Source organism: Chlorocebus sabaeus, chromosome 21 (genome assembly GCF_047675955.1).
Source record: "Chlorocebus sabaeus isolate Y175 chromosome 21, mChlSab1.0.hap1, whole genome shotgun sequence".
Taxonomy (NCBI): Eukaryota; Metazoa; Chordata; class Mammalia; order Primates; family Cercopithecidae; genus Chlorocebus; species Chlorocebus sabaeus.
Genome location: NC_132924.1, coordinates 39,194,870 through 39,263,569, shown reverse-complemented (window position 1 = coordinate 39,263,569; position 68,700 = coordinate 39,194,870). Strand labels below are relative to the sequence as shown.

General features: G+C 40.0%; 1 long non-coding RNA gene across 1 annotated transcript; it reads right to left on the bottom strand.

Moving 5' to 3' along the window:
- Positions 1-13,605: 13,605 nt before the first annotated feature.
- On the bottom strand, positions 13,606-41,120 carry LOC119626266 (uncharacterized). Its single transcript, XR_012090349.1, has 4 exons — positions 40,810-41,120; positions 38,498-38,615; positions 21,666-21,778; positions 13,606-14,432 (listed from the first exon to the last, which is right to left on the bottom strand). It is a non-coding gene; the product is annotated as an uncharacterized lncRNA (long non-coding RNA).
- Positions 41,121-68,700: the final 27,580 nt, after the last annotated feature.

Sequence of the window (68,700 nt, the reverse complement as noted above, 5' to 3'; positions counted from 1 at the left end):
ATTTACTATGATTCAAGATCAATTACAGTTGAAAAATCTTCGTAAATTATTTTTAATTATCCCCTGAGCTTTCTTTTTTCTGACTAGTTTGGTTCTCTCTTTTCTCACACACAGATTTGGGCTTGTGTGACTGTTTACTTGTACAGTGTGAGATGAGGATGGTGAGGGAGTGGTGATAACAGCCAGGCTGGAGCACCAGGCAAGACTATTATCTTAGTAACAGTGAATCCTACTGAAAAGCAGCGGATATTAGAGGGAAGATGAAAATTGCAGTCATTACTATGGTTCATCTAAGTAGATCTATGGTACAACTAAGACTGGATTGACATTTCAGTGCACAACCATTTGGGTTGCTGCCTAGTTTATGAATGCTGGGAACAGCCCACTAGACATGGGCAGACCAAAAGTAGTCTTGTCTCACAACACAATCCTGCACCTCTATTCATACAGGTGATCCAGGAATAGATATGAGTTGGTCAGATTCTCTCTCCCAGGAATTTGAAACCAGCAATGAAAAAAAGGAGATTAGGAGATTAGGAATTCCTGGCATTAAGTTCAGGTAATAGCAGTGGACTCCAAAGACACTTCTCATGATTGTTCAACTTTTGGTTCTGTGAGATGTCTCTGTGGCCTTCAAATAAATTTCTCCTTTTTTGCAACCAGTCAGAGTTGGTTTCTGTTATTAGCAACTCGAAGAGCTCCACAATTGCAAATATAGAGATGGTACCTCTGTGCATGTGTGAAGAGTGAAAAGTGGGGGAGGAGAGAAACAGAGAGAGAGAGACAGAAAGAGAGAGAGAGAGACAGAAAGAGAGAGAGAGAGGAGGAGGAGGATTTGGAGAGAAAGAGAGAGGAGATCAGATCATTAGAATAAGAGAAAGGTACTGGGATTTGGGGCTACCTAGCAAGGGTATGGACTGAAAAATGAAGTTCTGCTGGAGCTAAAGTTACATAAAGGCCCAAACTAGGGAATAAGTCAGGCTCATGAAAAAAAAAAAAATAGATAAAAGAAATCATTTAGTAGAAAAAAAATCACTTTAAAACTGAAGGGAAAAATTAGTCTGCAGTTATTCTGACAGAGCTATCAACCACACTGGAGGAATTAAGGACTGGAATGTACTTCCTGAGGGGTTGGTATTTATTTTTTTCTGATTTTTAATGTTTTTTCCACTTTCTACACAATCTAGTTTATGATGAGACTTAGTGAAAAATCTGCAAAACAACAACAGCAACAAAACACACAGGTGAGGAGGAATCACTGTTGTGACCACAGATTACAATAAATTTATTTGGTGACTAAGATGACACAGTCTGTAAATCCTGAGACTTCATGAGGCACAGATGGCACAGAAGTACTCATTTGTTCATTTGCAGACAGAGATGATGTCTGTTCTAGTGATTTCCTCACTGGAAAAATCTACTGGATTTACAGTAACAGATGGCTTTGCTCAAGTTTATAAAATAGATTTATTGGGCCACTTTGGACCTTCCAAGCCAGATTAAATATTCATAGCAGCTTTATGCAAAGAAAATATTTTTATTTTATTACTCATCATATATTTTAGAATGTCATAGGTCATACAATAAGAAAATCCTACTTGCTTACTTAGGCAGGATAGATCAGCAACAACTTACAAGGCTGACTGATATACAGGAGAAATGAGCAAAGCAGGCTTCAGTACTGCACTATTTACAGAATGACAGAAGGTATCTTCTTCCCTGCAAGGTCCTGTTCACCTGCCCAGCTCCTTCTTGAACTTGGTCTCATCTTACACTGAGTACCTGCCACAATGGGGCTCTTCCATCTCCTCAAGCTGAACTGTAGTCCTCCGGTAATTTGTCACCTGTCCTCAGCCTGGAATGTTATGTTCCAGACACCCATCCCTTCCTTCCCCAGCTTCCTTTATTACATGTCTTCACTGGAGGGGTGGAGGGGTTCATTTCCTTCATTGGTGGGAGTTATTTGAGTGACACTGTCTCACCGCTGGACTAAAGGCTCTGTGAGGGCAAGAACTGTGTACTTTTCTCTTAAATCAAGTGTCCCCAGGATCCAGCAAAATGTCTGGTACACAGTAGGTATTCAATAAATCCTTGTTAGTAAATGGATAAAACTAAGTTATTGTTCAACCTTAATATGCCACTTCTAAAAAGACCAGATGGGTACTTCTTGATTCTGGCCTAGGAACACTGAGGGGTAGGGTGGGCAGAGGGGAGTGGAGTCTTTAGCACTGTTGCCAGCTCTTCCACTTTCTTCCTGCTTCTTCTATTCAGGATCCAAGTCACCAAGTGTTGAGTACTGCTTCTCACATCTGTCCTCACCTTCCCTTCTAGGGTCACTGTCCCAGGTAACACCACTACATGGATGACTGCAATATTTGTTCACTTGTTTTATTGGCTTCCCTTATAATCTCACCTGCCCATGGAGTTATCCTCTCAAATTCAGCCTGAATTTCAGTTGAACATGGTACCCCAGAGTCCCTCCTGCAACTTCTTCCAATTGCTGACCAAAACAGTGGTTCCCTACCTTATATGCCTTGGAATCACCTGTGGAGCTTTGTAGATTTACACTAACTATAAACCAGGCACAGATAGATTGAGAATAGCCTACCCAGTTTTCACCATAACTTACTTTATTTATTTGAATGAGGATAGGAAGGGACTTCAAGTCTGCCCCTTTGGTAGACCACTAACTCAGAGAGTCAGTCTTGCATCCTCAAAGTGGCAAATCAGCTACTCCCTAGCCCACTGATGCCACTCTCTGAAGTGGCTATTGTTCCTCAGTCCATGTCACCAGCTGGCAGACATGGAAAACCCCAGAAAACAACTGGACAGGAAGTAAGGTGGGAGGTGTGTCCTGGCTTTAGTAGAGTTGCTTCCTGAGAAGAAAGGCCTCAACAAGAAAAGCACTGTGGGTGGATGATGGGGAAGAACACGTGGTAAGAGCAAATGCTGGAGAAAGGCTTCATACGAATGAACCAAATGAACTCAATGAACCCAATGAACCCAGTTGGAGAATCACAGGGACAGGCAAGTAGAGGTAGAAAATGATTCCTCATAACAGGAAACAACATGAAGAAAAAGCCTTTGTGACTTCTGGAATTTGAGTGGGAGATGGGAATGTTTATAACTGCACTACAATTTGAGAAAACTAATCACCTATCTCCACATCGCCTGAAATTGGCGCCAGTGAGATTAGCTTTGCCTTATTTGAGATGAGGAAAAAGAAGAAAACACATACAAACCCAAACCATAATAGCAGCAATAAAAACAGAAGTCTAACAAAAAACAAACAAACACCATGAAAAAAGGAGAGCATCATTCTGGAGATACAGAAGAAAAGCAAAGCCCCCAAAATTATCTCCTGCAAAATACAGATGACAATCTCAGAAAACTGTTTTATAAAATGTTAAATGACTCATCTCTATAGAGAAAGGGAGGAAAAGCTAAAAGAAGAGAATCAGGTGGCATGAAAAACTAAGATAAGAGGAAAGAGGAGATGACAGGAAAGAAAAAATTACAAAGAATCTAAAAATGTAAAAGCAAAATTTTAATCCACATTGACGGCAATGAAAACCAGTACTGACACTGCAGGAAACTGACAGTATGGCTGGCAAACTTGGGAATTTTTCACACAAAATAGAAAGAGTGTATTGATCCCCAAGGCCTTCACTCAGAAACTCTGATTTAATTGACCTACAGTAGGGCTTTAGAGCATTTTTTGTTGATGTTGTTTGTTTTTAATCTTTATATACATGCCATATCTCAGACAACTTAAAATAGAATTGCTGGGGATGGAACCCAGGCATCAGTAACTTTTAAACCTCCCCAGGAGATTCCAATGTGTGGTCAAGGCTCTAGAGTTTTGGGGGCAAACTTCCATAATCTAAGGATTTCTAGGTTATTTTTCATTTATGAAGACAACAGGCATCCAAGTACTTATGAACTACTAATATATCTTCTAGAAGAAATAACTTGAAGATACTCTTCAACTGACTAAAACTTGAGATAAAACAAAGAAACAAAAACTAGTAAAGTTATGGTATAAAAGGTGTGGTTCTGGTTCAAAATGCATATATTAATATTGAAAAACTATATATATACATATACACACACACAATGAAAAAACATAATTTAATAAAAACTAATAAATCTCTATATTATATTAGCAATGACTGAAAATAGAAAGAACAAAATATATATATACACACATACATATTTAATATATACATTCATATATATACACACACGCGTGTGTGTGTGTATATAGGGAAAAAAGGACAATATAAGCAAAATAAACTTAAGGTACTCATAAAGCTTCATATTCAAAGTACCATACCTCTGAATCAATTTTGTACTCAGTTGCCTGGTCATACCTGTAAGAATAATAGTACAACAGGTATTCTGAAACACAGAGTAAAAATTTATTCAATTTTCAGAACCAAATTTAATTTAATTTAAACACCACCCATAAAAATATGGAAGGACACCTCTCTTATCTTTCAATCATATTTGAATTTGTATCTAGGAAAATGGAGGGACTCAGTCATTTTATCAGTTTTCATTGCCACTAACTATAATTGTTACTGCAAGGTTACATGATTCATTCAAAACCTCCCATTCATTCTGACAGCTTTCCTTCCTGCATCAAGTCTAGCAATATCTCCTGAAGCCATATGACTTATTTTCTCAGAGCCTCTGCAATTAAGGGCCCAAATCTGGACCACCAATGTAACTTCACTCCTCCAGGAATCCAAGTACTAAAGGCAGGCCATAGCCTTTCTCGATCTTTGAAGTTGTACCCATTTTAGTGGGCTTTTACTCTTAAAACATAAGGATCAGGGGAATTCTGTTCCTGAATAAAATGTAGTAAGTTCGTAGCAAACTAGAATTCCCATTGCAACAATTATAAAGAGCCAGATAAATTAAGAAAGTCACATTTTTGAGAATCTCAGAAAATGAGGAAGCAATGAAGGCTACATAAATCACCAATTGTTTTCTTCCTTGGGGACATTTTACAATTCTGGGCATGGACTGAGAATTTGACTTGACTTATAAAGAAGGAATCTACTTGGGGAAAGAGAAACCAGAGAGGTTTTTGGTAGACACGTGGGGCTGGTGGGAGAAACCAGAAACTTGGTAAGTGCTAAACACATAGCTGGTTTTCCCCCGGGACATCTTCTGGGTTCAGGGGCTATGCAAAGAAGGCTGGGGCATTTGTTTAAAGACTTCAAAAAGTCATAATAAAATCTCCTCTAGTTTCATGGTGCTAAGGGGAAAAAGTCTAATTAAAGGAAGAAGTCTTGCCATTCAAACACATAGCCAGCCACCCTGCTTAGGACATCTTCCAGATTTTGAAGCTGTAATGGGACAAGGGGTGCAAGGCTAAAGAGCTAAGTTTAAAACCTCTAACGTACAGCACTAAATTCCCCACAATCTTTCAGAACTGAGAAGACAGAATTCCTGCAGGCTGTAATCAAAAGTCCAAAACAGCTATGTTTGAGGAACAGAGAAAAACCAGAAGCAGACTAAGTCTTACTAAAGCTGCAACTTAGCCCCTATTCAGCTCGAAGATAAAACCTTCATCCTAAGAGTGTTTCCAAAGAGGAATGTGGAAGCTCTTTCTAGTATAGGGCATCAACTGGAGCCTCTGCAGTGCTTCTATTTATAATGTCTGGTTTATAATTAAAAAATTACTAGACATGCAGAGAAACAGAAAAATGTGACTGATCATTATAATCAAGAGAAAAGATAAACAATAGAAGCAGACCTACAGATAATCCAAATGTTGAAGCTGGCAGATGAGAACTTTATTAAAAAACTCAATATACTACATGAAATGGAAGAAAATAGGGGAAATGGATGCAATGATAATGAATATAAAAATATTTAAATTTTTGTAAAATAATCAAATGGACATTCTCTAACTGACAAATATAACATCTGAGTAAAACACATTAGGTACATTTAACAGCAGACTGGACAGAGAAATAGATAAAATTATTAGACTTTAAGATAGGATTATAAAAAATATACAAATCCAAGAACAGATGAAAAGAATGTGTAAAAAGAAAACTGAGCATACAAGATAGTTAAAAGGTATACCATATTTATTTAAAATTCTGGAATAAAAGGAGAAATAAATGGGAGCAGAAGCAATATTTGTGGAAATAACAGCCAAAACATTTCCAAAGTTGATAAGACATTATTCAACAGATTCAAGAAGCACATCAAATTCTAAGCAAGATAAATAAAAGGAAAACAACAGACATATTTTTGTCAAACTTCTAATAATGAAAAATTAAAAGAAGTCTTAAAAGTATCCAGAGGGAAAAATACATTAACTTCAAAGGAGCAACAATAAAATGAATGGCTGACTTTTCAACATAAATTATGAAAGCCAGCAGATAATGGGATAATATCTCAGAGTGCTGGAATAAAAGACTGTCAATTTAGAATTCTATGCTTATTTAAAATATCATTCAAAAATGAAGGAAAAGTAAAGAAATCTTCACCCAAATGAAAATGAATTTTTATCCAACAGATCTTCACTACAAAATTAATTAAAGAAAAAATTTAAAGTGATCATATAAAGGCATAAAACTTAAAGAAGAAATAAAGAGCATCAGAAAGTGTAAATATGTGGGTAAAAATAAAATATTATTGATTGTTTCATGTAACAAGAATAATAATGTCTTGTTGAAATTATAACATATAAACAAAATATGTGACAATAGCACAAAGGCTGGAGGAAAAGTATTGTCAAGAATCCATATTGAGACGATGGACAGAGGACAGAGAGGGCCGAGAGACGTCGGGATATGATGACCAGCTGCAGAGAGAAGTACCCTCTCAGCCTAGAGCTGCAGAGAGGACGCACCGGTAGAGTGGAACTACCCTCTTTGCTGAGAGCTTCAGAGATATGCAGAGAGTTGTCTGTGTACCTCATTCTTCCCGGATGCAGAACAAGAATTTGGGCAAAGGCACCATATCCACAGAAGTTTCTGGCCAGAAAAATTGACACCCCAGAGATTCAGTAATAAAAACATTGAAGAGGCTCATCTCAAACTCCTGGATTCAAGGGGTCTTCCTGCCTCAGCCTCCCAAAATGCTGGGATTACAGGAAAACTCATTGATTTACAAAATTGAACAGTGGACGTCATATATGGGACAACTGAGACTCTCAGATTACATTGTAACAGATCCTCTCAAGCATGCAAGGGTCATGTCAGCTTCCTTTTCAGAGTTACAAACTACTAATGGATGGTGTATCCTTCTAGATAAAGCACACAGACACTGCCACACTCCAATACACACCTAAATTTCATTTTAAAATAAAGACAGAGTTTCACTCTTGTTGCCCAGGCTGGAGTGCAATGGTGCAGTCTCAGCTCACTGCATCCTCTACATCCCTGGCTCAAGTGATCCTCCTGCCTCAGCCTCCCCAGGTACTTGGGATTATAGGTGCTGGCCACCACGCCTGGCTAATTTTTGTGTTTTTAGTAGAGACAGGGTTTCACCATGTTGACCCAGCTGGTCTCGAACTCCTGACCTCAGGTGATCTGCCAGCCTTCGTCTCCCAATGTGCTGGGATTACAGGCATAAGGCACAATGCCCGGGCTTAACCAAATTTTATAAACAGAAGTAAAGAGGACATACCATGTAAAAAAACAAAAAGAATGCATATTATGGTCTCCAGAGAAATCATAAAATAATAACACAATTTATTACTAACCATATAGTAAGTAGAGAAATGAAATAATAAAATATGCTTGATTAATTCAAAAGAAGACTAGAAAAGAAGAATAAATAAGCAAAGAACAGATGAACTGAAATAAAATAAATAGCAAGATAGTGGACTTAAACCCAACTATATCAGTAATTCCATTCCATATGAATGAGCCAAACAATAAAATTCTTTTAAAGATTATTAGATTAAATTTTTAAAACTTGACTATATGCTACAGACAATAATTACTATACACATAGAGATACAGAAAGGGTGAGAATGAAAAGATGGTAAATGATATATCATCTTGACACTAACCAAAAGAGAGCTGATGTCATTGTACTAATAGCAGACATACCCAAACACACTGTATGTTAGCCTAAGAGGAAGCCTTAATTTTTTTTTCAAAGGATTCAAATTATATGTAATATGTTCTCTGACTAGAATAGAATTAAAATATAAATAAATCAGAGAAAGATAATTAGAAAATCCCCCAAATATTTGGAAATCATGCAATATACTTCTAAATAGCTCAAGGATTAAAAAACCAAATACAATTAGAAAATACGAGCAAAATGATAATAAAAGTGATTTATTAAACAGTGATGCCAAAAAGGAAATTTACAGTTCCAAATGCAAATGAATATTTGAGATGAGAAAAAAAAAGAAAGACTGAAAATCAATAAGCCTTATTCAGACAAATTTAATCCAAGGAAAATACAAGAAAGAAAATATTAATGAGCAGAATTAATAGGTTAAAACATATTATAGGGAAAGCAAACAGCCAAAAGTTAGTTCTTTGAAAATAGTAATACAATTGATAAGTCCTTATTAATGCTGATCAAGAAAAAGAGGGAGAGAAAACACAAATTACCAATATCAGGAATAAAAGGAAAATTATCACTACAGATATTTAATAAATATAAACAATTGTGTGTCACTTAATTTTAAAAATTGAGATAAAAGAGATAAAATATTGTTTAAAAATAAACTCCAAAATGGACACAAGAAGAAATAGAAAATCTCAACAGTTCTATATCTATTAAAGAAATTGAATCTATATATTGAATTGTTCTATGTCTATGAAGTTGAATAGTTTATATCTATTAAAGGAATTGAAAGAAATTAAAACTCTTTTCACAAGGGCTTCAATGGTGAATCTTTACACATATTTAAGAAATAAATAATATCAGTCTTACACAAACTCTTCCTCTTCACTTTACTGTGTTTTTAAATCTTTGGCTAGGTAAATCAGGAATTTAGTCTAAAAGGGGATAAAAAAAGAAGACAAGTGTTCTTAGAGTTGTCTCCAAAGTGGCCTACAACCTCCCAGCAAATTTGCTTTCTTGACCAGAAACACTACATTTTATAAAGAGTTTACTCCCCAAGGGGGCAAGAGAGTTCACACCTTTAGAAACATAATCCTAGTTTTTCTTATTGTGGGTTGGGGATAAGGGATGTGAATTTCTACATTGTAAATCTACAGGGGAAGAAAAGGCTACAAGCAAACTTTTTCAATAAGTCTATCAGCTCAGTGGTAATATAAAGTTGTTAGGACAGTGCCTAGTTTATAGCAGTCACTCAAGGTTTTTTTGGTTCCAATCTCACTTTAACTTTCAAATCTGCAGCTTGTAGTAGACACTTGTTTATTGCCCCAGCTTCCACTTATCTTCTTGGGCAATAGTCCTCAAATTCTCCTGTATAGGGACTATCTTACCTCTTTTCACAACCCATATATAGATGACCCTATATTTGGGCTTTAGAGGTCAAAAAGCACCATGGACCAATGAGGTCCAGTGAAACCATGATGGTTAATTTTACGTATCAATTTGACTGGGCCACAGGATGGTCAAACATTATTCTGAGTGTTTCTGTGACAATGTTTTTGGATGAGATTGTCATTTAAATCAGTAGGCTGAGTAAAGCAGATTGTCCCCCTCATGTGGGTGGGCCTCATCCTTCAGCTGAAGTCCTGATTAGAGAACAAAATGGTTGACGCTCTCCCAAGTAAGATGGAATTCCTCCTGTCTGAGTACCTTCAAACTGAAACAGTGGCTCTTCCTGGGTCCTTTGGACTGGAATTACACCATCAGTTCTCTGACCTTCAGACTTGGACTTTGGACTTGCACCACCAGCTCTCCTGGGTCTTTAGATTTCTGACTCACTCTGCAGATCTTGACATTTGTCAGCCTCCATAATCATGGGAGCCAATTCTTTATAATAAATTTCTTTATATATGTATATATGTGTGTATATATGTATATGTTTATATGTATATATGTGTGTATATATGTATATATTTATATATATAAACATATTTACATATTTTATATATGAGGAGTCAGTAGAGCTAAAAGTGGAGCTGCTCAGAGGATGAGAGCAGAGAGAGGGATCCTGGGGACATTGGCTAAGCCCTCATTTAAGTTGCTCCTGAAGCTCCCCTGCATCTTCCAACTTTTCAGCATCTATCAGCCAATACATTCTTTTCTTTTATGAGAATTTGGGCTGATTTTTCTGTCACAAGCAAAGGAAGGGTTTTCCTTAATGAACACACACACACGTACACACAGACATATGCACACACATACATATGTGCACATAGACACATGCACACACTTACATACACACAGACATACACATATACACACACACACACAAACGTACACACGTATACACACACACATACAGATGTCCCTGATTTTGCTTTATTTTTATTGATTCTGATTCAAGTATGCTTTACTTAATAGGGCATTTTGTCTTCTTTTTTTACACCAGCACTGAACAATCAAACTTTCGGCAGGGATGGAAATATTTTACATCTGCACTGTCCAATGAAGTCCCTGGATCGGGTAAAAGTGCCTAAAAGAGAATGTTGACCAAGAAGAGAAGAGGCCAAGGATGGGGTCTGATGAAGGAGGAAGAGCTAGCAGATGAGAAATGGCCAGTAGAGTTGAAGGAGTCCAGATAAATGTGCAGCACAGAAGCCTAGAGAAGAACATGTCTCAAGAAGAGGGAACCAACCATTCCTACTGTGTGCAGCTGAGAAATCAAAGATGTGGGTAGAGAACTGCTGTTACTGATAAATGCCCATTCAGGGGTGTGGCAGAGATGAAAGCCCATTGGAGTGGGCTTAGGATGAGAATGAATGATGAGGAAACATAGACCTTGAGGTTGGATGGCTCCCTCCAGAAATTTTTCAGTGAGAGGAAACAGGGAACTGTGCAATAGCTAAAGGGAGGATGGGATCACTTTTTTTGAGAGAGATGATGCTAAGTCATTTTTATATTATATGCTAGTAGGAAAGATCCAGTAGTGAAGGAGAAGTCAGTGGTGCACAAGAGGAAGGAGACAACTTCAGGATTGACACCCTTGAGAAGGTGAGAGGGGCCAGATCCAGAACATATACATGCTTCTCTGCAAGCAGGACCCTGTGTGTTTAATACAGCACTGACTCAGTGAATAAACTGAAACTTGAAAAGGTAGAAACAGAAAGCCAATGTTCTTTCCCACCACCATGCCACAGAACTACCTCTCTCAACTTGTACTTTCCTGCTCCTAGACAAAAGTTCCAGAACATCTCATGGCTTTTTCAATTACTCTCAGTTACTCTCAGGTAACAATAACAAAAAAATTCATTATTCATATTTAGCACCCTGTGTATTATCAATGCTCCAAAATTTAATTTTAAGTTTCTCCTCTCCTCTAGCTCTCGCCTTTGCCACACCAGGAAATCACCAGTGAGGGAAGGGTAGCAGAAGTTGCTTCTCCTTTCCTGCTTGCTTCACCTCAACCACAGTCAGTCTGACCCGCTGGTTTTTGTTTTGTTTTGTTTTTTTGGAATTCCATGGTTGGAATACAGTAGGTAAGAAAGGTAAAAGAAAGGCCTTATTCAGTTAGTGTGTTATAATTCAGCATACATGCCCTTTCAGGATGCAGAATTTAAATACTAATTTTCTCTCTTCTGAAGCATTTTTATAGATTCTTCAAAGACTTACAGTGGATAAGAATCTCCCAAAGAGATCAGCTGGACTCCAGCCCCATGGTTTCTGACAGTTCATCTCCATCTGTTGAGGTCACCTTTTCTCAAGGTCCTCTTGGTGTCTCTCACAAAATGACCCAATCTAGTCCCTTCCTTGGGGTTCTCATCTGACTGAGGGGAAACAGCTTTGCCTCACCAAACCCTGAAAGTACAACTTATGACCAATGAAACTATTCCATGACTCCAGAGCAGCAAACTAGAGACAGTTTCCCCTCTTCGGACTCCCCATGTTTTCCTTCATACTCCAGGGGACACATGTCAACTTCTCTGAGAGTTTATCTTCCAGCTCTCCTTAGTTGTTTGAAATGGCAGATGCATTCCCTCCTCTCCCTCCCCAGTGCCCCCACACACTGACAACTCTCTCCAAAGATGCTCTCCAACCAGGTATCTCTGATCCTCTCTATTATGTCACCTGGATCTGGCCAATGGACTAATGCCAGCAACACAGATGTCACTGTCTCCAAGCATATCCTGCCTAGATGGTTCAATACCTCCCTTTGGAATACTAGCATATTTGGTTCTCAAATTTGGGGTACCTGCCAAAACTCTGAGAGCAAATGAATCTCATTTTAATATTCTACAGAAATCCATAAAAAGAGGGGTGAGTGCATAAACAGTCAGTGTCGCTGCTGTGGCCAGAGTTGGCCTGATACTGCATTTGACTTTCATAAATTATTCCTTCCAGCATCCTTCTTTCTAACCATTTATCTCTCTTATACTCTAGAGCAGAAGTAGGAAGGGGCAGGGAGACCACATGCCATTACAAAGGTTGTTAACTGCACAAGGCACCTGGCTAAAGAGGTGAATGGTAAATGAAATATAAAATACTGTTTGTTTGAGGTCCCCAGCTTGGGGCTGCACAGTCCTTGAGGGGAACCTGTTTTATTTCATTCTCAAAAAGGTGTCTCATGGCTTAGCAGAGGCCCTGGAAAGAAGCTACAGAAACACAGGAGGAATCACTGGTCCAAACAGAATGATAATGCCTCTGTGGTAGAAAAGAGAGCGCTATAATAGTAGTATGAGATTTATCTTTGTCCAAAAGGATGATGTGACTTAATACAGAAAATCCAGGAGGCACACTGATTGGGGCTGGCGAGAAGGGATAAGCAAATTTAGACTCAAACTGGGAAGAATGGGCAGAATTTGAACTGGGTTAAAAAGTTAGTAGAGCCAATTAAATTCAAATGGAGAAGACAACTCATCTAAAATTACTTTCTCTCATTTTGAAATATTATTTGGTATTGGTTCATTGTTTTAATTATTCAACTATGTTACAGAAATGCTTCTACACTTCTTTGCACTAACAGGATTCCAGACCCTGCCCATGGGGTTAGCAGTGTGATCTGAGTACACCTCCCACTCCTTTCCTTGCCTGGAACATTTGACCCTCTGAAGTCATCCAAAAGATCTGGATCAGAGGGGCTAAGAGACTACGTATGTCTATGAGTGGTAGAGGTAATGGCTGTTTGCATCTCCCTTAGGTTAATACTCAGAAATAAATATAAATTCCAGGAAGGAAGCTTCTGATTGTGTAGTTACGGTAAATTACTTTGGTTTAAACTACCAACTGTACCTGGACTTGTGAGAGAGTGAGTAAGAGTGAGCAAGTAAGGCAAAAGAGAGAGAGATTGATTATGGTTATTAAGTTTCTTGAAAACTCTTAGCTACATTTTGGCTTCTTCTTGATATAACAGAAAACAAATTATTCTCATAAGTAAACAGAGGATATTAAAAACTTCCTTTTTTTTTTTTTTTTTTTTTTGAGTTAGGGTCTCACTCTTTTGCCCAGGCTGGAATGCAATGATGTAATCACGGCTCATTGCATCCTTGACTTCCCAGGCTCAAGTGATCTTTCCACTGCAGGCTCCCAAGTAGCTGGGACTACAGGCACAAGCCATCACGCTCAGCTAATTTTTATTTTTTAAAATTTTTTTGTAGAGATGGTTTCCCATTATGTTGTCCAGGCTGGTCTTGAACTCCTGGCCTCACACAATCCTCCCACCTCAGCCTTCCGAAGTACTATCATAGGTGTGAGCCACTGTACCTGGTCAAAAAATTATAATCCATAAGAGAGTAACACAAAGCCCCAAGGTAAATTACCTTGTTTATTAAAGAATAAAGGTAGACCTAAAGGCAGGTACTTTCCTCTCCTAGCTCGCACTGCATTTAGTATTCAGTATAACCTGCTATTTATAAAGTTATCCAAAGACATCTTGGCATGAACCAAACCACACAGACAAGATAATATCACTTCCCTGGGAATTGCTAAGCTTCCTTCAGTCTCTCCCCTGTCAGCAGAGGCAGAGAGGTGCTGCCTCAATCCTAGCATACTGGAGACATGATTTTTCCACTGCAAGTTGCATCCTATTTCATATCCACATGGGCCTGACAACTGAGGACTAAAGTAGATAGTGAGCCTCTGAGCAAGTTCACTGTTGATGGGCTTGTCACTAAAAATTCACTTCAGTTGTATAGAACCCAAACTAAGTATTACAGGAGAAGGGATCTGCCTTACAACCAGAAAAGAGACGTTACTCTCCATACTAGCCTTAGAGATTTTCAGCAGTGCAGGACAATAAACATGAGCAGGTTGGACTCCTTGCCTGATGTGAGAATTCCTCTGCAGCATCCTTGTCAAATTCTCATCTATTGGTAGAAGCAGAATTGCTGGGTAGAAGAAAAGCACATTATTACTTTTATAGGCACTAAGAAATCACACTCCGAAAAGGTTATAACAAGTTATACTCCCTTCAATTAGGTTTTACGTTGTCTCCTATTCTCACTAACACCAGACATTCAACATTATCAGATTATTTAGTTTTGTCAAATCTAATTTACCAAATAGTATATCTGTATATATGCATATCTATATTCATATAGAGTGGGTATTTTAAATTTTTTTTTTATTTTTGAGATGGAGTCTTACTCTGTCGCAGAGGCTGGAGTGCCACTGTGCCATCTCGGCTCACTGCAACCTCAGTCTCCTGGGTTCAAGTGATTCTCCTGCCTCAGCCTCCCAAGAAGCTGGGATTACAGACGCACGCCACCAAACCCAGGTAATTTTCGTATTTTTGTAGAGACGGGTTTCACCACATTGACCAGGCTGGTCTCAAACTCCTGACCTCAAGAAATCCACCGGCCTCGGGCTCCCAAAGTGCTGGGATTACAGGCATGAGCCACGGCACCCAGCCTAATTTGTATTATTGATATTAGCAGGTTTATGGCTAATTAGCGTTTCTTCTTTAATTGAGTTTTTCTTTTTCCTTATTTTTTTCTGTATAAGCCTTTGATCTGCTATGTATGTTTCAAATTTTTCCCCATCTTTCTCACTTGTTCTTTAAATTTGTTCAGAGTATATTCTGTCATGTAAATATTTTACATTTTCATGTGGTCAAATATGTTGGTCTTTTAGGATTTCTTGGTTTTACACTATGCTTAGAAAGGCCTTTCCTATTTCGCAATGATGAAAATACTCATTCTTCTGGAGTTTTGTTGTCATCATTTTGCAAATCATTTATTCATCTAGATAGAGCCTGAATATAAAGATCTTTTTTCTTTCCAAATAGTTTAAAAGACCTCTTATACCTCCATTCTCCAATCTGAATAGCTGAATGAATGAGAAAGTGAAAAATAGTACTGGCAATTAGTTAAATGGGCTCTTACTGTTTTTTACCACTGCTTCAGATCCAGGACAAAGGGAAGGGACTGAATTCCCGTTCTGCAGAGGTTACACCTCCCTCCTTATTTTGTCATATCTTCCCTGAGTCTACATAATAATTAGTTAGCAAAATAACATAATTGGAAAAATAGCTTCTCTGAGATGTGTAGATACTTTCTCAAATGTGCACTGACTAAGGTCTCATCATAATTTTCTTAAGGAACAACTCTCTTTCCATCCTAAATGCCAGACCAATGATATGATCTTTGGCAATCTACTCTGGAAGAAATAAAGCAGCATCTCATTCATTCCTTGCTGTGTTCAGATGACAGTCTATGAAGTATGGGTGTATTTGTAGGGGTGAAAGTGACAAAAAAGAAGGCAAGCCATATGAAGATTATATCTACTTAAAATTGACACATTTAAATTTCTGCAAAGATTCCAGACACTGTTTTAAGACAGCTGAAAAATCACAAAACTATTCTGCCCACATGCCCCAAATACTCTATCTCACCGTAGTCCTCTTGGATTTACACATACCAAAATGCTCAAGGGCCATTTCCTGAATTCCTGCCAGATGTTCCGATAACACTTTAGCTTAGATTACTTCAAATTCCAAGGAAAACACCAAAGTGATTTACGACAAGGAAAAAGAGATATTTGAACTAAAAACATAATCAACAGTAATTTACAAACTGAAGATAATTTTATGTCACTACTCAATTTTGGAAAAGCAACTCTTGTAGGAATTTCCCTTCTCTCCCCCAGATACAAATAGCCAGCCTTTTCATATGGACATCACTATTCACAGTAAATGGAAGACCTTGCATCTCACTTCTGAAAACAGGTAAGATACTCTATAAAAGGATCTGTCTCACTTCAAATAATCCCTTTTACTTATTAAAATAGGTATTTATATTTTATCTTATAGAGATCATTTCTTTATGGAGTTAAAAAATGGATGGCCAGGTGCAGTGGCTCACGCCTATAATCCCAGCACTTTGGGAGGCTGAGGCAGGAGGATCACTTGAGCCCAGGAGTTTGAGATCAGCCTGGGCAACATAATAGAACCCCACCTCTACAAAATACATTTTTTAAAAAAAAAAGATGGATGTGTCACTTAACTTTGTTGAAACTGATCTAGAGTTACAGATTTATAAAATTCTAATTTATTTGAAAAATGTTAAAGTATCAAGTTAGCTTTCATCTTTGTAAGGATATTACTGCACCCTTTGTTATACTGAAAAAATTTAAGTTCCTGTATTATTTTACTCATGATAAAAAAAATGGCTACATCAAAACAATTGGCAAATATACATACTTTGATAGATTTTATTAAGCAGTGGTCTTTCACCAATGATTATACAGTTACGCATCACTTAACAACAATGGGGATACATTCTGGGAAATGCATTGTTAGATGATTTTGTCATTGTGCAAACATCATAGAGTGTGCTTACACAAACCTAAAGGGTATATAGCCTACTACACACCTAGGTTATATGGTATAGCCTATTGCTCCTAAGCTACGAACCCATTCAGCATGTGACTGTACTGAATACTATAGGCAATTATAACACCATGGTAGGTATTTATGTATCACAACATAGAAAAGGTACAGTAAAAATATAGTATTACAAACTTTTGGGGCTACTGTCATATATGCAGCCTATCATTGACCAAAACATCATTATGCAGTGTATAACTATTTTTTAAAATTCTCACTCTTATTTCATCCAAGTAGTTAAATTCTTAATGAATTTTGTCCCCAAAATTTGTAAAAAAGAAAAATACAGGAAAACAGTTCCGTTTACAATAGGGGCAGCAGAGGAGAGGGTTATAGCTTAGAAACTGGAAAGAACAGTTCTGTTAAAACAAGCAAAAGCAAAAGACATTTAAAGTTACCAAGCAACTATGACAGGAAGATGGTGAGGCTGAGTGAAAATGATTGTTTAGGCTATAGCTTTAAAAATCAGCTGGACTTATTGCCATTTAAAAATAGATTTCAAGTAAAATAATAAAAACCCGTATTCTACAGTTATTATTTAGTCTAAACATTAGTTGTGATGGGCAGAATAACAGCCCCCAAAGATGTTCAGTCCCTACTTGCTGGAACTTGTGAATATATTACTTAATGTGGCAGAAGGGACTGTGCAGATGTGATTGAGGATCTTGAGATGGTGAGATTACAATTGATAATAAATTATAATATTATCTGTATTATCTAGGCAGGCCAAATGTAATTGGAAGGGTCCTTCTAAGAGGGAAGAAAAAGAGTCCAAGTGAGAGATGTGATGCTAGAAGCAGAGAGTCACAGAGAGATTTGAAGGTGTTACATTATTAGCTTAGAAAATGGAGGGAGGGGCTTTGAGCCAAGGAATACAAGTGGTCTCTAAAAGCCAGAAAGCGAGGAAATGGATTCTCCCCTGGAGCCTCCAGAGGGAATACAGCCCTGCCAACACCTTGACTTTAGCCCAGTGAAACTGATTTTGGACTTTTCACCTCCAGAACCATAAGACAATACATCTGTTTTGTTAATGCTGCTATATTTGTACTAATTTGTTACAGTGGCAAAGGATACTAATATATTAGTGTAGCCCAAGCCATCTGTGAAATGCATACATTTGCACTCATTTGAACAAGAGACCTCCATATGGGTCTCACATCTCTCTATGTGAAGAGCTTTGTGGAACAATATTCTGGACAGGTAAATGCACAGGGCTAGCAGCCTAGAGGAAGTAAGTGTGGAAGGAAAAGAGTTGGAGAAGAACTGATGGGTACAAGAGACCACATTTGCAGTAGAAAAGACCCAAGGTAAGGGGATGAAGGTCACTGTCGGATACCAGTGCCTCTGCAATGAAGGTTTCCAGGTGAAGACCAACTCCAGTAAAGAGCTTGGTGGAGATCCTGGTCCCTATACTCATTTTTAATTTTTTTTCTCTTTCTTAACTAGCCAATCACAAAACATTTAAATGTATTTGCTGCACTTACAAACATCTCTAGAAATATGTAATGCATGATTTCAAAATGGGCCTAAACAGTTGTCTGAGTGGGAGGCAAATTCAATTAGTCTGCGTCCTATTGCCTGGTGAGGTGGCCTGCTGGAGATCCATGGGGCAGGCTGGTAGAGAACTGAGCTCTTCTTTCTGGCAGTCATTTAACACTCAGTGAGGTCAAATACTATCACCCCTGGCTCAGACAGGACCCAGGGCTATTAGGGGAGAACAGAAGGGCAGGTGCCTGAGGTTTTGAGTAAGGAAGGAGGTGCTCATTCACCTGCATACTGTCTCTGAGTCAGGCTGTCCCAGAGTGCAGGAATCAAGGGTAACAGATCTCTGCTGCTCCTGCCATCATGTGTTCATCCCCTCTGCGGCTGAAGTCACACAGGCCTCTAGGTGACCCAATCCTGGCCTCCCAGGCTCAGTTCTGTGTGGAGTCCACAGATGCTGCTCCCCAGACCAAGTGCACAGGGTGCTACCAGTCAAGCCTCCTGTTCTGCTTGACTGGTTCTTCCTGAAATTCCCTTGTTTCGCCACACAGAATGTGGTAAAGCTTGCTAATGATTGTAAACTGGAATCCTCTGGCATATATGTGTGGTCTACTCTGCTGAGTGGTTTAAAAAATTACTTATAAAATGCTTCAAACATACAAAAAATATAAGAAATAGTACAATAAACACATATGTACCTGGTATCTAGATTCAATCGTTGGTAACATTTTACCGTGTGTGTTTTTGTGGAGAGAGAAAGAGTAAGGGAGAGAAATAAATTCTGAAATAAATTACAGACATTATCACACTTCAACACTTCACAACTTAGTTTCTTTTAATCTTTCTAATCTACAACAGTCTCCCAGCCCTGGTCTGCTTTTGTTGTTCTTGTATTTTAATGACTTTGACTTATTGAAGAGACCAGGGCAGTGTGTCTTATAAGACAGCTCATATTCTGAACATGTCTGATTGTTTCCTTGTGGTACACATGATGCTTTAAAAATATATATGTTTTTTGAATAAATAGCCTACATTTAGAATTTGGGCAATTTTGTGTAAAATTCTGGATTTCTGGCTTTAAAAACTTTTTAAAAAATCAAAAGACCTGGCAGTGCCTGGCGTGTATTCCTGGCTGGTTGCAATTTGTGGCCCAGTGTATGAGCTGCTGCCTTTGAGAGGGCATCATGTTGTAGCTGAGTGTCAAGTGCTATTCCTTACTGTGTCAAATCAACTGCCAACACACCTCATCCGTTTGTGTAGTCCCCAAGGGCGACTGAGTTTATAACTGTATCAGTCCAGGTTCTCCACAAAAACTGGACCAACACGCTGTCCATGAAAGCATTTGTTTTAAGGAATTGGCTCACAGGATTATGGGGGCTGGCACGTCCAAAATCCACAGGGCAGGCTGGCATGCTGGTAACTCAAGCAGGATTTTGATGTTACAGTCTCTCAGAATTCCTTCTTGTCTGGGAAACTTCAGTTTTGGCTCTTAAAACCAGCACTGATTGGTGAAGCCCACCCACATTATGGAGGGTAATCACCCCTGCTTAAAGTGAATTGATTGTAGATGTTGACGACATCTACAAAACACCTTCACAGCAATATCTAGACTAGGGTTTGACCAAATGACTGGGCATCACAGCCTAGCCAAGTTGACACACAAAATTGGCCATCACAGTGACTCTGTTTTAGAACCAAACATGAGAATGTTGTTTTTACATAGCTTTCTTCTCCCAAAACCTTTCTCCTGCTTCATATTGGTTTTCCATCGCTGTGTCACAAATTACCACAAACTTAGTGACTTAAAACACAAATTTACTATCTCGTAATTTTCATAGCTCAGAAGTCTGGATATAGTGTAGCTGAATTCCCTTCTCAGGGTCTTCCCTGACTGAAATCAAGGTGGGGCTGCATTCTCCTCTAGGGTTTGGGGTCCTTTTCCATGCTCTCTGGCTGTTGGTAGAATTCATTTCCTTACAGTTGTAGGACTGAACTCTGCCAGCTGGGAACCACTTTCAGCCTTTAGAGGTTATCTACATTCCTTACCATGTGGCCCTTTCTATTCTTAGGCCAATAAAAATATGTCAAATTCTCCTGTGTCAAATTTCTGCCTTCCTTGTCAACCACCAGCTGGAGAAAACTCTCTGGTTTTAAAGGGCTTATTCAGTCAGGCCACCAGATCATCCCCCTTTCTTAAGTAAACTGTGCCATATAACATGACCTAATCACAGGAGTAAACTCTATTACACTCACGGTCCTGCATCATATCCATTATGCAGGAGACGTGTACATGGAGGAGGGTCCAGAATCTTGGGGGCCTCTTAGAATTCTGCCTACCACATGCTTCTTCAAGTTATTTGCAGAAGGTTTTACCCTCTATATTCAAGAAAATAACAGAATTAAAGTGAAATGCTCAAAACTCAATGACTGAGCAAACCCATTTTCCTAATGAGTATAAGAAGTAGCTAGTGGCTGAGCAATACCTTCCCACATAAGGAATCAGGAGAACCATCAAATAGAGCCTCGCTAAATAATGCATTCTCATAAAGTGTAAAAGGGATCTCCCTTTCATCTGTCACACAAACTCTGCCTTCAGAGTAAGAGTTCACTCATCTTTTCCCATTCTGAGGTTTATTGGTAGCTTCTTATAAAACCAGCCTCAGTTGCACCCAGCCACACAGACATAAAAGACCTATGAAAGCAAAACCAGAGACCAAACAAAGAGCTGCCCTAACTCTTTTAGGGTTGTATTTTTAAGTGATCACAAAAGGGGGAAGAAGAAAAAAAATCCCAAGCAGAAGCCCACAAATAGAGTTTATAGTAGCAATTCAAGTTTCTTACACTCAGTTCCTTGTAGATTGTTATTTGGTGTTTTGTTTTTTTTTTTTTTTTTTGAGACAGAGTCTTGCTCTGTCGCCCAGGCTGGAGTGCAGTGGCCGGATCTCAGCTCACTGCAAGCTCCGCCTCCCGGGTTTAGGCCATTCTCCTGCCTCAGCCTCCCGAGTAGCTGGGACTACAGGCGCCCACCACCTCGCCCGGCTAGTTTTTTGTATTTTTTAGTAGAGACAGGGTTTCACCGTGTTAGCCAGGATGGTCTCGATCTCCTGACCTTGTGATCCGCCCATCTCGGCCTCCCAAAGTACTGGGATTACAGGCTTAAGCCATGTTATTTGGTGTTTTTAAGGAAACAGGATGGTGTTTTAAGGAAAAGGCAACCTTAAAGAAGCATGCAAAAACAAAATTCCAGACTTACAGAAATGATGAGTGGACCACAAAATGTGTAGTCACACTTACGGGTGTTATCTTTTCATAACTCCTTCCTGTGTTTCTTCTGGGCCATTTTACCAAGAGATGTCATGCATTCATCTGCCAAAAAATACAGTGGCAGCAAATGAGCCACCCTTATTCATCACATTTCTATTATACATAGAGCTGTACACTGGTTATACCACAGTCACTCAGTCCTTGCCCCAGAATATTTTCCCAAAAAACCTTTACAGGAAAGTGAAAAAAAAAAAGAAAAAACAAAAAAGAGGTGCTTCAATTCTTCTACTTTTCTGTTACTGGAAAAACTGAAAAAGGAATCCAGATATCACTGACTGAGAATAACTCATTTTTCTATGATCCAATCTATAATCCTGTGCAACAGAGAAGAATCTAAGCCATTAAAAACTGTTTTGAGTAATGCTTGTATACCTATTTCAGCCTGTTATATGATGCACTGCATTTGACCATCGACTCAGAGATCTGCTGAAATGAACTGTTGGAAGTCCCCCTCGGGAGAACTTTTCCTCACTGAGAAGCCACAAATAATACCTCGCTTGAAGTGTGATTAGAAAAGTTTACAAGGAACTGAAATATTCTCATGAATTTAAATGTTTAATTTAAGCATGTCTTCCCCAAAAGAAATCTAAACAAAAACCTTGCCAAATACCTCTGGTTGCAAGGAGAACTAATAATGGAATCTCCTGCCAAGTGTTCTGAGAGGTTGAGAATAATGATATCCATCTTAAGAGAATTTCTAGGTCATGGATTTTCCCTCCAATCCCAACGTTTTCAGGAGCTATTTTTTATGCCTAGGATATTTCTTATTATATTTATTAAATGATGAAGAGGAGAGGGGATGGGGGACAAAGAAATAATTAATTGGTTTTCTTGCATGTTGTAACCTAAGGAGAAAGACAGACATGGCATGATGAGGAAGAACATTGGAAGCACAGCCAAGGCAGAGGCTGGGAGGAGTCACTGAAAGCAATTAGTCATCCATCATCCCCATCCCCAAAAATCCTGAGTAGGGAACTGGAAAAAGAGTCTTTTGGAGGGGTCAGTGTTCAGAGCTCTTCCAACCAATTTCCTTGCCTCATTTGTAAATTAAAGACACTTTTCATCACCCAGACTTTATTTCAAAGGGAGGTAAGAATAAGGATCTTCTAAACACAGGTCTTCTTGACAACATAAATTATCATTCCCAGAACTTTCCTTCATGTATTCCAATGTTATTACCACTGTTTACCACAATCACAAGATATTCCCCTAGAGATATCTAAAAGATGAGCCATTTAAGTCAACACCTCCTACAAAGTAAATAACTTCTCAGCTCTCAGCTTTCATCCATCCAACATTTTCTTCTTTACAGTACTCCCTACTCTCCCTCTTGACTAAGGAAAATTAGATTCTCTTCTCTGACTTAGCTTTTGTTTTGCATGAGTGCTCACTTGCTTTTCTTCATTCCCCTGACAGCTCTGTATCCAACAGCATCCCTTCTATGAGGATAATTCTCTTTGACTGAAAGACAAAATTATTTGTTCAGTGTCTATTATATGTTCATGGTGTTGGCCTAGAGACTAAGGCAGAATCTCTCAAGTTTGCCATTATAGACACTTTGAGCAGGAAAACCCCCTTTTTGTAGGGGGCCATCTTGTGCGTTGTAGAATGTTTAGCATTATCCCTGGCCTCTGTTCACTAGATTTCAGAAGCACCTCCCTCCCCAGCTCTGACAACCAAGAATATCTCCAAACATTGTTAAATGTCCCTAAGGAGTAAATTTGTCCCCATTGAGAACAAGTAGACTAAGGGAATTTCAACAGAAATAGAAGAAAGAGTCCCTTTCCTTGAGGAGTTTAAAATCTTATGGAGACATAGATTGTTATAGAGAAGCATCTTTAGAAATGATTTGTGAACTCTTCCTTTTTTATTAGTGAATAGATTGACTGAGGCACAGAGACATTAAGTGATTCGCTCAGTCGTACAACAGAAATATTCCAGAAAACAAAGGTAGCATATAATCAAGCCTAAATTGCATTCGCGTAGACCGCAGATGCTATGAAAACCTAAAGAAGGGAGAGAATAATGCTAGTTGATAGTGGCATGAAAGAGGTAGTACTACACCTCCAAGGATGAGCACTTGAAGGGTGAGATTAGCAGGGAGAAGAAGGAAGGGGATGCCTGGCATGATCATGCATGACCACAGCATATGTAAAGGCTTAAAGGTAAGAGTAGAGCATGGAGCTTTAGAGCAATGAGGCAGGGACTAACTCAGAATGGCCAAAGATAAGGTTGGAGAGGTTAAATGGGTCCAAATTCTGGAGGCTGCTGACCTCCTGGATTAAGTCCAAGATCTGATTGAGAGACCTTCAAAAAATGATTTCTGGCCTCCTCTTGGGGAAGGCAGAAAAACTGAAACCACGCTAATTGGAAGTCAAGAGATTTGGGTTCTAGTCCTAGCAATTCACTGACAGTTGCGTGACTTGGACAAGCTCATTTATTTCCCTTGGCCCCACTTCCTGCATCTGTAAAATGGGGGTCGAACTGGATGATCCCTGAGCTCCTTTCCAGCTGTTGCTTGTTCTGATTCACACTTGCTGTCACTTGCAGTGATGGCCAAAGAGCTGTTTGCTGCTTGCCCTGATGTGTCTCAGCAGGTACCCTAAGGGGCCCTTGAGGGGAGGGTGCTGTATCTTCTGGCCCAACCACAGGACATCAAATCCACATGTGAGCAGCCTGAATGCAAGGAAATGTGCTGGAGTACCAAATGTTCCTTATTAGTTGCAGTGTTTTCTGTTATTGAATAAGGCCTGCCATTTCCTGATTTTACTAAACCCAAGATTGCATAGTTTACTGGGTTCAGAAAAAAATAATGTACAACAGCTGAAGGGTAAGTGAAAGAAGAACAAGGTATCTAACATGACATTGTCATATCATTTAGTAAATTCCAACAGACAGTAAAAGGTGTTAGTATAATTTGACATGGATGAGGGCAATCAAAGAAATAAATTAAGGACTTCTTTTTCAATTAAGGACACTATCAACAAGATTAAAGGACAGCTGAAAAATAGAGAAAGAAGGCCATGCACAGTGGCTCACTCCTGTAATCCCAGCACTTTGGGAGGCCAAGGTGGGTGGTCACCGGAGGTCAGGAGTTTGAAACCATCCTGACCAACATGGTGAAACCCCGTCTCTACAAAAAACACAAAAATTAGCTGGGCGTGGTGGCATGCCTGTAGTCCCAGCTACTCGGGAGACCAAGGCAGGAGAATCACTTGAACCCAGGAAGCAGAGGTTGCAGTGAGCCGAGATCACGCCACTGCACTCCAGCCTGGGCGATGAAGCAAGACTACGTCTCAAAAAAAAAAAAAAAAAAAAAAATTAAAAAATCTAGAAAGATATTTGTAATGTCTAAAACCAATGAGAGAGGGCAGAGGGCCACTGGAATACATATGGAATTCCTGAAGGTCAAAAAAAGAAAGCAGTCCCAACAGGAAAATCAGCAAAGGCTATAAATGGACAATTTCCAAAAAAGAAAACCAAAAAAACTATCAAGTATACCATTAAATACTCAAAGTAAAAGATAATCAGTAAAATGCAAAATTAAAGAAATGGTGATATTTTGATTTGTACCTGTTAGACTAGTAGGAAATTAGAAGGCTGTGTAATGGAAAGTGTTAGCAGAATTGTTGGAACTTATGTGCACTGTTGGTGGGACTGTAAACTGGTACAACCAACGTGGAGACAAACCTGCCAGATACTTAGTTTAACAAGTCTATTCATACCTATAACCTTTGTTGCATGAATATCTGTATTGGTTTCCTTTTTAAGTTTGTTTTTTAAATTTTATTGTAAATTAATAATTTATAACTATATTTATGGAGTACAAAGTGATGCTATGATTTATGAATACAATATGAAATAATTAAATCAAGCTAATTAACATATTCATTACCTCAAATACTTTGATTCATATCAAATATTTTTATCATTTTTTGTGGTCAGAGCATTTGGAATGTATTCCCTTAGCCATTCTGAAATATGCAGTACACTATTATTAAATATATTCACCACACTGTGCAATAAAGCTCAATGAAAAAACACTTATTCCTCCTGTCTAATGGAGACTTCATGCCCTTTGACTATCATGTCTCCATTTCCTGCCCCTGCTCAGCCTCAGTAACCACCACTCTACCCTTTGCTCTATGAATTCGAGTGTTTCAGAATCCACATATATGTGAGAACATGAGGTAATTGTCTTTCTGTGCCTGGTTCATTTTACTCAGCATGTTTTCCAATTCCATCTATGTTGCTGCAAATGACAGAACTGCATGGTTTTTTTTGTTTGTTTTTTTGTTTTTTTGTTTTTTTTTTTTGAGATAGAGTCTCACTCTGTCACCCAGGCTCGAGTGCAGTGGCATGGTCACTGCAACCTCCATCTCCTGAGTCCAAGCAATGGCACGCCAGGCTAATTTTTGTATTTTTAGTAGAGACAGGGTTTCACCATGTTGGCCAGGCTAGTCTCAAACTCCTGGCCTCAAGTGATCTGCCCACCTTGACCTCCCAAAGTGCTGGAATTACAGGTGTGTGCCACCATGCCAGGCTAATTTTTCTATTTTTAGTACAGATGGGGTTTTGCCATGTTGGCCAGGCTGATCTCAATATCCTGGCCTCAAGTGATCAGCCTGCCTCAGTCTCCTCAAGTGCTGAATTAAACACTCCCTGCCTGTTTTTTGTTTCTTGAAATAGGGTCTAGCTCTGTCACCTAGGCTGGAGTGATGCAATCACAGCTCACTGCAGCCTCAAACTCCTGGGCTCAAGGGGGCCTCCCACCTCAGTCTCCCAAGTAGCTGGGACTACATGTGTGCCTCACCATGTCTAATTTTTAGAGAAAAATTTTGTAGAGATGGCGCCTTGCTATGTTGCCCAGGCTGGTCTCAAACTCCTGGCCTCAAGAGATCCTCCCACCTTTACCTCTCAAACTGTTGGGATTACAGACGTGAGCCACTGCATCCAGTTTTTAAAGGTTGAGTAGTATTCAGTTCCATATTTTCTTTATCCATTTGTCTGTTGATGGACACATAGGTTGATTCATAACTTGACTATTGCATATGGTGCTGCCATGAACATGGGAGTACAAGGTAATTTCAAATCTCTTGGGTAAATGCCCAGAAATGAAATTGCTGAATTATATGGTAATTCTATTTTTTTTTTGAGGGACCTCCATACAGTTTTCTATAATGGTTGGACTAATTTACATTTCTATCAACAGTTTACAAGGATTCCCTTTTCTCCACATCCTTGCCAAGACTTATCTTTCATCTTTTTGATAATAGCCATTCTGACAGGTATTAAACAGTATTTCATTGTGGATTTAATTTGTATTTCCCGAATGATTAGCAATGTTGAGCATTTTTTCTTATATCTTTTGGCCATTTGTATATCTTCTTTTGAGAAATGCTTATTCAGGTCCCTTGCCCATTTTTAAATTGGGTTATTTATTTTATTTTTTAATTTTAAAAATACTCCAACTTATATTTTGTAAGTGGTTTCACTAATGATAATAGTACTAAGATTTATTAAACATTTTTATATACCAGACACTGTTCTTAACACTTGATATAAACCATTTCATCCAATACTCCATATAAACCTATTAAGGAGGCACTACTATTACCACCATTTTCAAAATGAAGAGTATGAGGCACAGAGAGGTTAAGAAACTTTCCCAAGATCACACAGGTAGGAAGTGCAGGGCAAGGATTTAAACTCAGGCAGTCTGACTTTAGAGTTTATAACCACAATACCATATGGCCTCCCCTATGTATAAAAGATGGTTGGTTTTAATATTTTGATACATAAATATAAAATTATGGTGTTTGGGCTGGGCACGGTGGCTCAGGCCTGTAATCCCAGCACTTTGGGAGGCCAAGTCGGGCAGATCACAAGGTCAGGAGATTGAGACCATCCTGGCTAACATGGCAAAACCCCATCTCTACTAAAAATACAAAAAATATATATATACACACACACACATATATATTTATATATACACACATATATATTTTTATATATACATATACACACACACACATATATACATATATATTAGCTGGACATGGTGGCGGGCGCCTGTAGTCCCAGCTACTCGGGAGGCTGAGGCAAGGAAATAGCGTGAACCCAGGAGACAGAGCTTGCAGTGAGCCAGATCGCACCACTGCATTCCAGCCTGGGCGACAGAGCGAGACTCCATCTCAAAAAAAAAAAAAAAAAAAAAAATTACGGTGTTTAAGGCCTATGATCAAGTCACTATAGTGAGGGATTATCAAACTGCCACTCATACAGCAGTCTCTGCTTCATTGTCCTGGAACAACATGCTAAATTAACTTTTGACATAGGTATCTGAAAAGCATTGCACCAGGTTTCCCACAGAGCCAAGCAATCTCTGAAGGCCATTGAGAAATTGTCTAGAATCTCCACTGGTAATTAAGTATCTCCCAATCTAATGTCTCACCAGAGTTCTAGGCCTCTGTTTCCCACTCCCTACAGCTCAGCACCTACATATTCTATAATCTCATGCGGCAACACTCTCCTTGTACACCAAGCTCCACTTCACTGTCATATTTTCAATGCCTTGAAGTAATTAAGCTCTTTCCTGCTTTACTTTCCTTATTTATGTTTTCCCTCTGCCTAAAATGCTGTCATTTGACTGAATAAAATAAATAAACGAGTGAATGAATAAATGTATTAATAATGCCAAATTCATTATCATTTTATCCAAACAACTCCTCTTCTGTACCTTTCTCTTTCAAGCACTCACGTCATGCTGGACTTCACTTTCTCCCTCTCCCTGGATATGTGATTAGTCACTATACACAATAGATTCTCCCATGTGAAGTCTCCCACATGTAGCCATCCCTTTCCTTTACTACCCTAGCCTCAGCTCATAACACTGGGTGTTTTGTGCAACAGCCTTCTTACTGAACTTTGCCAATACTTCTTTCATTTATTGTTTCACGAATTATCTCCCTTGACTTGAACCTCATGCCAGGCACTGAATTAAGTGCTTTGGAGACAATGATGGATAAGACAGATACATTATTATTCTCCCAAAGTTTCCCATAGCTTATGTATTTACATGTTATACTACTGAAAGATTAATTTTCCTTAAATGCCACAGTTTCCATCCCTTTAAAAATCTTCTATAGCTTCTTGTTGTCTAGAGAAAATAGTTCAAAATTCTTAGTCTAATATTTTCATTCCTACAAATTCATCTTCCATTGCTCACTTGAGTATCTCCACTATGCCAGCTCTAGATTTCCTGCTTGTAAATGTGCCATACTATCTCCTGCCTTGGTTCTTCTGCTTGAGCCAGTCCCCCTACCTAAAATGCTTTCTCCCTAACTTTTATTTAGGTCTCACTTTTTCCCCCTCCAGCTTTACTGATGTACAGTTGACAAATAAAGATTTTATAAATTTACGTTGTAAACATGACATTTTGTTATATAAACATTATGAAGTGATTACCACAATCACACTAATAAACACAGCTACCACCTCACATAGTTACCTGGTTTTCTTGTTGCTATTGCCACTTTTTGGTTTTGGTGATGAGAACGCTTAAGATCTACTCTTAGCATATTTCAAGCATACAATTCCTTATTGTTAACTATAGTCACCATGCTGTACAGTACATCTCCAGAACTTATTCATTTTATAACTGAAAGTTTCTACCCTTTGACCAAAATCCCCCATTCTCCCCCTCCACCCAACTACCGGCAACCACCGTTTTACTCTCAGTTTCTATGAGTTCAACTTGCTTAGATTCTACACGTAAGTGAGATGATTCAGTACATATCTTTCCATGTCTAGCTTATTTCACTCAGCATAATGTCCTCCAGGTTCATCTATGTTGTCACAAATGATAAGATTTCCTTCTTTTTTTAAACATTGAATAATATTTCATTGCAAATACATATAAATATAATAAATATATAAATCACATTTTCTTTATCAATTTATCTGTTAAAGGACACTTATGATATTTCCATATCTTGCCGATGGTGAATGATGTTTCAGTGAACATGGGAGTGCAGATATCTCTTTGAAATACTGATTTTATTTCCTTTGGGTACATATTGAGAAAAGCGATGGATGGGTCATAATTTTTTGAGAAACCTCCAAACTGCTTTCCATAATGGCTGTACAAATTTATAATCTCACCAACAGCGTAGAGGAGTTCCCTTTTCTCCAAATCCTCACCAACACTTATTATCTTTTACTTTTTGAAAATAGCAGTCCTAACAGGCATGAAGTGATATCTCGTGCTTTTGATCTGCATTTCCCTGATGATTTGTGATGTTGAGCACTTTTCCATGTACCTGTTTGTCATTTGTATGTTGTCTTTGAAAAAACAGACATTCAGGTCTTTTGCCCATTTTTAAATTGTGTTTTGTTTTGTTTTGTTTTGTTTTCTGCTATTGAGGTGGAGGTTATATGACTTCCTTATATATTTTGGTCATTAACCTTTCATCAAATATATAGTTTGCAAATATTTTCTTCCATCCCATAGGTTGCCTTTTAATTTTGTTGTTCCTTTTGTGGCACAAAATATTTTTGGTTTGATGTAGATCCCCTTGTTTATTTTTGCTTTTGTCGACATGTTTTTAGTGTTATATTTACTAAATCATTATGAAGACCAATATCAAGGTGCTTTTCCCCTATGTTTTCTTCTAGAATTTTGGTTTCAGGTCTTATGTGTTTAGCCCATTTAGCTTGTTTCTTCATAAGATAAAAGGGTCCAATTTCATTCTTTTGCATATGGATATTCCATTTTCCCAATACCACTTATAAAAGAGACTATGCTTCCCCGCATTGTGTCTTCTTGGACACTCTGTACAAGATTAGTTGACCATATTTGCTTGAGTTTATTTCTGGGCTCTCTGTTTTGTTCCACTGGTTTGTGACTGTTTTTATGCCAGTACCATACTGTTTTGATTACTATAGTTTTATAAGAAAATTTGAAATCAGATAGTGTGATTCCTCTAGCTTTGTTTTTATTTCTCAGGATTCCTTTGGCTATTCAGGGTCTTGTGGTGCCATACAAATTAAAAAAAATTTTTTCTTTTTCTGTAAAATATGTCACTGTAATGTTTGTAGGAATTGCATTGAATCTGAAGATTGCTTTGAGTAGTATAGATACTTTAACAAACACTGTTTCTTCTAATCCATGGACCCAGGATATCTTTTTATTTATTTCAGTCTTCTTTAATTTCTTTCATTAATCTTTTATAATTTTCAGTGCACAGATCTTTCACCTACTTAAATTTATTCCTAGGTATTTTCTTCTTTTTGATTCTACAATAAATGGAATTGTTTTCCTAATTTCTTATTTAATTATTGATTTTTCAGATAGTCTATTGTTAGTGTCAGAGGCACAAGTGATTTTTATATGTTAATTTTGTATCCTGCATCTTTAATGAATTCCTTTGTTAGTTCTACCAGTTTTTTGGTGAAATCTTTAGGGTTTTCTATGCACAAGATCATGTTATCTACAAACAGAAACTATTTAATTTCTTTCCTAGTTTGGATCTTTTTATCTCTTTTTCTTGCCTAATTACTATGGCTAGAACTTCTAGCACTATGTTGAATAGAAATGATGAGAATGGGCATCCTTGTCTTGTTTCTGATTTTGGAAGAAAAGCTGTCAACTTTTCACTATTGAGTATGATAGTAGCTGTGGGCTTGTTCTATATGGCCTTTATTATGTTGAGGTACTTTCCTTTTATACCCTTTTTGATAAGAATTTTTATGATGAAGTGAGGCTGATTTTACAGAGTACTTTTTCTGTATCTATTGAGATGATCATATAATTTTTATCCTTCATTCCTCAATGTGGTGTATCACATTTACTGATTTCCATAAGCTGAACCATCCTTGCATCCCAAGGATAAATCCACTTGACTGGGGTGAATGATCTTTTTAATGTGCTGTTGAATTCCATTTGGTAGCATTTTGTTTAGGATTTTTGCATCTATGTTCATCAGGAATACTGATACATGTTTGTTTTTTTTTTTTTTTCTTTTAATGTCCTTGTCTAGCTTTAATATCAGGGTAATGCTGGCCTCATAAAAGGAATTTAGAAGTGTTCCCTCTTCTTCAATATTTTAGAAAAGGTTGAGAAGAATTCATACTAATTCTTCTTTAAATGTTTGATAGAATTCACCCATGAATACATTTATTTCTAGGCTTTTCATTATTGGAAGATTTTTGTTAATGGTTCAATCTCATTACTCATTATTGGGTTGCTCAGATTTTCTGTTTCTTCATGATTTAGTCTTGGTAGGATGTAGTTTCTAAGGATTTATTCATTTCTTTTAGGTTACCCAATTTGTTGGCATACAATTATTCATCCTATTCTCTTATGATTCTTTGTATATATGTGGGATCAGTTGTAATGTCCCCTCTTTTATTTCTGATTTCATTTGAGTATTCTTTTTTTCTCAGTCTAACTTTGGCTGTCAAACCAACATTTTTTAGTTTGTCAATTGTCAGTGTAGGTTTGTCGATCTTGTCTTTTAAAAAACTTTAGTTTTGTTGATCTTTCCTATTATTCTTGTAGTCTCTATTTTATTTATTTTTTGCTCTGATCTTTGTTATTTCCTTCCTTCTGCTAACTGTGAGCTCAGTTTGCTCCTTTTCTATTTCCTTGAGGTATAGAGTTAGGTTGTTTTCTGAGATCTTTCTCTTTTCCTAAAATAGTGTTTATTGTTACAAGTGTCTTTCTCAGAACTACTTTTGCAGCATCCCATAAGTTTAGGTAGGTTGAGGTTTCATTTTAATTTGTCTCAATGTTTTTAATTTCCCTTTGGTTTCTCTTTCGACCCACTGATTGCTCAAAAGTATATTGTTTAATTTCCACATATTTGTGAGTTTTCCAGTTTTCTTTTTATTATTTACTCTAGTTTTATACCATCATGGTTGGAAAAGTTACTTGATATGATTTCAATATTATTGAATTTATTAAGACTTGTTTTAATATAATATATGATCCATCCTGGGGAATGTTCCACGCACACTTGAGAAGAATATATATTCTGCTACTGTTGGATGGAATGTTCTGTATATGTCTGTTGGTTCCATTTGGTTTATAGGATTGTTTAAACCTACTGTTTCCATATTGATTTTCTGTCTGGATGATCTATGCATTGTTGACAGTTGAGTATTAAAGTCCTCTACTGTTGTTGTATTATTTACCAGTTCTGTTAATATTTGATTTGTACTAATAATACCAGTTAATGCTGTACTAATGACAGTGTATTGGCATTATCAGTTTATATTAATATTTTCGGTTCTGTTAATGTTTGTTTTATATACTTAGTTGCTCCAATGTTGGGTGAATAAATCTTTACTATTGCTATATCTTCTTGATGAAGTGATTCTTTTATCATTAAACAATTATCTTGTTTGTTTTATTGTGACAGTTTTTTACTTCAAGTCTATTTTGTCTCTTATAAGTATAACCCCTCCTGCCCTCTTCTGGTTACCATTTTCATGAAATATCTCTTTCCATCCTCTGCTTTCAGCCTATGTGTATCCTCAAAGCTAAAGTGAATCTCTCATAGGAAGCATATAATTGCCTTGTTTTTAACTCATTCAACCACTCTATTTTTTAAGGGGAGAATTTAAACTATTTAAAGTCACTTTTGATGGTAAGGACTTATCATTTTATTTTATTTTATTTTTTAAAGACAGAGTATTGCTCTGTCACTGAGGCTGGAGTGCAGTGGCACAATCACAGAATCATAGCTCACTGTAACTTTGAACTTCTGAAACTCCTCGGCTCAAGTGATCCTCCCACCTCAGCCTCCAGTATAGCACGGGCTACAGGTGTGTACTCCCATTCCTAGCTAACTCTTCAAAATTTTTTGTCGAGACAGAGTCTTGCTATGTTGCTCAGGGTAGTCTCGAACTCCTGGCCTCAAGTGATCCTCCTGCCTCAGCCATCCAAAGTGCTGGGATTATAGGTATGAGCCACTGTGCCAGCCTGCCATTTTGTTAATTGTTACTGACTATGTAGTAATTTTTTTGTACCTTTCGTCCTCTGTTGCAGTCTTCCTTTGTGGTTTGATATATTTTTTTTTTCCAGTGGTATGTTTGATTCTGCTCTCTTTATCATTTTGTATACGCTATAGATTTTTGCTTTGTAGTTACCATGAGGCATACATAAAACATCTTATAGTTATAGCAGTCTGTTTTAAGCTGATAACAGCTTCACTTCAGTTGCATACAAATACTATACTTTTGCCTCTCTCTGATCCCACATTTTATGGGTTTTTTAAGTCACAATTTACATCTTTTATATTATGTATCCACTAATGAAATAATGTAGTTATACTTTTAGTACTTTTATCTTTTAACCTTTATAGAGTTAAAAGTGACTTACATACCACCATTTCATATGAGAATATCATGAATATGCTACATTTATCAAATATAAAATATCAAATATTATACTATAATACTATAAATACTGTAAATATTATAGTATAATATTATACTACATATTTACCTTTACTCGCAAACTGTGTCCTTTTATTGCAGCTTGAAGAACTCCATTTAGCATATCTTATAAGACAGGTCTAGTGGTGATAAACTCCCTCAGCTTTTGTTTATCTGGGAAAGTCTTTATCTCTCCTTCATTTCTGAAGGTCAGTTTTTCTGGAGAAAGTATTGTTGACTGACAGTTTTTTCTTTCAGCATTTTGAATATATTATCCTATTCTTTCTTAGTCTGTAAAGTTTCTGCTGATAAATCTACTGACAGCCTTATGAAGATTCTCTTGTGTGTGGTGTGTCACTTTTGTCTTGCTGCTTTTGAAATTTTTTTTTTTTTTTACTTTTGACAATTTGATTATATACATATATGTCTCTGTCATGACTTACTTGGGTTGAGAATGGGAACTTTTGAGCTTCATGAATCTGAATGTCCATATCTCCCAAGGTTTAATAAGTTTTCAGCCTTATTTCTTAAATAAACTTTCTTCCCTTTTCTCTCTCTTCTATATCTGAGGCCCCTGTAATTCATACATTGTGCCACTTAATGGTGTCTTATAAATCCCACAGCTTTTTTTCCTACTTTTTCTTTCTTTTTTCTCCACCAACTAGATAATTTCAAAAGGCTTGTAATTAAGTTCACAGATTCTTTCTTCAGCTTGATTGACTCTGCTGTTGAAGCCCTCTACTGCATTTTTCATTTCATTCATTGTATTCTTCAGCTCCAAGATTTCTTTTTGGTTCTTTTCAAGATTTCTATCTCTTTGTTGAATTTCTAGTTTTGTTCATGCATTATGTTCCTGATTTTGTGGAGTTACTACCTGTGTTCTCTTGTATCTCACTGAGCTTTTTTAAAATAATTATTCTGAATTCATTTTCAAGCAATTCATAGACCTCCATTTATTTGGGGTCAGTTCCTAGAAAATTATTGTGCTCCTTTGGTAGTGCCATGTTTCCTTGACTTTTTGTATTTCTTGGGGCTTTGCATTGATATATGCACACTTGAGGGAGCAGTCACCTATTCCAGACATTACAGATTAGCCTCAGTGGGGGAAATACTTTCACCTGCAGGAGGGTGTGAGAATGCCAGTTGGGTAGGGTACAGCGGCTCTAGTTTCAGAATGTGTGCTGTGGTGTACTCTTCATGCAGCTCTATCATTGAGGTCAGCATTGGGGACAACTCTAGGAGTCCTACACAGCCAAGGCTACAGATATCTGAGGTTATGGCAGCAGCAGCAAAGGCTGTTGGGATCCTTGGTGGCAAGGACTTCTGGGATCTCCCTGTTCTCTTTTTCCCCTAGGGAGAGAAGTCCTAACCAAGGGGATCCTTCTTGGTGCCAGGTCTGGTATGGCCTGCGGGCAGTTGCAGCAGCACTAGGTTCTGGCATACAAGTACTCAGAGCAGCAGCAGAGATGGGGCCCAGAACTCTGGGGTGTTCCCCAGTGGCATGGGCTCTGGTGAGACGATGAAGTACAGTGGTGGCTTGGGCCACAAAAGGCAGGGCACAGCAGCAGCATGGCTCCAGGCCAACATTTTCAAAAGTTTTAACCCATTCCAGCATCAACTTTAAGTTCCAAATGTCATCTAAACATCACCAACTCAAAAAGTTACAAATTGCATCATCTGAATCAGGTGTTGGTGAAATCTGTATGGTCTATCCTGGGCAAAATTCCTCTCCATCTCTGGACCTATGAAACTAGGAAACAAGTTATCTAAATACAAATATCTAAAATACAAAGGTAGGCTAGGCATAAGATAGACATTTCCATTCCAAAAAATATTAAATGGAAGGAATAAAGGGGTCACCAATCCCAAAGGAGTCAAAACTGAGCAGGGCAAATTTCGTTAGGTTTCAAGGCTTGAGAATAATCCTCTGTCATTCAACACACCCTTGGGGCCCATGGCAGTTCTGCCTTTTGGTTTGTGGTAGCCCTATCCTCTGAGCCCACAGGGGTCTATTCTTTTGACCTATGGTGGGCCTCAGGATCATTCTTTCATTTTCTTAAATGGTAGCAAATATTTACAGCTGACTAGCTCTATTGGCCCACTTTCTGTCTGTAGAAGTTTGGAAGTCTGATAGCATTCTCATATTTCATCCTGCTTCTATCCTTTTAAAAGTTCAAGCTGGCAGTCTGCAGATACAATATGTGCAAAACCCTTGTGGTTCTCCTGTGGGGGTCCAGGGATTCATGCCATTAGACAAAAGGGTTCTCCACAGATTTTCCATGAGTAACTCATTTCTACTTTTGGTGTCTGGTGAGATGCTTGAGTGTATCCCTGAGTCATGCTTTATCTCTTCAGCAAAAGGTTGTCCAGCCACATCCTTGGCCTTCTCTCTAGAGCATACTTCCTAACAGAATTTCCTAACTTTAGCATCCTTTGCAATCTGGGTAGACTGGTAACTTCCAAAATAAAAGTGCTTGTTCATTTTTATCTAACAGTTCCTTTCTTTTCTTATCTTTCTGCTTGTATTTATCTGACTATAGGCAGCCAGGGAAAACCAGCCTGCATCTTTAATACTTTTCTCGGAAGTCTGCTTTTATTTCTACTCAGAAATATTCAAGTTATTGCTTACAAATTAGGCTTTCTATACAACAAAGAAAACATGATTCAGCCAACTTTTCTGCCTGTATATAAAAGATGACCTTTCCTTCAGCTTTCAGTAACACATTCTTCATTTCCTTCTAGCAACATTCTGTTTACAGCAAAATTTGTATTCTCTTAGATAATAGAAGTTTTCTCTACCATGTACCCTACTTCCTTCTGAGCCCTTACCAGAATCCAGAAGTTTTCTATCCTCTGCCTCAAAATTCTTCCAGCCTTGGGTAATTACATATTACCTAATTCCACAGTCACTTCCATAGTTTTAGGTATTTGTTACAGTAGCACCTCACTTCTAGTCACCAAACTATGTATTCATTTCCTAGGGCTACCTTAATAAAGTGCCACAAAATTGGTGTCTTAAAAAATAGAAATGTATTCTCTCACAGTTCTGGAGGCCAGAAATCTGAAAAAAAATTTGCATTCCCTCTGAAGGCCCTACGGGAGAATTCTTCCTTATCTCTTCCAGCTTCTGGCAGCTCCAGGTGCTCCTTGACTATGACTGCACCACTCCACTGTCTGCCTCTGCCTTCTCTTTGTGTTTTCTCTTCTGTCTCTTAGAAGGACATTTGTTATTAGATTTGGGACCTACCTGGATAACCCAGGGTGATCTCTTTTCAAGATCCTTAATTACATTTTCAAAGATGCTTTCTCCCAGTAAGGTCATATTCATAGGTTCTAGGGGTTGGGATGTGAACCTACCTTTTTGAGAACCATTTAACCTACTACAACTTCCCAAAAAGATTCTCACTTAGGTTCATGAGATTCTAGGCCAAAGATACTCACTGCAACATTGTTTGTGTCGGTGGGGAGTTGTATGTCCACCACTTGGACAGTATGTAGATAAAATATGGTGGATACTCACCATATCAGAGACATTTATGGCTCACTGGCTGCCAATGCACTTCTCATATTTCCCACCCCCTCCCACAGTTGGTCGGGGCCATTCAACAGTTTTGGTCAATGTGCTGTGAATAGCGGTGATATGTGTTACTTCAAGTCTGAAGAATGTAAGAATGGATATGAATTCCCTACATTTTTTTCTTCTCTCCTTTAACAACCCTGAAAGTCATAATTTCCTGGTGACATAGCTATGAAATGGAAGTAGAAGGGATCTCTGAGCTGTGGCTTAAAAGAGAGCTTCCCTGGCCAGGCATGGTGGCTCACACCTGTAATCCTAGCACTTCGGGAGGCCTAGGTGGGCAGATTGCCTGAGCCCAGAAGTTCAAAACCAGCCTGGGCAATGTGAAGAAACCCTATCTCTACATAAAATACAAAAATTAGCTGGGTGTGATGGCTCACGCCTATAGTCCCAGCTGAGATGGGTGGATCACTTGAACTTTAGAGGTGGAGGTTGCAGTGAGCCGAGATTATACTACTGTACTCCAATCTGGGTGACAGAACGAGACCCTGTTTCAAAAACACACAAACAAAAAAATAGAGCTTCCATGACCTATGGAGGGAACAGCCAGACTTACAGAGGATTCTACATTAATAAACAATAAACAGGGCCGGGCACAGTGGCTCATGTTTGTAATCCCAGAACTTTGGGAGGCCAAGGAGGGTGGATCACCTGAGGTCAGGAGTTCAAAACCAGCAGGGCCAACATGATGAAACCCCATCTCTACTAAAATATAAAGATTAGCCAGGCATGGTGGTGCATACCTGTAGTCTCAGCTACTAAGGAGGCCAAGGCAGGAGAATTGCTTGAACCCAGGAGGCGGACGTTGCAGTGAGCCAAGATTGTACCACTTCCCTCTATCCTGGGTGACAGAGCAAGACTCTATATCAAAAAAAAAAAAAAAATTATATATTAAGCCACTATGATTTGGGGGTTTTTACTTCGGCATAGCCTAGGCTACCTTGATTAATGTGCACACCATGAAATACTATCATTTGTTAGGAGCAACAGATTAGAAATATACATAGCCTCATGGATAGATCTTAAAACCATAGTGCTTAATGAAAAAGTAGGAAAGAGACTAGAAGGGATACTATAATATCATTTACAGAATTTAAAATAAGTGCATTCAAAGAAAATGGACATTCCACAAGAACTCATCCAAATGAAAAGATACACATTCAAATGGGGGTAGAGGAGAGGAATTAGGGTTAAAAAGGAAATCAGTTCTTCCATCAAATAAGGGATTTTCCAGTTCTAATAATGTGCTAAGACCTAATGTGTGTGTGATAATGTGCTAAAACCCAAGGAAGATGACTAACCACGTGTTTGGCCCTTCTAGGGCGAAGGAGAATCTGAGGCAGGCTGGTCTAGGGTAGCACTCTTGAGAGAGATAGGAGAGAAGTCTGAGGCCTGCTGAGAGATAGGGGTTAAAGAGGAGAAAGAGAAGAGCCAGCAAAGATGCCTGAGGAAGAGGAGTTGGAGAAGTTGAGAAGGTAAATAGTCAAGAGAAATGTAATAGGTTCTTGATAAACAATGTGGCTGGCAGCCTGGAAAGGAAGGTGTGGATAAAAGAGATACACTAAGATAAAGTGCAGTTAAATCCATCATTTTTACCACATTGTACAAGTCCAACGTGATTTGACCAAGTTCATCTCTGCTCAGCCCACACTCCAGACACTGGTCTCTCAGATGTTTTTTTAACTGTCTCAGGGCCCAGGTACTTGCAGTTTCCTTTATCATTCCCCTTCTTTTAATGGCCCTTCTCATCATTCAAGTCGTCTCTCTGAGAGGCCCCCTCTGGCTACATTTTCTAAAGTAGCTTCCACTATCACTCTCTCTCCCACTGCTTTATTTCCAGCACTACTCACTACCTGAAAGTAAGTATGTCTTTACTTTCTGTTATCTTTCTCCCCACAAGACTGCAAGCTCCATAAGAGCAAGCCCTTTTCTTGGTTAATCACCATCATATGGACAGTGGTTGGCACACTGGGTGGCACACAGTAGATACTCAATAAATATTTCCTCCATGAATGGTTGAAAGCTAAGTGGACTCTGATTTGTTCCACCCAAGTGATGGAGTATATGGAGCTGCTGTTAACTGACAGGAATGGTGAGAAAGGGAAGAAGTTTTGAGGATGTTCAGTTTTATAAATGTCGGGTTTTGAGGAAACCCATGACATATCCAGGTGGAGGTTGTCAACAGGTCATGAGTCAAAAATTGGGTGAAACCTGTAGATTTGGGAGCTGTTGGCAGGTCACCGTTGAAACCTTGAGGAGAAATGAGGTAGTAGAAAGAGAGTAAACACTGCTAATTGAAGGAGGTCATTATACGAAATGCTAAAGCTCCACTGTGGAGCCTAATCTTAGATCTATGAGATCTGGCTCTGAATTCCACTTCCATGTAAAAAACACAGAAGGAAGATTCCACCACATTTGCCCATTGTCTGACGAATTGAGACAGACACAATCCCTGTCATCCAGGGAGCTTATGCTTAGCTAAAACATTCCATATATACTGAAGTTAGGAACACCAATTTCCTAGCCCCTACTACCTAGGAAGCATTGTTCAGGCTTAGAGTCGCCCACCAGAGCCATCTCAGCCTACAAAAGCTGAAAGATTACAAGAGCCAAACACATCAGTTTTGAAGAGAAAGTTATCCTAACAGTTCTGTTCAGATCAAGATGAACTTTAAATAATCCATATCCACCACAGGCTTCTTACTAAGTAGTTTAGGACTCTGGTCAAATTGCCCACAGTCAGACTGAAAAGAGAAGGGAAATGATGATCCTAAGCACTAAAATAACTCTTGTCTCTGGTTGCACATTAGAATCACCTGGGAAACTTGAAAAACAAACAAATACTGCCTGATTGCCACCCCATGCCAATTAAGTCAGAACCTCTGGGGGTGGGCCTTGGACATCAGTATTTTCTTAAAGTACTACAGGCGATTTTCATGTACAGCTAGTTTCAAACTAAAAATGTGTCACTGGAAAATGTTCCTTTCTTTTTCCCCCTCTTTCTTTCCTGGAAATAATGAGAAGACATAAAAGTCATCTCAGCATGTATGCTTACCCATTGGTCAGACTTTGGTCATTAGCTCCTCTTGAGCTCTGCCCAGGAGTGGCAGCGGGATGAGTCAGCTATCTCCCTGTTCTCAAGGAGCCACTGGAACCTTGGGAACCCACTGGAGAAATAAGCGGGAAGGAGGGTGAGTAGATCAGACCCCAAGAACAGTGGGATAGTTTTGCTATAACTGCTGACTCATTTAGCTGGCATTTCCCTTTTCCTCTTCCTTTGCCGTAACAATAGTCAAATCCTAGAACATCAGACCTGTGAGAGGTCTAAGTCCTTGCCTCATCCAAGAATCCTGTTAGTAGTGATGGTGGTTATGGGGACATTGCAGAGCAATGAAGTGACCCATCCAGATCACATGTGTATTCCATGCCTCATCCTGTCCCCCCACCATTTACCTGCCTCCTGGAGACATTCAGAGAATATGCACACTAATACACCTAAGGGATGAACCTCAAGTATTCTAGGCACCACTTAGTGAGGGGTCAGGTCTAGAATTAATTTTCAGACTTCTTCAGAAGAACAAGTGTGTCACATTCCAGGAGTGGGAAACATAATGGCCTTAAATACTGTGTTGAATGACAATTGAATGAAAGTATTTGACACAACCCACAATTGCCTAATTTTTTTTTTTTTTTTTTTTTTTTGAGATGGAGTTTTGCTCTTGTTGCCAAGGCTGGAGTGCAATGGGGCGATCTCAGCTCACCGCAACCTCCGCCTCCCAGGTTCAAGTGATTCTCCTGTCTCAGCTTCCTGAGTAAGTGGGATTACAGGCTCATGCTACCATGCCCAGCTAAATTTTGTGTTTTTAGTAAAGACAGGGCTTCATCATATTGGTCAGGCTGGTCTTGAACTCCTGACCTCAGGTGATCCACCCACCTCGACCTCCCAAAGTGCTGGGATTACAGGCATGAGCCACAGCACCCAGCCCATTGCATCATTCTTAAAACCATTTTCTTAGTGACAGGACATGTTCCTGGTTGTCCTCCTACCTTTCTAAAGAATAGTTCCTTCTCCATTGCCTTCTCTGCTCCTCTTCCTCCTCACACTAGCCTCACACTTTTCTTGGGGTGAGGGGTGGGGTCCTGAGGCATCTCTACAGAGTTAGAGGTCTCTTCAGGACAGCCTGAAACATGATCCAGCCCCAGTCCCTTATTTGACAGGACTGGAAACTGAGGTCCAAAAAGGATAGTAATCTACATAAAGTCATGGGGATAATTTAGTCACACAGTTGGGACTAGAACCCAGGTCTCCAGACCTCCAACTGTATTCACCGCTCCGTTCACCTTACCACTGACTTGAACACAGGAGGAAGAACACCAAACGGTGTTGCTGATCTATATGAAGCTCTTTCTTTTTCATCTTCTAAGTCCTTGTTATTCAAAGTGTAGTCCATAAACAGCAGGCACTATCTAGATGCTTATTGAAAATGCAGAATCTCAGGCCTCACCCAGACCTACTGAAAGAATCAGAATCTGCATTTTAACAAGATGCTCAGGTGATTCTAATACACATTAAAATTTGAGAAGCACTTTTCTAAATCACCATTTAGGTATTCATTCATGCAAGTAATTACTCAACATAAACTGTGTAAAACAAAATGATAGGCACTGAGAAGGTTATACTACCAGAAAAATAATACCAATAGAACTTTTTTTAACACTAAAAATTTTAGAAATAATGGCAAATTAAGGTATTTAGTTGGATAACACTGATACATGTGGATATGATTGTCAATTTCTGCATCAAAATAATTTTAGATTTAAATACTGTAATAACATGATAAAAATTAAAATCCAAACACCCATCATCCTAGTATCAAGTGCATGTGTCAATTTCCAAAGCTCTCAAATCATTCTCCATTGCTATCCAAACCTTTGCTTGAATCAAAACCATAATGAACAACTGACTCTGGTTTTGTGTCAAAGCAAAGGACAGAGTACCAATTCCTTTCTCTTTATTGCAAAATTCCTGGCACAGAATAACTTTACTACCCTAGCAATTGTTGCACCTTTCCCAATTTCCTTGATCTTCATGTTGTCAAACAATGATTTCTGGCATGGAATTAAGCAAACCCAAAGCACACCTGATGTCTGCCAACTTTCCTTCTCCCTTCTCTTGTTAACACTGAATTTCAAATCAAGAGCCTTGGCCTTTCCTTGTTTCTTGGCAACAGAGCTTCCAGAGGAAGTGCAAGAGCGAGGACACACACAAAGACTGCAACAGAACAAAGGCAGAGAAGACAAACATATGCACAGGAAAACACAAAACCTGTGAAAGTGGGAACAATCAGGCCCCTGTTGATATAATGACATTATTTATCAAACCCCAGGTGTCACAGCTCCTCTGTCCTCTGCTCTAGTGCTGTCTTTGTGTGTTCATGCAACAAACAGTATTTGTAACATTCTGGATGATGATTCCAATAAGCTGCTGACTATAAATAAGATCAAATCTGAACTCACAGAAACAAAAACCTTTGGAATAAATATAATTGAGAAGAAAAGCAATACATGTACAAGACAGTTGTATCAATACAAGCTCTGATGTGACAAAGTAACCACATGAGGAACAAACATGATAAGCACACAGATTCTCAAAGAAGATGCCCAGACTAGAGGCAAGGGGAGAATTGTCCTTCTTCTCTCTGAAGACTGGCCTTTTTTACTTATCCATTTTCATGGCAGGCAGAAGATGGCCACTCTACAACTCCCAAGCTTACACCTTACAGCCAGGACTATGGAGAAGAACCATCTTTCATAGTCACAACTCTGAGTTCCCAATACAGGAAATGATTTGTCAGGTGTCTGTCCCTGCACCACTCAGCAGTAGCCAAAATCTGTCAGCAATGCCTGACTGCTAGGAGTCCATGCCTGTGGACCATATAGAGGAGAGGGATCAATTATTCAAATAGAAAATTTGTTGGCTTATGACCTGGGCAGATAAACCAATAGGTGTCCACCTGGGAGACAAAGAGATGCAGTGACAAACATGAGCATCAGCCAGCAGCAGCACCAAATCCAGAACTATCTGCATGAGCCAGGGGCCTGGCTGGAACCTCACTGTCAGAGTTGTGTGTAGGCAGAACAGCAGCATTTCACAGAAGTTTAGAGGGAATAGTCACTCAAGGCTAAAATGTTGGAATCTTCTCAAACTCACCTTCCTTCACTTTTTAAGTCTGTTAGATATTCCATATCTGGTTGTTCATTGGTTTGTTTTATTATTTTAGTGCCTTCTTCTCCTGAAACTCACTTTGTCCCACCCTCTCCACTGGGGCTACTACTCTTATAATGCAGATACTCATCTTCTAGTACAAATACATCCAGACCAGAGTCAGGAACGAGAAGCCTCTGGTCAGTCTTCAATTTTCCCATTATGGTCCCTTCTTCGGGTTTATTTTCTGAAGAATGAACAAACATGGGATTATTCAACTATGGGCTGAATGTTAAAATACAAGTTTCATTGTGGCTCTAGAAAGTCAAGGCCTGAAGTGAATGTGGATCACGTTCTGGACCAATTCTGATGTGTTGATAAAGCCATCATACAATACACCTGCTAATTTATGCAAATTATATGCCGACTGCAGATAATGATATTGACAAGTCATTACCTCACACACTATGCTTTAACAGCCCTATCAATCAGCATATTATCCCAGTTACAATAGGGTGCTTTTGGCTGCAGATAACAGAAAACAACCTAAACTAGCTTAAGTAATAAGTCATTTTATCAAATAACAAATGGTGAAGGTATGGTGGTCTAGGATTTAGTAGCTGAAAAATATCATTGAGGACCAGAATCTTTTCTTCTTTCCCTTCTGCCATCCTCAGTGTATTAGTTAAACCTGTTATCTGGCTTCCCTCATGATCCCAGGATGACTGCCATAGTCCTAGATGCCAAGAGTACAAAGGATGATTCCTCAGAAAAATTTGTTTTTAAGCAATGAGGAAAATATTTCCCAGAAGTCTCCAAAAGACTTCCCCTTCTCTCATTGGCCAGAATTCTGTCACATGTCCATGCTTAAACCAATCATTGGCAAGAGGAACAAGACCACTATGTTTGGCTTAGGCCAATTAGAATTCACCAGGGACCAGGAGGGGCCAGTCTCGCCTAAAGCATCTGGCTATCTGATACCCAAAATTTGGGAGTTCTATTAGTAAGGGCTATAAGTAGGCAACAAATGGTCTCTTCCACAGCTCCCACTTCTAGGAAGGCATTTCTGGCACTAAAACGAAGATGCTTTTTTTTCTTTGGGAGACAGAGTCTCGCGCTGTCACCCAGGCTAGAGTGCAATAGCACGATCTCGGCTCACTGCAACCTCCTCCTCCCCGGTTCACGCGATTCTCCTGTCTCAGCCTCCCTAGTAGCTGGGATTACAGGCGCACAACACTACACCCAAATAATTTTTTGTATTTTTAGTAGAGTTGGGGTTTCACTATGGTCTCGAGCTCCTGACCTCGTGATCCACCCCCCTCTGCCTCCCAAAGTGCTGGGATTACAGGCATGAGCCACCGCACCCAGTTCGAAGATAACTATTTTATCAAAGACAGAACCAGGATTAAAAAGCTGCTTTCACACTGCCAGCTGTCCTGTTCCAGTTATGTGGGAAACTCAACTGTGCCTAACTGTATAGCAATAATAAAAGCAATAATGAAACAGTAACAATTTCTGAGCACTCATCATATGCCACGCCCTGGGTTAAGTGCCTTACACACTAGAAGGGATGCTGTGCAGGGTAAGGCAAGAGAGGTGCAAAATTTAAAAAGGTACTTGCTGTCAGGGTTGTTCATGTCCATGTTGGCACCTGAGAGTGGATGCCTCCTTAAATGTCACACTCTAGGGCACCCCTTGCTTCCCCCTAGTCTCAGTCCCAATGCTGCAATGTGCCACCCAGATCTATCACAACATTCAGAATCAAAGTACTCATTCCCAGTGTTGGGAGTGTGGGGCTGAGCGCTGTCAACTGAGTCCCTCACAGGGAATTTCTTTCAGCTGAAGATAATTGCCTTGCCCTGGCTCATCCCCTTCCTGGGGGCAGTCCTTATCCAATGACTGCTGAGTGTAGAAGTATGAAGTTCCAGCACTTTTGCATCAACTCAGGTAAACTCTGAGATGTCATCCCATACTCAGAGGAGCCCACAGTATTGGCTCAGGGCTTTCATGTAACTGCACTGCAGTTCATCTCCTTCTGACCCATCTTATTTTCCTCACTCACAAAAGCAGTCCCCAGTTACCTTTCAGCATGCAAATCTCCATCTCAGAGCCCATTTCTTAATGAGTATGTCTAGCAAAAGTTGGTGCAGGATTTTTAATTTAATGTTGCTAAAGAAGCAACATTAAAATGGGCTACAACAGGAACTCAGCCCCAGTGATAAGATGAAGCACTGAGATACCCTGATTTGTAACCACAGTGAATTTTTTAAAATTTGCACTAGGATGAACTAGGATGGGAAACAGTAGAAGGGAATGCACTGTCAGGTGCAATGTATTAAGTAGTTGAGCTATGGGTTGGATAATAATTATAAGGGTTATGGAATTTGATGGCTGTTGTCAGGGAGAGAGATGTATTGAGTAAAAACAGTGAAAGACTGAGTGTGATTAATCACTAATGCTAAATGTGACTACCAGAGGCCTTATTGGAAACACATAGAGAAACTCTCATATCCTGCAGCCAGAGGGCAGAAAACGCTGAGTATCAGACACAGGACTTCATTATAAAAACTCCCGAACCACAGAGGAAATTGAATTCTCAATCCAGAAGGTATTCCATATCAGAGTCTCGTCTCTAATTATGAAGGGGTGAGACCCTGGGACTTGGAATGGGGAAATTTATGTTGATACACTTATAAAAATCTCAAATCCCCAGATTCTCCACCCCTCCCCCAAACCTTCTGAGCCTAAAGAATTGGCTCACTCCTTTCTAATAAATTCTATCACTACCTCTTACCTGAAGACAGGTAAGGCCTCTTCTAAAATAACACTTGCCTGTGCTGGGCAGTCTTTAAAATAGCCCCAGTGGTTTCTGCCTTCTGATAGTCCCACCCTTATGTAGTCCCCGTCTACTTTGAATAGAGATGACTTTTGTAACCAATCGGGTATTTGAGAAATAACAGTGTGTGACTTCTGAAGCTAGGCCACAAAAGGAATTGTGGCTTCTTTCTTTCCATTTTCGGATTATCGACTCTGGGGGAAGCTACCTCCTATGTTATGAGTGTACTCAAGCAGCATGATGGAACAAGCCATGTGTTAACAAACCGAGGGCTCCTGACAATAGCCAGTGAGTAACTGAGACTTCATGCCAACAGCCATGTTATGAACCACCTTGGAAGTAGATCCTCCATCCCCAGTCAGGCCTTCAAATGGTCACAGCCCTAGCCAACATTTTGACTGAAATCCCATGGGAGACACTGAGCCAGAAATCCTGAGATAATAAATTTTGTTATTTTAAGTTGCTAGATTTTGGGGGTAATTTGTTACACAGCAATAGATAAAATAATACACCCTCTCAGAATCTACTCCTATGTCCCATCTTGGCCATCAGACCACTAACTAGAATTAAATCACAACATAACCCAATTGAGGAAGTTCTGGGTCTTCTAAGGAAAAAAAAAAAAAAAAAAGATCATATTCTCAAATAAACTGCAGTACTTAGCTAGCATATGCCAGCAGGAACTAGAATAATATGCCTGGACAGGATTTAATGCCCCAGAAGACAGTGCTAAGACACATGTAGGATGGATCAGGTAAGTTTGGAGAAAACAGTAAAGTAGAAGTGCCAGAACTGCCACAGCAAACAGTGGAAGAAAAGATCAAAAGGCTCAGAAAAGTAGGCATGCTAGAGTGGACACGCTAAACAAGATGAGAAAATACACCAGATGGCTTTGTTCCATGAGAGGGGCTAAAAGATATTCTGATTATCAAAGTGACAAGGAATTCCCTGGTGAGAGGGCCAGCAATGTCACTGAGAATTTCAGTAGAAAACATTCTCTACTGAAATTCTCAATATAATTCTCAGTGGCCATAGAACCAGGCTGATGGTAGTAGTTGTTATAACAGAGCTGAACTCATGGATAGCAATAGTGGATCCTAAAAAGGATCCTAAAATCCTTTTTAGGGAGAATCCTAAAAAGAGGCCAGGTAGCCACCTTTAACCACTAAAAGCAAGGTGGTCACAACTGTCATAATCCATGGAGATAGTTAATAGAACACAGGATTTCTAGGGCAAGTCAGTGAGAGTAATGTTCAATCTACAGACCCCCACCTCCCTGCAATTCCCAAAAAAATCAAGGATTGGTGGTCAAGAGACTAAGGGCAGCCCAACGAAAAGTCATTATCCCTGGCCCAGTTTCTGGATCTGAGCCAGTGTTCTGACCCAGAATCTACTGACTAAAGGAGGGGCAAGTTCTCTAGGAGGGAGGATCCTGTAACACCATGGTAAGTATATATAGTAACGATTATCTCAATCATTCCCTAAAAGAACCTATGGTCCTTTACTCAAGTAATTGTACACGTGGAAAGGGGGAAATCCCAAGAATTTCGAGAATGGCTGGACACAGAACACAAGTTTGCACTGCAAACCCAGGGATCCAAAGTAACATCATGCTCCACACCCACCCCCACCATTAGAGTGGAGGCTTAAGGGGGCCAATTAATAAATGGAGTTCTGGCTCAATTCTGGCTCGCAGTGGGTACACTGGTTCCCTGGACTCACTTAGTCATTTTTCCTGTTCCTGTATTCATAACTAGAATCAACATACTTGGTTGTTGGCAGAGCCTCCACATATCACAGTGGGAAAGCTAAGTAGAAGTCACTGAAATTGCCTTTCCCACCCAGCCATGAGAGTATAACAAATCAAAAACAGTATCACATCCCAAGGGGAACAACAGATCTAAGGATGCAGCGTGGTGATCCCCTTCACATTCCTACTTAATTCACGAGTCTGACCTTTACCAAAGTCATTTGTGGATCCTGGAAGATGGCCGTGGGCCAGCGCAAACTCAACTAAGCACTATCACCAACCGAAAATGCTTTGCCAGTTGTGATATCTTGACTAGAGCAGATTAGTGTTGCCTCTAGTACATAGTTTGCAGCCATGGATCTGACAAATGCATTCTTTTCCATCTCTATCAGAAAGGAAGATCAGAAACAGTTCTTCTTCACTTGGGACAGACAATAGTACATATTGTCTTACAGTCTTGCCCTTGGGCTGTGTTAACTCCTCCACCCTCCATCAAAATATAGTCAAAAGAAAGCTGGGTCACCTGCTATCCTGCAAAACATCCTATCAGTCCATACTACTGATGACATTATGCTACTGGGACCCAGGGAGAAAGAAGTAGCAAGTATGTTGGGGGTCTTAATAAGTCACATGCCCTTCAGATGATGGGAGATATACTCTACAAAGATTCAGTGGCTTGCACCATTGTTGGTTGCTTGCTTTCAACAGAGGACACAGTAAGTTTCCCATTCAATGATAAGATGTGGCTGCCACCCAGTTGCTTCACATTCCTCATACCAAGAGAACAGCAGACAAGAAAAGGAGTCAGCCTCCTGGCATGAGTAATTGATTCTGATCCCCAGGGAGTGAGAGGGCTGCTTTTACAGACTGGGAGCAGGGTAAACTATGTGTGGCACCCAGGTAACCTGCTGGGTGTCTCTTAATGGAAAATAGGTAAATACAGCTGTCACAACCTAGTTTTATAACTGCCAGGTAAACCACTTGGACCAGATGGGACGGGGAAACTAGAATAGGTAGTAAAGGAGGAAGACAATAAGTGTCAGTTGTAGCCACCAGAGCAGCTGCTGTGGTGAGAGCACTAGGTGATTCCATCTACCTTACACTCTTGTATGTTTCCCCAGAAAAAGAAGACCACCAGAATCTAGAAGAGCTGCTGTCAGAACTTACGATAGGAAGCAAGTGACTCTGAGGTGCAGAGTAGACTGCGGTGAACCTGCAGTGTATCACCCAGGTTTATCGCCCCCTTCAGGGCTCAAGCACTAATTTCCCCACCTGCAGGGAATGTTGGTGGCTAACAGCTATCAGCTCTTGCTCTTCAGGCATTGCCCTTTGCTGAACAGTTTCTTTGCCCAAGATCACATCCCCATCCCAGGGACATCTGATATCCAAAGATTAACTTATGTAGGGCCATAAGACTGACCTCAATTCAAAATAACATTGAAGGGTTATTGCAGCTACACAGCCACTGGTGGGATTAGTGAAGTTTTCTTACAACTGCATCAGAATTCTCCTTCTCCCTGTGCCCAATAATGCTATCTTCACTTTCCCAAAAGTACCGATCTCAAAAGGACTCCTCAGTAACGTTCCTGCATGCAAATCTCCATCTCATAATCTGTGTCCCAAGGAACCCAACCTGCAATGCATCCATTGTCTCATTTGATCCTCACCACAAGATCAGTACTACTGTTATCCCTATTTTACAGAGGAAATTAAAGCCCCAAGAGCTTCAGTAAACTTGCACACTCCCTGATTTTAGAGTCTGTGCTCTTAACCAACCTGGATCAGCAAACTGCAATCCCTGTGCTATAATTAGGCAAATATTTCCCTGGGTGAGATGCTCTAGGTGCAGCCAGCTGAGCACTAACTCGCCAGATGTTTCTTTTCATCATGTGTTCCCTGGGACCTACCTAGAAATTTCAAAGGAAGGTAAGAGAGAACTTCTGCAACCTAGCTCCTCTCTCCAGGCTCTTTAAGCCTCCTCACCTTATTGCTCTGGGTTCCAGGGGTCTTCTGTGAGCTCCCAATCAAGTTTAGCATTCTCTCCTGTGCTTGTGATGCTGTGCAGAGGAGTCCTCCTGACATGATCAGCTGCCACCCCAGCCCCACGGGTCCCAGATCTCAAGATAACTGGAGTGACCCAAATGCAGATCTTGGTCTTCTGAATCCAGTTGTTTGATAAGTGATTTGTGGCTGGACAGTTACATAACTGTAGAGATCACCCATGGGGTCTCACTTTCCTCTCCACCCCAGACTGTCTATCTCTCCCTAAAGTAAAGCTACGTCACATAGTCGCCCTCAAGTTCCAATGTGTTAGTGCTAGATATATGGAATGCTTGTTGGGAATGTGGCTTAAACTGCCTCTACTGTGACAGAAGGACAGACTGTCATCAACTGCTGCAGGTAACATAGAAACCCTTTGTCTTTCACAACAACTTTTTCTTATTTTATTCTCTGAGCCATCTCTAAACAATGTCTGGATTCCCATCAACTTCTGCACATAAACATATTTATAAGTAACCAGGCAGAGCAATGGAGTGTGTTTAGTCATTTTGCATAAGAACTTCCCTTGCACAAGTTCTATATATAACTCAGTTGGCAACCCCCTTTTCTATTGAGGCACCAGTGCAGAACATGTTCTTAGGAGCACTCACAGCCCCTCCACTGTGGGCTTCTTGAGGTAGTGGAAAGAAAATTCCAGGTGTTACTGTTCCCCCACCCCTTACATACACAGCCCCCAGTGTCTCCTACACTTAGCCCCCACTACTCCCAATCATGGTTCCTCTGCTTATGAAGGTCTGCCTCCTTCCTCTGCCCCACGTGTCAACCTCATTTCTGTCCTTGTTCTCTTCCCATGGCACTTTCCATCCTTCTCCCCACAGCAGGATCTCCTTTGACTCTCTTCAATAATCTGCATACACTGTGTGCTTCCCCAAGGTACCATCCCTGAAGAGCCACATTTCACTCTGACTATTCACAATGCCTCATTAGCATGTTCTTGTACAGTACTCACCACCTTTGATGCCCTTTTAGAGTCAGAATACTAAGTTCAGACTCTGCCATTTACAGGAATGTAATCTGGGGGAAGTTCCTTAACTTCTCCAAGCTTCACTGTCTTCACTTGTAAAATGGCAATAGTAAAGCTTACCCAATGTGCTTGCAGAGAGAACAAACAAGGTAAAGCAGTAAAAAGCAATCTTTAAATTTTAAAGTTCTATATGAATGTGAGTTATCATTATTGTATTGTTTCTCCCCTCTGAGCTCTCTGAGGTCATATCTTTTACTTCCTTTCTCTCCCTGGGTTACACACAGTGACAGTAACACTGTAAGCTAATATTAGATGCAGAATTAAGAATGAATGAAAGAAAACCACTCACCAATCAGAATTAGGCAAAATCCTAACCATATTAAATCTATTGTAGACTGTTCCACAAAGTGAATCTAGAAACTGCTCTATAGGGAAACATCCTGAAAAGACATTAAAATTCATTTACAGTCCATGCTTGCAAATTTATCCTGAGAGGAAAAGGAACTGCAACAAAACACATCCACTCTTCCTTCTAACATAGGGCCAACATTGCTAACAAGAGACAGGCTGGCCTCAGGAACAATTGTTAGCTTTTCCCAAAAAGACTGCTACCTTTAAATGACCAGTTATCTCCCTTAGAGAATCATTTTTTATCCTATAATATCAGTTCCTCTTCAACATCTGATGCAACTCTTAGTGTTTTCCATTGCTTTCTAGCTGTGTCAGATTTCCCTAGAAGACAGAAATGAAAGTGATGACTAAGAAGATTGCACTGAAATTTCAAATGTTTGGTCTACACATTGATTCCCCCACCCACCCCTCCTATTCCGGTCTCCTTGCCCTCCACGGGGGAAATCACTATTTTTGTACAGTGTAAAACCTTCAGCTTTCACCATTACATGTAGACTTACAATCTTTAAACACAAATTTAGTTCATTTAGTTGGAACCACACAAAATAGAACCTACTCAGAGATTTCAGACTTTTTTTCTATTTCCCTGACGATCTTCTAAAGATACAGAAAGTTACATGTCATAAGTGTACCAATCGTGATCAGTTTCCCCTGTCACTTAGAAGGGACAAAGCATTTACTTATCTCCTCCACGGTGGCCCATTTTCTATATTGCAATCTTGCCTGCAAGTCAAATTGTTCGAAGCACCATGTCTGGAATGAAGAAAGGCACCAGGGAAAAAAGGAAAACAGCAAGAAGGAGGAAATAATCATATGGAGTATTTCTTCAGGCCATCTCAACATACTTCACATTTCCTTCACAGGAACAAGATAAGATTTCTCAGCGGGGTATTTCTTTTAAAGATCTAAACTTGAGTAATACAGGCAGTACTTTAATGAATATCTAAGATAATTAAATGATTATGGTGACGTATTAATATAGGTCATTGGACAGGCGCGGTGGCTCACGTCTGTAATCCCAGCACTTTGGGAGGCTAGGGTGGGCGGATCACTTGAGGTCAGGGGTTCGAGACCAGCATGGCCAGCATGGTGAAACTCCATCTCTACTAAAAATACAAAAAAAAAAAAAAAAAAAAAAAAAAATAGCCAGGCGTGATGGGACATGCCTCAGTCCCAGCTACCTCGGAGACCGAGGCAGGAGAATGACGTGAACCCAGAGGCGGAGGTTGCAGTGAGCCGAGATCCTGCCATTGCACTCTAGCCTGGGTGACAGAGCAAGACTCCGTCTCAAAACAAACAAACAAAAAAAGGATATTTTCCAGTACACCCTGTTCCATATATGCTCACTCAAGTCAAAATTACTGAGTGTAGTGGACATTTTAGCCCTACTCTCAAGGAAAAGGCAGATTTTCATAGGTCCATTTATATCATTATTTCACTAGGTCTCCCAAGCTTCCAAAAGGTAGATCATGTGCTCGCTTCAGCATCACGTATACTAAAATTGCAACAATACAGAGAACACTAGCAATTTTAAAAAATAAAAATAAAGCAGATCATTAGACGACCAAAACTGTGGTGAAGAGATCTTTCACCCGGACAAATGGTACCCCCGGTGTAGTTCAGAGCATCCCACAGGAACTCTACACCGTCTCAATGTAGTGATTGAAAGCCAGGCACTGGAAGGACAAAGTTGAGCAAAACCACCCCGAAACATAAGAAGTTCCTGGTCCTAGGCTGACTCCCTAGCAGGTCATTTTACACCAGTCAGGCAAAGACAGACAGAGGGGCAGGGATTGAGGTGGATGGAAGTGGGGGCTCAGGGAAGGAGTTCCCTGATCAAGTCTCAAAGGATTAACAGGAAACTGGACACGAAAAGGAGGAGAAAGTGGCCAATCCGGGAAAAGACGGTAGCTTGAACAAAAAATCAGGACGAACAATAGAATTCCCTGTGCCGCCATCAGCAAACGTTTGCCCCACGTGTGTTTGTGTGCAGCTGCCAGGTGTAGCGACATGGCTGCCATTTTGTTCCTCTCTGGTTGGCTCCTTGGCGCCTACAGCCTGTGAAGCGCTGCCTGACGCCTACCGCTCTCCCACCTCCCAGCCTCCGGGCCCTGCAGCCTCCAGAGATCCCTCCGCCCCCACCCCCGGGAAACCTGGAGGTGGCCTGGTGGTCCGAGGTGTGCTCGGGAAGGTGCTTTACCCTCCTCGTGGCCCGCAGTGATGAGGCCACTCTTCGTCTTCCAGAAGAGTCAGAGAAACAGCTTCACCTCAGCACCCTGGGTCCCTCCAAACCAGAGGGCGCAGAAATGCCTAAGTGTGAGGAGGCTGGGTGTGCTCGGCCTGGGGAGTCTTGAAAGTCGCCAAGGCTACCTCAGAATCCGCGGCCAAGCCCCGGGCTTTGTGGTGGGGCCAAGCTCCTCTCCCCGGGGTGCTGCCGTGCGCTCCTCGCCGCCCTCCCCACTCTGGCTGGGGACCGGCGAGCTTGCCGCCGCCCAGATGCACCTGGATCCTCGCCGCAGCGCTCCCTGCCCTCGGCACCCCTACCCCCGGTGGCCCAGACGCGCCCAGGTCCTCGCCTGAGGAATCTCCGTGGACACCCGACCCTCGGCTCTCTCTGAAACCGCCCGCGCTCGCCCCCCCGCGTCGTTTCTTTCTACTGGAAGCACAGCCCAGAGAGTAGCTCTCCAAATGGCTTTTCCACACCAGAAACTGAACAGCAAGCGCGGCCTGGAGCATCTGGGGACAGGGTGGAGGGGGACTGACAGTTTTACACTCTTCAGTAGTTGTGAGTTGTTGTACTGTGCGTGAGGATTGCTTATTCCCGAAGTGTAATTTGTTTGGAAAATTACTTACGAAAGAAAAGTCGTTTTTTTGAGCCCCAGAGTTTTCAGAATATTTTGCACAATGCCATACTGATGCTAGCCTTCCCTTTGTACTCAAAAGGCTTCATTGAAACGAATCACACAAGTTAAAAGTCAGTTTGGTGTGGTGTCTTGGTGGTGGTGGTGGTGAATGAGTCACATAGCTTAAAAACTCAGTTTGTGGTGGTAGATCTCAGATACTAAACCCACTGTGAAAGCTTAATCAAGTGGCTTTACCTCGCTGTGCCTCAGTTTCCACATGTGTAAAATGGGAATAATTATAGTACCCATGTCACAGATTTATGGTGAGATGAAATGAACTCACGTATATGAAGCACTTGGTGTCTGCCACAGAGTGGATGCTGGAGAATCGCTCACTGTCATTATCCTTGTAGGTTGCCGCTCACTGTGTCACCTTTTGCTCCAGTCTGTGGTGAGAAGTTTCAGGGAAGTAAAACATGCCTCTGAGAAGGATGACACATGGATTGAGTAGAAAAATGGAATTCCATGTTGGTCAAAGGGTAAAAATTTTCAGTAATAAAATGAGTAAGTTCTGGGAGTCTAATGTATAGCATAGTGACTATAAATAATACTGTATTGTTTACTTGAAATTTCCTAAGAGAGTAGGTCTTAAGTGTTCACACACACACACACACACACACAATGGTAGTTATGTGATATGATGGATGTGTTAACTTGATTGTGGTAATCATCACTCTGTGTATGTGTATATATGTGTGTGTATATATATAAAGATAAAAAGTCAACACTTTGTATACCTTCAATATATCAAATTTTTATTTGTCAATTTACCTCAATAAAACTGGAGAGAATGAAATTTGAGAGTGTTCAAAACCTTAATCTCCATCCTGCAGGAGAAACATTTCCTTTCCCTGTGGCACACAGGACAAAGTATAGGAGCTGAGTCAGGGGCCAGGGCCCAAGCCCCTGCTCCTCCACTAGCCTGTGGGTTGATTCTTGGGCAAAATGCCAATGTCTCTAAGCCTCAATTTCTTCACATGGGGTCAAGTAAGCCCCACGTGTATGAAAGGGCTCTGTACCCACTAAAAGCCTGAAAATTGGAGGTGCAGTTATTTTGAAAATACACAATTGATGGCCTATAAATAGAACAAGTGAGTTAAATGGAACATTGACAACCATATGGAAGTTTCTACAGTGCCATGAGAAAAGCTTGATTTTTTTTGTTAAAGTTCAGCAGTGGTTAAATCAACTACTAAAAGAAGAGCTCTTCCCAGAACGTTTTCTCTTTTTTTGAGACAGGGTCTCGCTCTGTCACCCAGGCTGGAGTGCAGTGGCATGTTCCCAGCTCACTGCAACCTCTGCCTCCCAGGCTCAAGTGATTCTTCTTCTTTTTTTTTTTCTAAAGTGATTCTTCTGCTTCAGCTTCCCGAGTAGCCGGGATTACAGCCACATGCCACCATACCTGGCTAATTTTTGTATTTTTAGTAGAGATGGGTTTCGCCATGTTGGCCAGGCTGGTCTCAAACTCCTGACCTCAAGTGATCCACCCGCCTTGGCCTCCCAGCGTGCTGGGATTAGAGGCATGAGCCACCGCACCCGACCCCTCAGAATGTTTTCTTGATGGAGTTGCTGGCACTTCCTTTTCCACCACTGAGGTAGGGTAGAAAAGCCCTGTGACTCCGAGGGGTTCCCTTTCTTTCTCTTCCAGATGTTTCCTCTGTGATCCACACTCTGGGTCCTTTCATATCTCTAGAAATAAATTGTCCCCTTCAAATTCAAAGCACCAAAACATACTGCAAGTTCCTACAGTTCAGGCTGCAACTACTTTTAATCAATTCTAAGAAATCTCAGGGAACCAAGTCCATCAGTTCCGTGACTTCAAAATAAGTCACCTAATCTCTCTTGGCTGCAGCTTCCTTACAAGGAAAACGATATACCTCAAATTCTAAGAGTCACATGAGCTTGGCAGAAATGTAAACAGTTTCCACTGTTTTCTATCTCTCTATCCTTTCTGGTTAGTTCCATGAACTTCCACCCCTAGACACAGGCTGAAATCCACCTCACCCTCAGCAACCTTGGGTTTTGAAGAAGGTGGGGCCTGAGTTGTTTTGAGTTCTCAGTTGCAAAGGGTTGTTCTCCTGCCAGCCCTGGCCTACCTGCCTAGAGCTATTGTTAGTAAATTCTTGCTTAGTGAAGAGACAAAGGAAAAATGCATGTCTGAATGGATTAGCTTTATCACTCATTCAACAAATATTTACTGAGTGTGTCTGTTATTTACCATGGCTTATAGTTCTCTAAGGAGGTGATCCACCTGTTAAGTGGAGGTGGAGGGGCCAGGGGAGGCTTCCCTGAGGAAGTGAGACCTGAAGGAAGAAGGGAAGCAGTCAAGAAAGCCAGTGCAAAGCCCTACAGTGGGAAAGAAGGAAGCAATGAATGGATGGATGAATGAATGAATGAATGAATGAATGAATGAATGAGTGGATGAAGAAATGAATGATTGACCAAACGAAAGGACAAACCAATGAATAAGCGGTTCGGCCTCCTCCTTGGTTACTGGCACACTATCCTCATTGGGTTTCTTTCTCAATTCAATCTGTCTATAAAGCAGGTATGAGTCCTGGACACCTACCACTGTGATGAGAAGAGACTTCTGCAGCGCTTACACAAACATTTCCCGGGTTCTTACTGGTTGGAAAGCACTCATTATCCAAATGAAGAGTGGAGGAATCTCAGACTTTTACTACTTCGGAGGAGCCATTCCTTTCAGCTTTTCACTAATTCACCACCATTTTTTCTAGTTAATAGCTTCCATTTCAGCTCTTCAACATAATTGAAACATCTCATATGGGCTATAGAATTTTCATTTTTGGGTTTTGGTTTTGGGTTCTGGGTGTATGTGTATGTGGTGGTGGTTTTTGTTTGTGTGTGTGTGTGTGTGTGTGTGTGTGTGTTTTGCAATAAAATCCAGTAAATACCATATAGACTTCAACCGTGTCTTTCTTTCAGGGTAAAAAATTCTCAAGGGAGATAAGTTTACTACGTAGAAAGAAGAAAAACTTTTGCTATTCCTGAGAAGGGGAGAAGGAGGGAAAAAAACAAAAAACAAAACCCCCTGTAAATGTCACTAGTGACTAACTCCATCTATTTTTGGAAGGCCCTAGGGGGTTTTAGGGCTTTCCATGCAGTAGATTAAATAGTAACATTCCTCTGAAAAGGAATGTGCAGGCTTTGCTCCCTGGAGTGCTCACCTGCAACAGCTGTCATGAAGGGCCAGAAAGGCAAGTGGAGATGCTGGGGCCCAGCGCACAAAGCTTCCATCTTCACCTTCACCAGCTCTCAGGGACAACAGAGCATTGGCATCTTTTAAACCTGTAAGTCAAGTGCGTCCCTTGTCTGCTAGGTTTCCCCAGGCCACTGTGGACATGTGACCGTGACTTTTTAGCACCTGCTTCTTCTGCCATGAATTCCATCTACACCCGACTTAAGACAGCGGACCCCGCAGGTCAGATGCCCAGGTTCATTCCCATGAGCTTGCCCTGAGCCCTATCAAATCAATGTGTCTCCAAAGAAATATATCGCTGTCAAAATTTAGAAAGCTCTTTATTGTTAACAACAACAACAAAAAAATCACACTTGTTTTATGCTGGTATTTGCTGGAGAAGGAGTGGACAAAGCAGCAAAGAAATATGACCTGGCTATGATGTTTAAGTACTGCCATGTTTAAAAGGACATACTTGGAACTTTGTTTTTTCCCATACCAGGTTGAAGGTGTTAGGTTAAAAATAAGTTTTTACAATGGTGGTTCATTATATGAATCTCTCTACTTTTGTGTAATTTCATGCTTGAAATTTTCCACGATAAATGATTACAAAAAGAAAGATAAGTAACAGCATTTCACATGCCATAAGATCCTTGCTGCTTTACTTCCCTTCTTCGGCTCCACTAAGACTCCACCACCAGCAACCTCTGAAAGATGAGCTTCCAGGTGTGTTATGCCTTAACACCTGGAATCCTGATGTTGCCACCCAGAATCCCAACTCATTTCATTTCAGTTGCTTAGCAGCAGGGCTCAATTTTTTTTTTTTTTTTTTTTTTTTTTTTTTTGAGATGGAGTCTTGCTTGTCGCCCACGCTGGAGTGCAGTGGCACGATCTCGGCTCACTGCAAGCTCCACCTCCCAGGTTCACGCCATTCTCCTGTCTCAGCCTCCCGAGTAGCTGGGACTACAGGCACCCGCCACCACGCCCGGCTAATTTTTTGTATTTTTAGCAGAGACGGGGTTTCACCGTGTTAGCCAGTATGGTCTGGATCTCCTGACCTCGTGATCCGCCTGCCTCGGCCTCCCAAAGTGCTGGGATTACAGGCGTGAGCCACCGCGCCTGGCGCAGGGCTCAATTTTTTACATCTTACATTTTACCAATACTTCCATAAAGGAACTCTGTTCTCATCATGATAGAAATTAAAGGTTCTATTAAAGTTTTTGTGTAAGAAGAAAATTACATATTAACAGGCATTCTGGTGTTATTTTTACCCTTTATTTAAAAGGTTAAGGTTCTAAGGACATTAAAAAATTGCAATAGTATTATTTGGAGTAAATTTCATTCCTATGTCTAGGAAACATAAATTAGCAAATGATGATGTCATAGTTGAATTTTGCAATACAATTAAGGATCTTATAACTCCCTTAAGTCTAAATCACAATACATATAAGGCATGGAAAATGAATTCTATAAATGTCATTGTCACAAATAAAAAATCCATTGAACATTTACAAAGTTAATAATAATTCATTACATGCTTACGAATAATCATGACGGTGAAGTATATTAGCTAAGGAACGTCTTAAGAATTGTTATAAAAATTCCACATTCCATCTACACCACTTCTGGTTAACAGGGGTATTCTACTCCTAATTGAAAACCCTTCTCTTAGCAGATGTTTTCTACCCAAGGCCAGGACAAGTTGGCTTCCCCTTTCCTCCTGCCCTGTAGATGGAGACTGGCAAACACATGGATGGGACAGACAGCTGAGGACTGAATGCCAACCTTAACCAGCGCACTATCCCACCCCACTCCACAGCTTGGCCCTGACACCAAACCAGCTTCCCAGGCTCCAGATTAGAACAGCAAGCAAATTCCTAATGTTCCATTAAAGCACCCGCAGATAATTCAAAAGAAAACCTTAGAATCTGCTTGAAAATATGGGTCATTTTGAAATAATAGGATGACAGCCAGTCTGAATTTGGGAAAACCCACTTTATACTTTTATTTATTTTTATTTTTTTCATAAAAAGTGCTGCTACACCCCTGGGCCCATCTGCAGACAAGCTGCCCTGCCCAAGCCTTTGGGGAAGCAGCCCCCTTTATACTTTAATGTAACTTATAGAAGTTTTTTAAAGTATTTTTATTACTTTCAAAATCATGATGTAATTTAGGATAAGCTGGCAAAGTACTGTTTTATGGGTATTTCTTGCTTAGTGGCTAAGTAAGAAAGACTTTCAGTGCAACCATTCATTAAGTTCTATATTTTCTAAATACAACCTGGAAATCATTCATTCTTTGAGCTTTTTTGTTTTTAAGCTTTTTAATAAAATTATGTTCCCACTCAAACATAATAGCAATGGTTCTTGCCAGTTAGAATGGAGATTTACCACTGGTCACACTATCTTAATTAGGCTATGACCTCTTGTCAGAGCAGGAGTCGCAGGCAAGCCTTCAAAAAGGCCATGCTGCACCACGTGGACTTTCTCAAGAAACTCTGCTCAGGAGAAGAGGACCTGGCAATCTGAATATGCAAATGCAGAGCAAAGCATGAATCAAGGGCATCAGTGCAGCTTCTCAGAGGTGCCCAAGCAGTGCAGGGGCGCCATGTTGAGGATGAGTGCATGCTGTGTTATTTCAGCATACAAGTCAGTTCAGGTCTCACCACATCCATGTCCCTCTCTCGCCCTCACACACACAGCAAGTGCACTTGCTCCGTGTATCAGCCTTCTTTCTCTTGCCCATAGCTGTCCTGCAGAAGTTGATATATTGAGCCACATTCCAGAATCTTGAGGAAGCCTAGCCCAACTTCTTGAAAGCCAGCACCAAAATACTCTCATTTGTATATTAAATGACAGAATCAAAATTCCAGTATGCTTTGTCTGATGAAAAAGATGCAGGGAAGTGAAGTTCCATGGAAACAATTACACAAGTTCAGAAAGGCACGATTTGGCCAAGCAGATAGGAATCATTATAAAGGCAACACTTCTAGTTTTACTTGAAGAGTTAAAGATGTGTGTTTATTTCCTCCAAATCTACCTAAAGGACATTACAAAAACAAATTTTACAAAAAAAAAAAAAAACCACGGAGCAGCCAAGGCAGTCTGCCTATAGGACTCCAGCCACCAGAGTGGGTAGAGTGAAATACCAGCAAAAACCAGGATTAGGGGATAGGGTCAAACTGGAATGAGGAAATGCGTCCACACACACCGACACCAATATGGCCCATGTTGTCAACCTTTTTGAGGCTCAGCTTCAGAATGCTTGGAAGGCAAGTTTATGTCCTTTAGGCAAGAGATTGGACAACTCCCCTCATGGGAAACTAAATATCAAAGGGAAACCTGCCCCCACCCCTTGCACATTTAAAGTTCTTCCAATGGAAAAAAATGGGAGACCTGCCAGATCACCCTTAGAGAAGCCCAGCAGCTAATGAAATCCCCCTAAATAAAGCTTCCAATCAACATTTTAGTGCCTCTCCCTTAAAAATAAGTCACCAGTGCTGGGTGGGGTGGCACAATCTGGTAATCCCAGCTACTAGGGAGGCTGAGGTGGGAACATTCCTTGAGCCCAGGAGTTTAAGTCTAGCCTGGGTAACATCGTGAGACTCCCATCTCTAAAAAATAACTAAAAAACAAAAATAAATAAATAAGTAACCAAGACATTTGTGAAAAGCAACTCTCTTGAAGGAAACTAACAGAAATAAGAAATTCAGAAGAAATAAGGAGATAAAAAAAGTTTTCAGGTAATATTAATGTCCTCAGAAAGATAAAAGATATATTCATGAAACAGGCATTATTTTTAAAAAGAGAACTCTTGGTAATTCTAAATGTAATAGCAGAGATTAAAATCTCAATGAAAGGGTTAAATAATAAACTTGAGGAAATCTCACAGGAAGTATAAGATAAAGACAAAGATATTGAAAAGGGAAAGAAGATTTTTTAAAAAAACAGGATCCATCCAGGAAGGCCAATACCCGAAAGGAGAGAATGAAGAAAACAGAATTAGAGAAAAAGAGAGAGAGAAATATAATCCTGATACACAATGCAGCTCAAACACAGTTAGGGCTGACATAATTTAGCACACCATAGAATGTCAGGTCTCAGCCAACAGTGGCAAAAACAGAAAACCAACAAAATTTACCATGCAGAGTCCTCAAAAGGCTCAGGAACTGGCAGTTTCAGATAGTGCTTCTGAAACTGAAGGTTACGCTGAAAAAAACCAATCTAGGACGAGCTGGGTAAACGCTGTGTGAGAAGTGATCGGAGCCTTCATTCCCCTCTCTGCTCCACATCACTGAGTATGTCCTTTTCCCCTCCCCGACACAAGATAGCAGGTTTATTCTTTGAAGGAATCCTTCCTGACCGGAGGTCAGCTGGCACAGTGGTTGATTTGAGAACAGTAACACAAACCAGGGTTTCGGTGACCATAAAATGGTGAGACCCACAGCCCTTCTTCCCAGCTCTGTTTCCCCAATAGGCCACCAAAACAGTGACAGCATACTTGTAACCTTGGCAGGAGGTAAGAAAGGTTTCTTTCTGAGGAATCTGACTAGTCCCTGAAAAAATGTCAGAAAAGACTGAAGCAGAAAAGTTTCCTAAAACAAACAGTGCCTCTGGCTCACCCTACAGGGAAGCTCAAAGTCAACAAGCCGTGTCTGCAAGTTGAGAGCATCCAATCCACATTTTAGTCCTCTAATCCTGAACAAACATCCAAGGGTGCCAGATGCCTAAGGAAAGCCCAGGACAAGAAAACTGGTGAACAAAACAAATAAGTAAAAGGGACTTGGAGGAAATAAAATACACAGTGACTAAAACTTTAAAAGTATCACAGATACCCTCAGGGAAATAAGAGACAATGACACCCCTTTGAAACAAGAGTAGGAAACTATAAAAAGGAACATAGGACCAGAAAATAGAATTCAGGCATTCTAGAAAGGTGAGTAAAATGACAGAGGGGAAAACAAAAGCAAGAAAATGAAGATATTAGAGAAGCAATCCAGGAGTTTGAATATCTGATTAACAAGAGTTTCAAAATGAGGGAAAAAAAAGCCAACAAGAGGGAACCATCAGTAAAATTATTCAAGCAAATTTCTCAGAAGTGAAAGACCTAAGTTTCCAAATTTCCTAAAGGGGCCACTGAGGGCCCAGAACAATCCAGGAAGATTATTGTGAAACTTCACAACACTGGGGACTAAGGGAAGATCCTTTCTAACCTGATTCCTGGAGGATGTTCTCCCCCAAAATAAGAGAGTAAACCAAAAAAGAAGAGATGAGAAATCCAACTTGGGAGAAAAATCCAGAGAATTCCAAGGTCCACAGTGAAGGAAAGTCTCAGGATAGATGACAGCTCTGCAACAGCCTGGAGAGCATTCAACTCGGAAGAGGAAAGGGATGGGGGTTGGGGTGGGGAGTGGGCTCTCCTAAGAAAAAAAAAGAAAGTGATAAACCATCCAATGTTGGTGTCTATTAGAAAGTGTGTCTGCTAGAACTACAAAGAAAATCAGGCAAACAGGAAAAAAGGCAACAATTTCAGGAAAAACTAGAAAAGGCAACCATAGTTCACAGTACTCAACTGGAAATCGTATTTGCATAAAATGTTAGGCAAACACAGAAGTTTATTTAATCAAAAATTGCATTATCTTGGGAGGGTGGGGCATGGGAACAAAAAGGAAGGATTTGTATTATCTGTCATAATAGATGATTATGTTTAAAAGTCACAATTGCAAACAGTTTATCTAGGCATATTATTTAGAAGTACTGAGATGTATATGCCAGAAGAAATGGCTAGAAGAGTCAAAAGTAGTTAGTTGCCTCTAGGAAGAAGCAATGAAAGAGTGTGAAGAGTGATACAGGGAATCATTGTAATTTCTTTAATACTATTTAACAATATTTTTATTTTTATTTATTTATTATTTTTATAGAAACAAGGTCTTGCCATCTTGCCCAGGCTGGTCTCAAACTCCTGGGCTCAAACAAGTCTCTCACCTCAGCCTCCCAAAGTGCTGGGGTTACCGGCATGAGCCACTATGCCTGGCTTAACTTTTTCAAAAACTAAAATTAAAAAAAAAAATTCTTTTAGAGACAAAGTCTCACTCTGTTGCCCAGGCTGAAGTACAGTGGTGTGATCATGGCTCACTGTGCCTTGAACTCCTGGGCTCAAGCAATCCTTTTGCCTCAGCCTCCCAAGTAGGTATGCCTGCAGGCATAAGCTACCAAGCCCAGCTAATATATTTTTTATTTTTAGGGATGAGATCTCACTATGTTGCCCAGGTTGGTCACTAACTTCTGGCCTCAAGTAATCCTCCCACCTTAGCCTCCAGAGTCACTGGAATAACAGACATGAAGCACTGTACCTTTTTAAATGATGTGCATGTATACCTTTGATTAAAATGCTTTTTTTCAAAATTAGAAAATGAAACAAATATAAAAGATGTTAGTTCTTAACTAACTCAACTTATCAACTCCTCCAGATAAGGGGTCTTCTTCCCCTTCTCAGCATCTGGCGCAGAGAGGCACTCAACAAATGTTTGCTGTTTGATTGATTGCTTTATTGATTAATTGAAACAAGCAGTCAAAAATATTAATAGGTTTCTTGAGCTACACGGATAGAAAATTCTAGGAAAAAAATTAATAGCTAACACTCTTTAAACACATACTATTTGACATCCTCTGTTCTAAGTGCGGGGTGTTTATCATATTGCTGAATCCTCACAACAATCTCATAAAGAAGATACTGACATTGTCCCCATTTTATCAACAAAGAACCTGAAGGACAATGAGGTTGTATAACTCATTCCAAGTCACACAGCTAGGAAGTATCAAAGCTGGGTCTAGGCCAGGCGCGGTGGCTCACGCTTGTAATCCCAGCACTTTGGGAGGCCAAGGTGGGTGGATTGCCTGAGCTCAGGAGTTTGAGACCAGACTGGGCAATATGGTCACATCTCATCTCTACTAAATTAGCCGGTCATGGTGGTAGGTGCCTGTAATCTCAGCTACTCAGGAGGTTGAGGCAGGAGAATTGCTTGTACCCAGGAGGCGGAGGTTGCAGTGAGCTGAGAACATGCCACTGCCCTCCAGCCTGGACAACAGAGCAAGACTCTGTCTCACAAAAAAAACAAAACAAAACAAAACAAAAAAACCAGCTAGGTCTAAATCCAAGCTGACTGACTCTGAAGTCTCTTCTCTTGACTGATGAGCTTTATAATCAAGAAGGAGGTGTCCTGTGGTCAGGCTACAACTGGAATATTATGTTCTGTTTTGAACACATGCACACATGCACACACACACTTCAGAAGTGGAATGTAATCACAGGAAGTTGAACAGGAAGTAACAGTGAGTGTGAGGAATGGTTTTTAGATGAAGACAGTCTAATCATGCTTGAAGAGGGCAGATAAAGAACAGGGATTGGATTTGTTTTTTATGTCCCAAGTAGTAAGACCAGAATCAACAGTAGAGATTATTTGGGGTTATATTTCAGTTTAAGGAAGAAATTTTCCACAGTTCCATAGGATATCAACTGCTTTGGAAATAGTTTCATTACTGAAAATCATAAGCTCATCAAACTCAAACTCCAGGCTTGAAAGAAACTAAGGAATTTCATCCAGTCATCCTCAGGATGCCTGGATCACCTTTACAGCACACTTCTAAAAGGTCTTCCCAAACATCCCAGGGGCAAAGAACACACCAGAGGTGGCACACTCTTTTCTTTTTTAATCAGAATTACCTGTACATATAGTTGAAATAGTCGAATAGTTCTATAAGATTAAGAAAAGCAGAAGTCCTTCCCTAGAGGCACCCACTTTCAATTTTCTTTGGTAATTCTTTTAGAAAGATTTACCTCTATATTTCTAAATAACATGCTTGTATTGCTATTTCTTTATTTTTCAGTATTAGGTATTCTCCACTAACCATCCACAATGTTGGATGAAGATTTCATTCTTTCATTCCCCATCCACAATACACACACCCTCTCCATGTTCTTATTATTCCAGCGTAGTTTATGTACTGATTTGGGTTAGATTGGTATTTAGCGTTCACATTATTATAACTACATAAACATTATTCAGAGCTGAGTCATGGGGTAAATCATAATTATTTCTCCTCTTCTATACAACTCTTGTGTTTCCCCTGAAATTAATTTAAGAATCTTACTTTTTGCCTTCACTTAGTTTTCTATGTATTTATCAGTAATTCATACCCTCAATTTTCTGCCAAATGTCTGAATTTCCTCTCAGGACATTCAGACAGGTTGGATATTCGAGCCATTTCACCTCTTTGAAGAAGCCTCTCTCAGAGCCTCTGGCCTATTCTAACGTGAACTGATTACCTCCAAGTCTGGTGCAGAGTTACCATCTGGGAATTTTCCTTTACCATTACTGGAGAGTCCCTTTACCCTTCTCCCATTTTCTGTATCTCCAATCTTTCTCTCCTTTGATGTTCTCCATTGTTTTAGTGGTGCTAAAGAGTGACTTCCTGAGAAAGGCCACATGGGAGGTAAACTTTTTGAATCTTTTCAAGGCTAGCTATGTCTTTATTCTACCTATAACTTGATTCAAAATTGTATTCCAGCTTCTCTTGTGGCTACTGAGAAATGTAGAGTCATTCTGGTAGCTGGTTCTTAGTATATGACCTGTCTTGTCTTCCTTGAAGCTTTTTTTGAGACCGAGTTTCGCTCTTGTTGCCCAAGCTGGAGTGTAATGGTGTGATATCGGCTCACTGCAACCTCTGCCTCTCGGGTTCAAGTGATTCTCCTGTCTCAGCCTCCCAAGTAGCTGGGATTACAGGTGCCTGCCACCACACCCAGCTAATTTTTGTATTTTTAGTAGGGATGGGGTTTCATCATATTGGTCAGGTTGGCCTCGAACTCCTGACCTCAGGTGATCTGCCCACCTCGGCCTCCCAAAGTGCTGGGATGACAGGTATGAGCCACCACGCCCAGCCTCCTTGAAGATTTTAATATCTCCCTGAGTGTCCTGAAATTTCACAGTGCTATCTTGGGTGTGGGTCTATTTTCTTGCATTGTGGTCGGCATTCAGTACCACATTCAGTTTCCAATTTCAGTCAGGAAACTCATGTCTTCCAGTTCTGGGAAATGTGCTTGAATTACTTTGTTGATGATTTCCTCCTTTCAGTTTTCTGTTTCCTCTTTTGAATGCTCGTATTCAAATACTGTACTTCCTGAACTGATCCTCTAATTATTTTATCTTACTTATTTTCCCCTGTTTTCTGTCTCTTTTCTTTCTCTTCTAATTTCTGAGATGTTTCTTCAACATTACCTTCCAGCCATTCTATTGAAATATTCATTTTTGATGTCATTATTAATTTTCAAGAGTTTATTTTTCTTTTGTTATTTATGTTTTCTAGCATCCTATTTTCATTTTGCAGTTAAAATATTTTATTTTCCACCTGTAAAAATATTAACAATTTTTTTCCTTGAAGGTTTCTTCTACTTGCATAATCCTTTTTCTCCACTCTGAGTTAGCTTTCTCCAGTTGTTTATTTGAATGTTTTGGTCTTTATCTTTCATGTGAGGCTATTCTCAGTGGTCTGCTATTCCTTGATTGTCTACTCTTTAATAGAGGGATTAAAAAGCCTACTGGAAGCTCTGATCTTTGAATATGGCTGTACAATTTAGGCTCCACGGGAGGGTAATCTGAGCTGTTTGTTGGGGAACCTCCAACCTCAGAAACATCAACTATTTCTTCTTGGGCTGGTAAGATATGGAAGAGTACGCTCTTCTGTTCTTCTGTTTGGAAACTGGAGTCGCGCATGACAGAGTCTAAGAGCTCAGGGTGTTTTGAGATAATAGCTCGGCCACTGCCTTCACCTATGCTTGAATCCACAGTCCAAAGACCGTGTTTTATCATTTGTAGAGAAAAAAACCTCCAGGCTTCTGTTAAGGTTGAAGCGGGAATGCAGCAATGATCTAGCATTGCTGAATTGTTGGAGGGAGGGGCCCAGCACTCCAACTACTTCTCAACTTCTCTTTACTCGGTTTCCATAGATAGGTAGCTGGTGCCACCAATTCCAAAGTTTTTGAGAGATTCAAAGTTAAAATCAAGGATTTCACAACGTTTCCCACTACCAGCTTAACATTCACCTTGCCCAGATGTGTTAAGTCAGTTACCACTTGTCCATCACTTGCTCCCTTCAAAATATATTTGCTTGACCTCCTGTCTCATTCTCCTATCCTTGTGGGTCTGTGCCTCTTAAAAACAATCTTTATTTTAGTTTGAGTGGTTTGGGGAGAGAGAAAGAACTAGAAAGGTAGGTTCAATCTGCCACCTTTACCCCAAATCTCCCCCATTCCACTTGTGGGCAGCTATAAAAGAAAATTTCTTCATATTGGAGTAACCTCTTTGTGGGAAAACTGACCATTCTATCAAAATTTTAAATGCAAATAACTTTTAGTCCAGTAATTTCACTGCTAGAAATTATTCTGAAGATATATTCATAAAAGTGAAGAAATGTTCATTACAACATAAATACATAATATATAAATACATAATAAATGAAGTACATCAATATTTGAAGAAACAAACAGGAAATAGTCTGTGTCTATCAGGAGGAACATGAATAAATAAATCACAGTACAGTTGCCCCTTGGTATCTGTGGGAG